We start from the raw sequence: 72,089 nt of genomic DNA, 5'->3' as shown, positions 1-72,089 counted from the left end.
AGTATCTTAAAGATCTCTAGGTCAGAAGTCTAAAATGGGTCTTCCAGGGTGAAAATGAAGGTGCTCACGGACTGAGTTCCTTTCTGGAGGATCTGGGGAAAATTGGCTTCCTTGCCTTTTCCAGCTTCTAGAGCTGCCTGCTTTTTTTTTTTTTTTTTTTTTTTTTTAATAGCTCATGGTCCCCTTCCTTTGTCTTCAAAGGCAGCAACAGTGGGTCAAGTTCTTCTCACATCCCGTCTGGGTCAGTTCAGGTGAAATACTAGACTGAGTGTCTTATCAATATATGTGTATTTGCTCACAGTTCTGGAGGTTGGAAATTCCAGATCAGAGTACCAGCTGGGATGGGTGAGAGCTCTTTTCTTGGCTTGCAGACAATCACCTTCTCACTGTGTCCAAACATGGTGGAGAGAGAGAGACCAGGCTCCCCAGTGTCTCTTCTCATAAGGACACTAATTCCATCATGAAGGCCCTACCCTCCTGACCTCATCTAAACCTACTTACCTCCCAAAGGCCCCATCTCCAAATGCCACCACATTGTGGGGTAGAGTTCCAACATATAAATTTGGGGGGAACCCACTTCAGTCCACAGTACACCCTATCACACTGACGTCCTCTTCTGCTTCTCTCTCCCACATTTAAGGAAGCTGTGATTACTGGACTCACTCGGACAATCCAGATGATTTCCTTATTCTATGGTCAGCTGATAAACAACCTTAATTTCATCTGCAACTTTAATTGTCTCTTGCCGTGGAAGGTAACATATTCACAGGTTTCAGGATTAGAACGTAGACATCTTTAGGGACCATTATTCTGTCCACCACAGTATCATATCAACCATAAAGTCATAGAATCTAGACAAGCCAAATAAACTCAAATTGGAAGAGAACCTAAGGAGTCAAGATTCAGTATCCTAAGAGTGCCATATATTCTTATGATTTTAAAATCATGCTGTCTTTAATTTAAAACAGAAATTGACATAATTAATCAAAGATACATGTATCATACATACATTTGTACTTACTTATATATATTTGCATAATATATCTATTTGTGTTTATTCATTATATAGTTGTAATGGTTAATTTTATATGTCAGTTTGGCTGTTATGGTACCTAGTTCTTTGGCCAAACACCAGTCTAGATGTTGAGGTGAAGATATTTTTTTAGATGCTATTAATATTTAAACCAATAGACTTTGAGTAAAGCAAATTTTCTCCCTAATGCGGGTAAGACTTATCCAAACAATTGAAGGGCTTAAAAGCAAAGACTGAGGTTCCCCAAGAAAGAGGTAATTCTGTCTCCAGACTGCCTTCAGATTCAAGACTATAACACCAAATTCTACTGGAATTTCTAGACTGCCAGCAAGACCTGCAAATTTCATACTTGCCAGCCCCCACAAACTCGTAAGTCAATACCTTAAAATAAAGAGATAGGTCATGGATAGATAATAGATACATACATACATACATACATACATAGTTCAGCTTACTAGTTGTTTCTCTAAAAAAAATGATCCATGTTAAAGTTGAGAGGAACTTGATATTATCATATTAAAAATGAGTGAGGGAAACTCAAGGATAGAGGATATGTGAATATAAGATCATTTCTCTTTATAATCAGAATTACAGCGATCTTGTTTAACAGAAACAATAATTGAACTGTTCACTTCCTAGTGAAATCCTTGGTTTCACTCAGGAACCTGGTACAAATGAGTGTCTTGGCTATAGAAGAAAAGAAAGTAATAAAAATATAATCTCAAACCTAGAATACGTAGAAGAATTCAATAGTTTCCTACAAAGAGTACAGATTAACCCCCTTCACTATTCCACAGAATTCCAGAGAGTGCAACTGTTAAAATCTTGCCTCAGGCTATTTGAAGGACCATTAGTGTCCCCAGCCTGTAAGACCAGGGGGCAGGCAAAGGCCAGAGAGTCATGAGTGAACCATTAGGCCCTACCTGAGGAGGTTCTGAGCAATCCTGCCAACACAAGAAACTCTCTTGTGTTGATGTGTTCTCAAATAGTATTTTGCATTGCGTAAGATTGGCCTTCTCAATTAGAGATGGTGAAAGAGAAAAGAAAACACACTACCACCATTATTTTCAAGTTGTTGACAAAATAGGAATACTGCCTCGTGACTTGTCTTTGCCTAGTTACCTGTCATTTTAGTACTTTCCCCTAACATTTGGTAAGGCTGGCAACCCAAAATCATTCTTGCTGCTAGGTGAACAATACTGACCTCCACATCCAAGAAATAGTGTTGGACCTTGCTCTAGACTAAATGCTCGTGTGTCCCAAGCTTCCTATGCTGAAATCCTAACCTCCAGTGTGAAGGTGTTAGAAGGTGGGGCTTTGGGGAGCTGATCAGGTCCTGAGAGCCGAGCGCTCGTGAATGGGATTAGTGACCTTATAAAGGAGCTTCCAGAACGTTCCCTCCACCCTTCTGCCGTGTGAGAACAGAGACAAGACAGCCATCTACAAACCAGAAAGCCTGTCCTCGCCAAACATTGAAACTGCCAGTGCTGTTCTCCTGAACATCCCAGCCTCCAGAACTGTGCAAAAATCAGTGGTTGCTGTTATAAGCCACCCGGTCTATGATATTCTCTTGCAGCAGCCCAAACAAAGACAGACCTAAACTAGGAGTTGGCAAACTTTTTTTTTTTTTTTTAAAGATTTTGTTTATTTATTTGAGAGAGAGAATGAGATAGAGAGAGCATGAGAGGGGGGAGGGTCAGAGGGAGAAGCAGACTCCCTGCCGAATGGGGAGCCTGATGTGGGGCTTGATCCTGGGACCTCAGGATCATGACCTGAGCCGAAGGCAGTTGCTTAACCAACTGAGCCACCCAGGCGCCCAGCATGCTTATAATTTTTTTTAAAGATTTTATTTATTTGAGAGAGAGAGACAGAGAGCAGAGGCAGGGGCAGAGGGAGAGGGAGAAGTAGGCTTCCTGCTAAGCAGGGAGCCCAATGTGGGGCTCGATCCCAGGACCCTGGGACCATGACCTGAGCCGAAGGCAGACGCTTAACCGACTGAGCCACCCAGGCGCCCGGCAAACTTTTTGGTAAAGGGCCAGCTGGTAAATATTTTGGGCTTCATGGACCACTCACCCTCACAGGTAGCACAAAAGTAACCGTGACACATGACAAAGTGTCCCAGTGAAATTTACTTTCGATGCAGTTTAAATCTTAGGTAATTTTCACCTGTCCTAAGGCATTATTCTTCCTTTGACTGTCTTAAACCATTTTAAAATGTTTTTTTGTTTTGTTTTGTTTTTCTTTTTTTTAAAGAGAGAGCCAGTGAGCACAAGCAAGGGGAGTGGCAGGCAGAGGGAGAGAGAGAAGCAGGCTCCCCGCCGAGCAGGGAGCCCGATGCGGGACTCGATCCCAAGACCCTGGGATCACGACCTGAGCTGAAGGCAGTCGCTTAACCGACTGAGTCACCCAGGTGCCCCCCATTTTAAAATGTTTTTAAAGTCATTCTCATCTCATGGGCTGTATTAACACAGGCAGTAGGCTAGGTTTGGCCCAGAGAACACCGCTCACTCATGCTTTCCATAAACCACAGATCTTGAGAATGATAAAACCAGTGAGTTATGTTTAGTGGAAAACATTCGCTCTATGTATAAGTATAAAAAACACAATTGTATGGTAAGGCATATGGAATATTCTAATTATAGAAATAACTGGTTTTACCTGTTCAGATATTTGCCAATATTTAAGTTACAAACCGAAAGTGGCTTTATTCATTCATTCATTCATTCATTTTTTCAGCCACTACCGAATGCAATTATGTCCCAGACACTGGATGAGGTACAGGGTTAAAGAGCAAACATTCTCAAAAAATTCTTTTAGGGGCGCCTGGGTGGCTCAGTCGTTAAGCGTCTGCCTTCAGCTCGGGTCATGATCCCAGGGTCCTGGGATCGAGTCCCTCATCGGGCTCCCGGCTCAGCGGGGAGCCTGCTTCTCCCTCTGACCCTCTCCCCTCTCATGCTGTTTCTCTGTCTCTCTCTCTTTCTCTCAAATAAATAAATAAAATCTTTAACAAAAAAAACAAACAAACACACACAAAGGGGCGCCTGGGTGGCTCAGTCGGTTAAGCATCTGCCTCCGGCTCAGGTCATAATCTCAGGGTCCTGGGATCAAGCCCCGCATCAGGCTCCCTGCTCTGCGGGAAGCCTGCTTCTCCCTCTCCCACTCCCCCTGCTTGTGTTCCCTCTCTCGCTGTGTCTCTCTCTGTCAAATAAATAAATAAAATCTTAAAAAAAAATTCTTTTAAAATTACTTCATACACACTGCTTTAATCTACTTGAGATGTTGGATTTTTTTTTTTTAAGTTAAAAATTTTCCACTTGTAGGGAATGATTGGCTTTTGTTTTTACTCATTCAACCCATGCCCTTCAATGATTAACAAGAAGAGATGGTGTCAGCCCAACTCAAAGGTATTGTTGACTTAAGTAAAACAAAGAAGAGCTTTTAACGTGAATGACAGTGAATCTTCATATGAAATGAGAGGAGAAGCTAGGACATGTTTTATCATGTGCATCAGGGATGGTTTAATTAGAAATAACTATAATCATTTCAGCTGGGGAAAGGATACTTTATATTACCTTCCCATCTCTGATAGCATGAAATTAATTTTTAGATCCAGTCATTGAGGGTAAGTTTCCATCCTTCAGGAAAATAATGGTCACAACGCATTAGTTTTTTGCAAATCAGGAATTGTGACATTGCAGTGACAAGCTGATTATCAAATTGTATTTACTGGCTGCCTCCTAATTACCTGTTTAAGAAAATGAGTCTATTCTTTGTATCTGAGTGTGTTTGAATATGTTTGTAAGATTAGGTATGGTTGACATTCATCACGGTCCTGTCTATAAATAGTAAGAAATTAAAGATAGCTTAAATGTCCATCAGGAAAGGAATAAATAATGTATTATGATACAGCAATACCATGGACTATGGCCATTACAAAAGATTATTCTAGATCGAAAGTCATTGGACAAAGATATTTACAATATGTTAAAGATATTTTTAAAGCAGTTTATGAAAGAGATTTATAGTTTGGTCTCATTTAGGGAAGGTCAAACACAGGAGGATACTAAACAAAATTCTAAAAAAGATTATTTTTGGAGGATCACGATTTGGGTCATGTGATATTTCCTGGATTCTTTTCATTTTCTCTATTTGAATTTTTTTTACAATGGGCATGTATTGGGGATTTGCTTAATCCTTAACAAGTAGATAAAGCTTTTTTTGGTAATTGATAAAATTAAAAGTCAGCAAGTTTTTTTGATTAATAGATCATATAATTCATGATAAATAAATGATCAGTTCAGTAGCAAAAATTAGAACAAGTACATGGATGTGTCGGGATGGCAAGCTTTTGCTCCCACAGTATGGATTTAAATTTAAATTAAATTTATCTATTGAAATTTACCCCTAATGTGAACTTTTTGAGAAAGCTAATCCATTGCCACTATCCTGCTTCAAGCAACACTGTCTCATTTGAAAACTTAGAAGAATGTTACGAGCCCTTGCTTTCCTCTCCATGCCTATTGCTTTCTAGAAGCTCAGTATCCTAGTGCTGGGAAGTTTAGAGATAAAGTCTAGATCGCTCATCCCACAGATGAAGGAACTGAGGCAGGAAGGTGACATGACCTGCACAATGCCCCGCAGCTAAAACTGTCAACATAACCTCTCTCGCTTTTTCATTAATTACAAAATGTTGTATACGATAAATATGTACAGCTTTGTAGGTCAATCATGCCCCAGTAAAGTAGTCTTTATTTATTTATTTTTAAGATTTTATTTATTTATTTGAGAGAGAGAGAGTGAGAGAGAGAGTGGGGGGGGGACAGAGGGAGAGGGAGAGAGAGAGTCTTAAGCAGATTCCACGCTGAGCGCGGAGCCCAACTCTGGGCTCCATCTCATGACCCTGAGATCACAACCTGAACGGAAACCAAGAGTCTGACTTAACCTACCACCGCACCCAGGTAGCCCAGTAAAGCGGGCTTTTAAAAAAAGGAAAGTTCTCTCCATCTGATCATCAGACTTTCGTGGTCTCCTAGAACTCCCACATGAACCCCAAGCCGGAGCTGGGATTTGTTAGCATTGTGGCCTCTGAGTGTTCCCAGAGCACTGGGGTGGGTAAGGCTGTAAGGGCAGGTGGTGGGAAGACCCAGGCACACATCTGTGAAGATGGCCTGGCAAAAATGGAGAGGGACATGACGTCTCAGAGGAGGATTTGGGACAAAGAAACATCTGCATAGTCCCCAGAATCCCAGGCCTGGAGCACATTGACAATGCTTACACCACACCTCCAAAGAGGTGCTCAGGTGTGGCATTCATGGCTTCCTATCACTAAAGGAGAAGATACAGTCCTTCCGTGTACGGAGAGGAGAGAGCTTTAATTTAGGCTTGGGTGAAGGAAAATATTCAGGAAAAAAAATATAATAGTTATCACTTATTTTTTTTTAAAGATTTTATGTATTTATTTGACAGAGAAAGACACAGCGAGACAGGGAACAAAAGCAGGGGGAGTGGGAGAGGGAAAAGCAGGTTCCCGTGGAACAGGGAGCCCGATGTGGGGCTCGATCCCAGGACCCCGAGATCATGACCTGAGCCGAAGGCAGACGCTTAATGACTGAGCCACCCGGGCACCCCATAGTTATCACTTATTGAGAACCTACTATGCACTTTAACCTTGGCTCTTCAACTGATGCTGAGCTGCCTCCTTGACAATACAGGTCAGAGCAGTGAGGGGTGGGCTCTGACATCACACCCAGGAGGGGATGGAGAGGAAAATGTCAAAGGGAAGGTTGTTCCTGTCAAGTGGGGCTCTGCAGTTTACAAAGACGCGACAAGCCGTTGGATATGGTGTTTAGGACATTTTCGGTGTCCTTTTAGAGTGTCATGTTACCATGAAATCTGACCCTACTCGGCTACCTGAATTAATTAGTAGGACCGAACTGAGGGGATGGACAGTAAGTGTACTATTTTCTCGAAGTAAATGATCCATCTGTATGAGGTAAAGAACATTTTCCAGGAAGACGAGTTGCGATTTAACAAACGCCTTCAGCCTCTCAGAGTAATCACTTACTGACACATATTAGCTCCTTTCTAATACGGTGGTGTGAGCCCAGCCTATGAAGTCTTTACACCTGCTTTGTAAACCAGTCCCCATTTCTTCCCCTCCCACACTGCATCCTCTTGCCTAATGCTATTTCCAAGGGTCTGCAAAAGGTGCAGATAGTCAATGAAAGAGGAGTGTGGCTCCAGCAATTTCCCTGCAGATTACCTCCCAATGCTTTCTGTCATGCAGAAGTTCATATTTATATGGAGTTGTAAACCTGTTATCATTATTCCCCATCAAGTGTTTTACTCATTCCCATGTTCCTGCTTTTCTCTTATCTATGAAATATCTGGGTTTCTTTTTTTTTTTTTTTAAGATTTTATTTATTTATTTGAGACAGAGAGAATGAGAGACAGAGAGCATGAGAGGGAGGAGGGTCAGAGGGAGAAGCAGGCTCCCCGCCGAGCAGGGAGCCCGATGCGGGACTCGATCCCGGGACGCCAGGACCATGACCTGAGCCGAAGGCAGTCGCTTAACCAACTGAGCCACCCAGGCGCCCAAAATATCTGGGTTTCTAATGACATGCTACTAAACCATTCTTACAGTTGTAACCTCTCCTATATCCACACACAGGTTAGCGGTTGCACATTTTCCCATAGGGCGTTCCACTAACTTAATATCTTTGGTGAGCGCTGGTCCAACAGAAATAGAATACAAGCCCCGTATGTAATTTAAAGTTTCCTAGTTGCCCCATTTAAAGTAAAAATTAAAAAGAAACAGGTAAAATAAATTGTCTTAATACATTTTATTTAACATGATATATCTAAAATACTATTTCAACATTGGATCAATATTTAAAAATTGTTAAGGGTATATTTTACATTTGGGGGACTGAATTTTCAAAACCCAGTGTGTATTTTGTACTTACAGTCCATGTCAAGTCACAGTTTGTGTGCTCAGTGGTCGCACGTGGCTAGGGGCCGCCGTATTAGACAGCACAGATCAAGATCCTGAATGAAGAAATTAAGTGAGGTCTGAATTTTAGCTGAGCCTTCTACTAAGATCCTCTCCGTCCTCATCTTCTCCCACCCACCCACCACCACCATATCAGTTTAGAAATACAGTTCTTTCTCAGGCCAATCTTTCCAATTAACTGGGAACTATGCCTTCGATATTTTTTAAAGGTTTATTTATCTGAGAGAGAGAGAGTGCTCGCGCATGAGCTGAGGGGAGGGAGAGAATCTTCAAGCAAACCTCCCCACCCCCCAAGCGCGGAGCCTGAGGCTGGACTTAATTTCAGGACCCCTGAGATCATGACCTGAGCCAAAGTCAAGAGTTAGCCGCTTCACCGACTGAGCCACCCAAGCGCCCCTGCCTTAGATATTTCTGTAGCCTCTCTCCCATATTCCACTCTCCCTTATCTGCAATCCCTTCATTTCATAAATGGGAAAACTGGCACCCAGAGAGGCTAGCAATTGAACCAGGGGCACACAGCGCTCAGTATCTAAATTCAGTCTTCCTGATAACCAGACCAGAGCTCTTCTGATTTCTTTGAGCACACAGCCATTTCCCTGCCTCTTCTTTCGGCTTTAGGGCTCAGTCACTCTTCCTTTTACTTTCTCCAAGAAGGAAGAGTTGATTTTACCTTCTGGGACATAAAATTGAGAGGCCCAAACTAAACTAATCCTCTAAGCACAATAGATGGATTTAGGGATTGCCCACGGGTAGCTCAGACCTGGCAACTTCTGTTTTCAGTTCTTAAAGGCAATAAACCCTCCCTCCAGGAGAGGAGGTTATTCACTAGCTGACTTTCTGACTAAGCATTCTGGTGCATACATTCATTTATACTCAGAAGACTGGAAGGCTAGATTCTACAATGTTATTATGGTAATCTCTCCCAGGGTCGCTAGCAGTTGGTTATGGGTTATTTTGTGGTTTGGGATTTTTCTGCAATAGATACATGCATTCTTTTTGCAAAGAAATGATATGTGCTAATAATAAAGGGACGTGCCTAGTACCTTTTATAAAGAAATAGTCTGATCATCCTGTCTTGGTTTATTTTTCCCAGATCTACAAATAAAAGACTTTAAAAAAAAAATTTTTTTCAGGCAATCATCTCAATATTTTCCAGAGGTAGAAATGCAGAGATAAAGCAGTCTGAGGCCCTATTGTATAAAAATCACTCATGGTATAAAATGACTTAAGAGTAATTCAAGCTGAGCACCTAGAGTCTTCCACTCAGATTTCTATCTGCAAAACATGACAACACTTGACCACTTCAGCAATGCTAAGGGTCATGATTTCTTAACTTCTCCTTCTCTCAGCCACCAAAAAAAAGAGGAAAAAACAAACAAAAGAACAAAAGAAGAAAGGAAAACACGATAGGCTACGGCCAGCTCCTAATATTATACCGCCAAAGAAATTATGCATTTAAAAAAAAAATCATTTTGTCCTAAGCAACTTTAAAGCTTTTTCATTGATCACTTTCAACAGATAAAAAAGTAAGATTTCCACACATATCGATCTGTCCTGAATGATTTATACTTCTGCTTTTAACATACAATGTGGAGGTGGAGAAAGAATAAAACCTTGTATTTTCCTGAGACTTTCATGTTCACTTTCCATGCCACAAGAAAACGAAGCCTGTCTTTCCATAGACAGATAGTATTCATAATTTGTGCGATTTGGTGCAAATTTGGTACAAAATGCACTGCTCTTTAGCTGTGTTATTGTTTCACTTAAATTGAATTCCATAACATTTTAGGTTCACTAGTAGAGCTTGCAATATAAAAGAAATAAAGGAGTAAATGTTTTTGTAGTTGAAGTTGAAAAGACCAAGTGCACACTATTTTTTTCCTTAAGTAGGAACACATCTGTAGTTTGGAAGATGCAAAAAAAGATACACCCCCCATAAAAAAAGCACCTTACTAGCAATGGGATCAATACTTGGGTTTCTCAGTAAACTGGTATTTGTAGATGTAGATTTCGCTCTTTCGGTCTCTGGGTTGTGGGATACTGAAAGCTTTGAAAATAAACTCAAGAACTAAATGTTCTTGAGAAGAACCCTTCAGGGGCGCCTGGGTGGCTCAGTCGTTAAACGTCTGCCTTCGGCTCAGGTCATGATCCCAGGGTCCTGGGTTCGAGCCCCGCATCGGGCTCCCTGCTCGGCGGGAAGCCTGCTTCTCCCTCTCCCACTCCCCCTGCTTGTGTTCCCTCTCTTGCTGTATCTATCTCTGTCAAATGAATAAATAAAATCTTTAAAAAAAAAAAAAAAAGAAAAAGAAAACCCTTCAGGACCACCCAGTCCAATCTCTTTCTTCACTTCAGAGGAAATAGCAAGCCTTTGATTGTGGCACAAAATCCTTGCAACCGCGGCAGTGTTCTCCAGTGGGTTAGCTGGTGGAACCCCTGGCAAGTCAATGTTTTTTGGTGGAAACCTATTAAAATGCTGACATATTTATGTCTGCCCCAGGAACCAGAACTTTTACTAGCAGAAAATATGATTCTATTCCATATACGTGTGTTATATTCAACCAGAACTATGTCCAGTGGGGGAAAGGGTGGTTAAATTAAACATACCTCATTATTTCGGAGATACTCTGTTAACATTTGTACGCTACCTACTCATTTGGTCTCCCGCGTTCATTGGCAAGGAAGCAGTGTAAGCTGGCAGAGGTTTAAGAAAAATTTGGAGATGGTGAACTTACATGTAGAAATTCAAAGTTCGGGCGCCTGGGTGGCTCAGATGGTTAAGCGTCTGCCTTCGGCTCAGGTCATGACCCCAGCGTCCTGGGATCGAGTCCCGCATCGGGCTCCCTGCTCCTTGGGAGCCTGCTTCTCCCTCTGCTTCTCTCTCTCTCTCTGTCTCTCATGAATAAATAAATAAAATCTTTAAAAAAAAAAAAAAAAAAGAAAGAAATTCAAAGTTCATTGTCTTCTTTTCCAAAATAAAGATGAGACCATACAAATGCCAAATCATTATGTTGCACACCAGCAATTAATATAATGTTATATGTCAGTTATATCTCAATAAAAGAAAAATGATGACACTGACATCATTTTATGTCTTCCATGGCACATCTTCCCCCCCACCCCCACCCCCACCCCCAGGGAGCCTGCTTTGGTTTTGGTTTTTGGTTTTGGGTGTTGTTGTTTTTCTTTTCCTTTTTTTTTTTTTTCCTTTCTTTTCTTTTTTTTTTTCTTTAGGATTCTAAGTTGGTTCTTATTTGGTGTACAGAGATAAGGCATTTGAATGACTATTTCTGTATTGTTTTCAACCCACTGTGCTAAGATCATGTGGTTGCTGCATGTACCTTATGTTCCTTTAAAAGACAGTTTTAAATGAAAATGTTTTGAGACTGTAAGCCTTCTTTTAATGTTTTCGGGCAATTACCATAATCAAAGCTAATTTTGAAAAGTACTCGATTAAAAAGGAATTGAATGTGGGAAGTGACTATTAAAAAGATTATTGAGCAGACATGATGACTCGTCTTGATTTCAGAAGTGAGGTGCTCTGTATGGAGAACTGTCATGATATAATTCTGAGTGGAAAAAAAAAGCTGCAGATATCATTTCATATGTAAAATAAAGAAAAAAAAGAGAGAGAGGTCTGGAATAAAATAGAAGTTGTTAACACAGTTTACTCCAGGTGGTAAGGGAAGAACTTTTGGTTTTTATTTTATAGACTTCCATATTATTTAACCATTTTTTTCAATAAATATATACAACTTTATTCCTTTATAACCAGCAAACTTTAAGAATAATTTTGTTCAATTCTGTTGATCAGGCAAATTAACCACAAGATTGGCAAACTGGCAACTTTTCAAAAAAATTAAGTGCCATATAAAACATTGTTTGCAAATAGACAATTGTACCAAATCTGTAGAGTGAATCTCTGAAAAGCTGTTGTTTGGTATTTTACTGGAGTCTATTGGGTTAGATTCCCTACACAATTGAACCTTAATTGTTTCTCACATGGTAGGTCTTCAATAAATATTTATGAGATTGAACATTGAGTTGTCCTTTGTTTTTAATCTACAAAAATAGTAATTTTTGTATGTTCATCCTAACTGTAGCTGCTCAGTGAATCAATGACTATGGTGAAATGAACAAGTGAGCATGACAACTTGGAATAGTGGTGACTATGAGCCTGAAAGGCAGCGCTTAAAATATCAAAGGTCTCAACTAAAAGAAGGTACAAGTTTGAGAACAAGCCCGGGGCCTCTTAAAACTCAACTTAGTGGGTCAATTCCCCACTCACCTCCCTAGTTTTCAAATCTATAAAAGAATATGTTTTCAAAGTCTCTATTAGCTAAAGGATTCTAAACCGAGACCAAATAACTGGTAACAACAAAAAGAGTGTTAGTTAGGTATATTTTCTTTCCTTTTCTCCTGAGGAACAGGTAAGAGGATCTAAGCTAAATGTGTCATATTAGAAATTTTTATTTAAAATGTGAACCAGAGGGGTGCGTAGGTGGCTCACTCGGTCAAGCGTCTGCCTTCGGCTCAGGTCATGATCTCAGGGTCCTGGGATGGAGCCCCTCATTGGTCTCCCTGCTTGGCAGGGAGTTGCTTCTCCCTCTCCCTCTGCCCCTCACACCCCCCCCCCATGCTCTCCCGCTCAAATAAATAAATAAAATCTTTTTAAAAAATGTGAATCAGAAAATAAGTTCTTAAAGAACAGATACATTTTCAAGGCAAGTTGTGAATTCTCTTCCTGCCCGCCCCCCCCCCCACCTTTGAAAGTAAGACAGCAGTGGTTTTGCGTGGCATGACTTGGGTCCAGTTCTGCTTGGAAGAGAGCGCTGTTACTCTGAGGTTATGGCTGCATTATGTGATAAGAAGGTTCAAGTGCATCCAGGCTGATTTTTCCCTCCAACATCCAGCATTTTGCAGTCAGACAGTGAGTGCAATTTTCACAAACTTGAAATAGCCTACATGTAACTATTTTCCTTATTATTACTCATAATTAAAACTGGAAAAAACAGTGGCAACGTGACCTCTCAGAGGCATGATGCAATTGGGCAGGGGTAGGAGGTAAGGAGGCTTCTTTGGGAAACTAGAAAATACTGGAGTTTCTACCATTTCTAGTATCTAAATACAGTTGCAGGAAGAAGAAGTATGAAGTGAACACATAAGATATTCTAGTCCTGGTTTATTGATATAACATTAGGTTGACCTCTACAATAATACTTATTAGAAATGTCATAATAATGATCATAGACATAATAACTGTTTGCAATTATAATGACTGGTTGGACCGATGCATCCTCCAGACAAACAAAGCTTTTGGAACAGCATGATCTTCCCCACAAGCTGATACCACATGAATTTGTACATGTTCAATTGTTCAAATGGTCTGGGAACTTGGTTTTTTAAAAAAGGCAATTTCAGGATCTAAAATTGTTTCCCTCCATTAAAAACCAAAAATGTGTTTGACAAAACCAGCTAGAGAGTTTCCCATTAATTCATGTAGCAAGTATTTCTTTAAGCATCTCCTGGGTGCCTGGTTCGGTGCTTGGCACAGGACACAGAAATGGAAAAACAAACATGCTTGGATGACTATTTATACCAACTTGCACCAAAACACATTCATTTACGTGACACATCACCCTTGGGGGGAGATATCATACTTTCAAATGTGATTTTCTGATTTAGCCTCTGCTTTAGCAGAAGGTACAGTTCTGTATACACCCAAATTCAGAATTGCTTCAGTATGAGTATAAAGAAAATATACATGTATTTTGGCCTTTGAGAGAGAAGTGTTGTTAAAATGGTAATGATAATATCTACTGTTTATCGAGGACTCTAATCGGGCCTGTGTTTAACATTAACTCTAATCTTCAAAACAACCCTAAAAGTAGGTGCTCTTTCCATTTTACAGATGGTTGATGTTGAGAAGCCCCTCCCAGGATCAGATCATGACATTCTGAATGATTTGCAGTTCCAAAGCTTCAATGGCAGCCTATTCAAGAAGGTAGAAAAACAGTGACCATTTATTGCATATTTACTCTGTCCTCACACTGTTCCAGGCCCTTTCTACTGGTTGTTCTAATTCTCACAACAACCCTGCCAGAGAGATCATCATGCCCCCACATTACAGATGCAGAAACTGAGGCTCACAGAGGCTAAGTAATGTGTCCCAAATCACACATCCAGTTAACGGCCACCGATCGAGCAGGGTTAGCAACCTGGGGCTGTCTGACCCTCAAATACTTACTCTCTCCTCTGTAAAATACTCTCATCCTCCACTGACAGCCACTCTTTCAGGCCTTGGTCCATGCGCTCTCCCCTCTGCCTAGAATGGCCTCCCCTGCCTCACTCCTACTCAGTCTTCAAGGTCAAGGGCAGATATTATTTCTCCAGTGCCAACCACTTCGGGCAAAATTTGTAACCATAGCACACAGGTTGTTTTTTGTTTTTTGGTCTAGCACTTATCACATAGTATTGTAATTATTTGTATGTATTTCTCTCCCAGGGAGGTTAAGAAGACCTTGAGAGCAAAAATTGTTTCTTATACACTTTTGAATTCCCAACACATGCTACACAGCTTGGCACGTAGGTTGACACTCCAAGTTAATTGGTGGCAGACCTAATACCTCGTGCCAGCGCTGTAAATTAAAAGAACCTCTAAAAAAGTGACAAAACCAAAATCCTCCAACCTCTATTTGGGAGCCACATTTTTTGCTTGTTTTATTTGCCTGTCTGCTTTAAAGACCCTCAGAAGAGTGAATGCTAAGTTCACTCTATTTGTGATTCTTCTAACAGGTCATTCTAGCCTCATTCCTATATCTTTCTGCCCTCGGAGAAAATTCAGCCTTCTTGTAGTGCAGAAAACACAAAACGAAGCTTTCACAAAACCTGCCTTCATTTTTGCCTGTTGCCTGGTTAACTAAGTTGGACGTGCCACACAATTTTCCCCTGGATGCTCACCACAGAGACAGATCTTTTTTGTGCCAGTGAGAAATGTGGGGACCGCAAGGGAGTAAGGACACTGGTGCCAAAGGAAAGAGCCCACTGCAAAATGGTGCACCAGAGCTTAGCCCCTCAAACAGCAAAAATGCATGCGCCCTGATCTGTATCTCCAAACCAATTATCAAGGCTTTATTTTTCTGTAAGGAGGTAAGTAAATGCCTCTTCGACAGGTTGGAAAAACTAAGATATAGAAAGAGTGAATTCTTTGGCCCAACCCTTATTACGCTGGGGTTTAATCCAAAAGTTCTCACCTTCCAACCTGCACTTGAACCCAAGGGCAAATTTTCAGAGAACGGATGGTAGCTGTATTTTTTTTTTTTTACCAACATAATCAGGTCATCCCTTTAAATAACTCCTTTCTGCTTCAGAAGTGATATTAATATACAATCACCCTGAATGTTTGTATGCAAAACAGGCAAAAAGATCTGGCTTTTTTGTGTCTTTGGTTTTTTAAGTCTCTCCTGAATAGGGATATTCACAGATAATTGGCAGCGCGGTCTGGACAAAGAGTTACAGCTTTGTGGTGTAAAAACGTAGCCTGCATGTCCAAATTAGCTCAAGAAATTTCCCATTTCTGAGAGGGCGGGCTGGCTGCCAGCTCTTTAAGAGAGAAAAACACACCCTCAGAACATGAATCATTACCTAGCACAGAAAGTGAGCTCACGCGCGCACACACACACACACACACACACACATACATTTTAATTGCTCAAGACCTTACAAACTAGGCCTTCACCACGGTACACATTTTATCAACCAAGATCAGGTTGTCCTCTTTTTCATCCACCCTGTCAGAAAGGGTAAGCTATTTACCAAAAGCATTGCTCCAGGAGAAGGCTCAAGGCATCCTGTAAACAGGGGTGCCAAGCAGACAGAGCGGATGAGTCAGAACTGATTTCAGAGCACACACGTGTAGGTTGAACTTAGTGCCTGCAGCTGGTTGTCAGCCCTGTTTTAAAAAAACAGATTTGTTGACCTTTATGCCTACAACTACTTCTCTTCTAACTCCCATCGCTGAAAGGCAACCTTCTTAGAGAAAGAAGATCTAATCGATGCTTTTACCATAGATGGACCAGGATGACCATTCTTTGGAAATGTGCGTTGAAAGTTTGAAAAAAGACAGTAGTGCTGGCCCAGCTGCAACACAACACAAAGGCAGAGGCGAGGTGACCTGCCCAAACTGGGAGTGAGCATTTGGGTGGCTCCCATCCATGTCAGAAATGAGTGCAGTGGGTGTCAATTATTTCTATTGTAAACACTCAAAAGTACTGAGACATTAGATGAATAGTTGACAATTGAAAAGAGACCAAAATAGTTCCAAAATCTAAAGGCAAAGGAATCCAGATGTCTCAATATGCTTCCTTAAAAAGCGAGTTTAAAGCACACAGTATTTTTTTTTAAACATACAAGAATAATTGATTGATGTGCTTCTTAACTGTTGCGTCTTGAGACAACAGATTCCTCAGAGCAATCTTCTTTTTAATTGAAGTATAGCTGACATATTAGTTTCAGGCATACAACATAAGTGATTCCACAACTATATACATTATGAAATGCTCACCACAATAACTGTACTTCTTTTCAATAAAAACTAATCCAAAAGATGTAAATGCAAACAAATAATTAAAAAGTAGATACCTTCAGTATTTGAAAAGTAACTTTTCTCTTGTATGGTTTATCAGTGAACTCAGAATGCGCTTAAATTGGCAATTAAAATGATCTATAAGTGTCTTGCCTCGATGGTGAAATATCCTTGGATAAAATACGATGAGAATTGTGATATTAAAAGCTGTGCTTCGCACTGAGATACCCCGCAGCATCCCTGAAATGGTGGGTAATGAGGACATTGTTTCCTTAGATTAACTCTTAGAGCTCCAGGGGCATCTGTGAAGCCCATTCGGTTAAGCGTCTGCCTTCAGCTCAGATCATGATCCCCGGGTCCTGGGATTGAGCCCCATGTTGGGCTCCCTGCTCAGCGGGGAGTCTGTTTCTCTCTCTCTCTCCCTCTGCCCCTCCCCCTACTCCTGCTCTCTCTCTCTCTCTCTGTCTCTCTCAACTAATAAAAATCTTAAAAAAAAAAAAAAAAGCAGCTTCATAATGCTGGGGTTTTGTAGAGGGGTAGATATTTTCTTTTGTTTGGTCGGTTTTTTGGCTGGTGAGGGTGGTGGTGGTTGTTTATGAGTATTGCTATCTATTAATACAAATACCTTTAAAATGCAATGAAGTCAGGAAAGATAAAAGGCCAACTTGCGACTATAAACTCTCCCTGTGGTCACAGTCTTCAAAAACTGTACGAAAAGATGTTCTTACCGAAACAAAAAAACCCTTCACTCATTATTTCTATCCTTTTCAAAGTTCTCAAAAGTTGCATGAAAAGTTACACAGAAAAAAGAAAGGATTTTGACAACATTTTATTGAATGCATAAAATAATTTATGAATATATAGGGCAATGCAAAATAATTCGTTCCAAAATTAGAACTCCTCAAACTAAGTTAACTCAGCCAACAAATTTATTTGTTTATAATCTGGCTGCCCGGTCATACAGATGTTTTCAAATACAAAGATGTAAATACGATATGATGGTTTTTCTTGGTTATGAAATTAATAAGTATCCATTATTTAACAATGAAAAATACAGAACAGAAAACAATACTTTTACAGTTTATTTTGGTTCTTATTTCCAAATAATATGTTTATCATTTGGAGATTTCCTTATTAACTTCCTGTGACTGCGGAAGAGAAGTTAGCTGGAGTTGGTGCATAAAATATGTCACATGTCAAAAAGGACATAAAGCATAGATACATCTGAAGCAAACACCCCTGGACGGGCTACTCAGAGCAAATAGGGCAGCGCCAGCCCCCAGCAGCTCCCTACAGGCCTTTCTGAGTCAAATTCCCTCCCTTTCCTTAAATGTAACTCCTGACTTTCGTGATATTCATTTCCTTGCTTTTCTTTATACTTTTTGCCATCCAAGAATGCATCACTCAACATTACAGTTTTGCCTGTTTTTGAATTTCATGTAAATGGAATCATGCAGTATATATTCTTCTGTATCAGTTTTTTCTAGCTCAATATTATCTTTATAAGATTCACTCATATTACAGCATTCAGTTGTAGCTCATACCCATAGCTCTGCAGTATTCCACTGTATAACTGAACCTCAATTTTATTAGTCCATTCTCCTGTAGATGGACATTTTGGTTGTTGCTGTGTTTAGAGTCATAAATAAAGCATAGGTTATAAGCTTTCTTATACATGTCTCCCATTACACATGGGCACATATTTCCTTTGGATATGCACCTCAGAGAGAAATTGCTAGGTCACAAGGTATGGTATCTTTAATTTTAGTAAATAAAGTCAACTGATTTCCAAATTGGTTGAACTAGCATCAGCTGTTGGATGAGAGTTCCAGGTGCTCCATATCCCTGGAAATCCTTGCTATTTTGTCTAAATTTTTTAACTTCAGCCGTTCTGATGGATGTGTAGCAGTGTTTTAATTTGCATTTCTCTGAGGACCAATGAGGTTGAACACCTTCTGTTATATTTATTGACCAATTACCATATATCCTGTTTTAAAGTGGCTGTTGAGTCTATTTGCCCATTTTTCTATTGAACTGCATTTTCTTATTGAGTCATGGGAGATCTTCACATATTGTGGATATAGACACTTGGTTAATTATTTGTGCTCCAAATAGCTCCATATCTGTGACCTGTCTTCTTACTATTGTAATTATTTTTAATATTCTTAATTTTACTGTGGTCAATTTCATCAATCCTTACCTTGAAGACTGGTGCATCTTCATGTTCAATCTGTTTAAAAATCATTCCTTCCTACTGAGATCATGAATTTATTCTCCTAGATCATCTTCTAAAGCCTCATTGTTTTGCCTTTCAAAGTTAAAGTTAAAGTTATACCTAGAATTGATATTTTTGTTGATGATGTGAGTGGCTTGAGTTGTTCGGTTTTTCCAGGGAGCACGTTCTCTAACCCAATGCTCTGCTGTGTCACTTTTGTCATCCTTGTGTCATTCTTCATCAATTTTCAACAGATTCTCTTGACACCTCACTTTGTAAAGTGAGGGTGTTTGTACCCTTACCCCTGCCTCCTCCTTTGCTGCCCACCTTTCATCTTCCAACGTCTGTCACCTAGAGCTCTACTAGAACGTCATCAAAGCGAGAGTGTTCGTGTCTGTTCTTAATCATGATTCAGTCTTCCATGCTTTGTGCACAGGTTTATATTAAAAGCTGATAACCAATAAACAAATTTTACATTATTATGACTATTCATCACATTATTCGTCACAGAGTCAGGAAATGCTAATAATTAATTTCTTGCCTACAATTCTGATGTCACAGTCCTTGCGCCACCCAGAGGAAAATGCACTAGCACCAAGGTGAAATACAGTCTCCTCTCTTGCATCGTACCAATCACTGAAAAATAATTAGGTGTTAAACTGTTTTGTATTTGGAACACGACATCCTGGTAGAGTGTTTCGATCTACTGAGAATTTCCGGTTATTCTTTTTTACCTTGTTAAGATTCACAGGCTTTCCCACCGTGCAACTCATTGCAACTTCTTATTAACAGCAGCTATTATCTGAAATAAATTTCATTCTTTTCCTTGAAAATATTTTTCTACAGGCCCGCCTCTCTCTGTTGTAAATTACACCGATTTCCTCCCTCGGCCTACTACATAATTGTCATCCTTAGATGCTGTTGCATTATTCCCCTAAACAAGTTCTGTTTGTGTATCCCTGAGAAGAGGCAGAACAGCTGCAAGGTTAGAGGGAACACAGCCCACCTAAGGCCACCCTCACTTGTGACATCAATTGCAAGTTTAAGGGGTTCTACAAACCAGGCCCAGGTTTGATAATTCACTAGAAGGACTCACAGAACTCAACTGAAAGCTATTATACTCATGGTTAAGAGTTATTGCAGAGAAAGAATAGAGATCACAGTCAGCCGAGGGAAGAAGTATATAGAGCAGAGTCTGCCTCTTCCCATAGAGTCAGGACACATTACTTTGCCAACATTGACTTGTGATAATAAGCAGAGAATTTTGCCAATCGGGAAAGCCCAGCAGAGCCTTGGTATTCAGAATTTTTATGGAGGCTCCATTACATAGGCGTGACTGATCGTCCTATGCCTAAGTTTAGTTTCGAGTCCAGTGACCCAAAGCCCCTCAGGCAAAGACACTCCTAAGAGGTATGATACTGCAGGAGCTTACAGCTCACCTCCCAGAACCTAAAGGCCAAGGCCAGATCTCTTGTGGGATGCGGTTAAATTCTTTACTACACAATCCCACACCTTCCTTTTTCTCGGTTTTCACCCTTTTTTAACTGGAGTACATCCTCAAGTAAAGGTGCATGGGTGTAAATTCCCACTTTAAATCTTAGTAATCTGACATGTCACGAAACCTATGAATGTGGGCCTTTTTTCATTTACCTGACTTGGTTCTAATGGACACTTTGAATTTGAAAATCTCCCTTTAGCTCTGGAGATGTTATTTCTTTAAGAATGTCTTTCCCTCTACCATGCCTGCTTTGTCTTTCTAGAACACCTACTCCTTGGCTGTTGGACATGTTGGACAAATGCTTCAGTTCTGAGTCCAAAGCTTCTCAAGGCAACTTGGTGACGTCTATCCTTGCAACTCCCTTCTCTGATATTCTAGAGTGCTGTTTCCTCCTCTTTGCTCCACTTATAAACCTCTTTAAGCATCTGTTTTCCCTCTTCTCATCTGCTCATGACTACCTACAATTCTCTCCATTTGTGGCCTCTGCATATTTTTTATTCTTCTAATATTATTTTAAATTAGTCCCGTGAAGGAGAAAGAAATAAGTGTGCTTGCCTTGATATCTCGAACTTGAAGCCACCCTTATGAATTTGAAAGGTATTTTAAAGACAGATGGCTTTTATTAGCATTGTATGTTCCCCAGCGGCACGAGACCCAGCAATAAATGCATTTCCTGAGCCTCGATTACATAATTTGGGGTAAGAGCATCTTAGGAGAATTACAGACATAGAGCCTTCTACACACTCCTTCCTTTGCCAAATGACATACACAAGGTATCAAGTCATGACATATCGAGAAGAAAATTACTTCAGTGACTTTATTTTTAAAATATATTTTCAAAGCTGTTCTTTTCTGAGGAGAAACAATAGAAATAAAGTATAAACTCTTGCCAGGTTCCAGATGGCAGCTGTGGTATAGAAGAGAGAACACTGTCTTTGGCATCAGGAGACCTAGGTTTAATGCCTGGCTCTGCTTTTGTTGTCCCCATAACTTGATTGAGTTACTAAACTTGTCTGAGTCATAAGTGTCTCATCTATAAGCAGAAAGAACACACGTGTCTCACCACTGTCATGAGACTGAAAATAAATAACAGTCATGAAAGAACATTCTAGATTGCAAAGTAAATAGAAAATAAAATACATTCTCCAAATGATGACATTCTCCAGGGGAGGTTTATGAATTCTTCGGCCAGGGAGGGGGCGGGAGGAGTTACATCTTGTGATCATCTTTCTCCAGACAAGGATAAGGAGGGAGAAAAAAAAAAAAAACAAACAGCATCACACAAAATCACCTGAATTTCCCAAGGCTTCCACCAGATAGATAAACATAATCATAGAACCTCAAAAAAAGGTGTATAAGACAAATTCCTAATTCTGAGTTTATTCACTTATCCTCGCCTTCAGCGAATACGCATTCAACGCCGATGATATTCAAAGCACTTTAAAGAATTAAAAAACATCAGTTAGACCTGGTCCTTTCACTCGGAAAGCTCCTGTTTGGAGATCATACAGGTATCTGTATACCCACAATACGTTCTTGGGTATAACCGGGGACACAAGCCTGATGCCAACTAATGAGAAACAGGACTCAGTTGAGTCTTTACGAATGAGTAGGGTTTCAGTTGCCTAAGATAAGTGGAAGGGCATTCCTAGAAAAGGCAACTGCCTTCACGGAGGTTACAGATAGGCAAAGTAAGGCTTTGTTCCAGGAACTGTGAAAAGGCTGGGTTGCCTGAAAAGAGGTTCTACATGGCAGACGTGGGGAAAGGCCACAAAAGAGAGGGCCTCTTACAACAGACTGATTGATGCATGTGGGCTTTATTCCATAGGCAAGAGGTAGTCTTGGAAGGTTTTCATTACTGAGAGGAGTACATAATAAAATCGGTAAAATAATAAAAGTTGATCCCCACCACAGTTCTGTGGCAGAAGTGCTAGTACTATTTGTCAATAGAATAAGCTCTAGACCAGACCTAGAGTGCAGTCCAGTCAGCTGGAAATCGATTTCTATTGTAGGAAGACTGGTATGTTGAAGGCGTGCACAAAATACACTAAAGAGAGGGGCTCCTGGGTGGCTCAGTCGGTTAAGCGCCTGACTTGATTTCGGCTCAGGTCATGATCTCAGGGTTGTGAGATCGAGCCCCATGTCAGGCTCTGCGCTCAGTGGGGGAGTCTGCTTGAGATTCTCTCTCTTTCCCTCTCTCTCTGCCCCTCCTCCCACTCTCAAATAAATGAATAAAAATAAAATCTTAAAAAAAATATACACTACAGGGACGCTTGGGTGGCTCATAAGAGTCTGCCTTCGGCTCAGGTCATGATCCCAGGGTCCTGGGATTGAGCCCCGCATCAGGCTCCCTGCTCCGTGGGGAACCTGCTTCTCTCTCTCCCTTTGCCCCTCCCCCTGTTTGTGCTCTCTCTCTCTCTCTCTCTCATAAATAAATAAAATCTTTAAAAAAAAAATACACCAAAGAGAGAGTCTGAAGGCAGTAGAGCATCTCCTAGAGAAAACAGATCTGCTGAGACAGAGCTGAAGTTCAAGAGCCAGTGTTTAGCAAAGTAATTAAAAACAAGTAAAGAGGCTTCTCTTCTAGCAAGGTTGACTCTGCCATGAAGGCAGCAGCAACAGGATTATGGGGACGATCTCATATTTCTTCAAAGTCCCCCCAGAGGACTGAGCCCACAGTGCTAGGCACACGGTGTTGCCAAACAGGTGGCCGATGCATTCATTCCCCTTTAGCCAGTTATTGACATTACTTGCCAAAGACAGTGAGAATCTTCATCCCTACAGCGTTCTGAACTGTACTAAATACTCCCCATTGCCTAGCACAAACCCAAGATCACATCACTCCAACAGAACGAAATTAGATGCCTCTCTCAACACAACAAAGATATGTTTGTTTAAATGACAACTGTAGGATCCCCCCAAGGACATGTAAGCCATGTGAAAACTCTGAGCACAGAGCTCACAGCTGTCCATTTCAACAGTCAACAGTGGACAACTGGTAAGAATCCAAACAATTTTTTATTGTTTAAGTCTTAGGTGCTGTTGTTTTTCTAACAGCTTCCCTGTGAACGATGCAAATTTGATCTCCCAAAATAAGGACTCTTCAGGAAAGGCCTTGCCTATGTTAACAAAGACTTGTGTTTGACTTAACTTCTCTAACACTGAAATATAAAGTGATGAAGAGAAAAAATTTCCAAACATCGTACTACCTTTCAAGATTATTTTCTAAAATAGTTAAAACATGAATCTCCACCTTTCTTTTAGGGCTCTCTCCAGGTTCTGTCTTGAGGTAAGTTGAGCCTCCATAAGACTCCAGCTGACTCACTCACCAAGATCATATACCCTTCTTCCAAGTTCCTAAGGAATACAGATAGAAGTGTAGAGGCAGAGAATGAACATCCCTCACCCTAATTCCCTCAAATGGTGGTTTTCTTTTTTGTTGTTGTTGTTTTCTGGTGTTTGTTTGTACCTAGGAGATCCTATCCTTACAAGAACTCTTTTGTGGAAGCCCACTATCTAAAACTGCTAACCACGGGGTCATAATTGAAGGAGACAGGAGAAGAGGCTGGGGAGACACAGAGGCCTCATCATTTGCCCTCCCTCATGCTCTCAGTCTTTTGCTGGACACAGAATAAAACTATTGACCTTGAAGATTTCTGAAGTAACTTAGAATGTGATTCATGATCTTCAGGATATCAAAGCATAAAAAACACTGAGTTAGACCAGGCTCCTGGGTGTGAATAATAGAGCAGCCTATTTGACTGCCTCACTCAATCATCAGTCCACAATTATTCACTGCGTATCTCGGAGATGCCAGATGCCATTGGAAGCGCCAGGGGTATAGCAGTAAACAAAAGAGATGAATTTTCTTCTTTCATGGAGCTTCCATGATAACAAGGGAAGACACTTAATAAAGACATAAAGAAACAAAACTATGTATAATTTTGATATGATAAGAAAATGGATATGAAGAAAAGTAAGATAGGATAAGGAAATAGTAAAAGGGTATAGATATGTGTGTGTGTGTGTGTGTGTGTGCATGCATGCTCTCTTAGCTGCTGAGTCACAGAAGGCCTCCCTTGTGAGGGTGACTTTTAATCAGGGAGTAAATAAAGTGAGATGTCTGGGACAAGAGCTGTCCAGACGGAAGAAACAGTAGGTGGAAAGGCACTGAGGCAAGGGAGTGCTCAGCGTGTTTGAGGAAGAGCAAGGAAGCCAGAGTAGCTGGAAAGGTAATGAGAGTGAGAACAGGAGAGGACGAAGTCAGGAGATGCCAGCTCCTCTGGGGTCGAGGCCAGCTCACCCTTCACGTTGCTCCGCGGGGGCCGGCTGCCAGTTGGGGATGAGATAGAGGTTCAGTAAATATATGTGGGAGAGGATCAGAATGTCCATTGTTTTAGTAAAGAGAACACATTAAAGGGTCTATCTGATTTCTTTGTTCTTCCATCAGAAAGTCTGAGGTGGCAAATTTTGTGATGTTTTTGTTTGCTAAGAGTTCAGAACATCCTGCCTTTTATGCAGAGCATCGTTTCCCTCCCTAGTGATCCCGGCCTCGGGGACAAAGTGTCCCCAGTGTTTTCAGGGCCACATCTCTCACTGTATCCCCCAAAGTCTGTTTCTGATGTTCTCGTTACTCAGATTACATAGTTTGGCATGTTCTAAGGAAAGTGGTGACTGGCGAAGGAGAAATGTTGTTAATAGATTAGATTCCTTGATGCATAAAAACCGCTTTTTGTATTAAATCAGAAAAGAAACAAATTGTTGCAAAATCGAAGGCCTCCTACTGTACCCCTGAGCTTGTGTCAAGCACAGTTTTGGTCAACGATGTCACTCACTCAGCTACTTGGTGCTGTGTTAAGCACAATTCCAGAGCTAAACTGGTGTTGAGAGGTGAAAATTGGCCGCCTCTTTTATTTGTATTTCTGGGAGCAGGCCATTTTTAGCATAATTTCTTAGGTGAAGCAATTTTCAAATGAGGTAATTTTTATGGCAGGCTTTATAAAATCTTACCAAACAGGCCCACGTCTTGTGTTTCTTTTTGTAAGGATGGCCAGAGTTCCATCGTTCCCTCTCCTGGCACCCACCATCTGCCAAGAAACATGACTGATTCCTGGTTTTCTGATCCCCTTTGCAATTTGTGACTGAGTTAACAACAAAAAAAAGTCATTCTGTTTGCAACTCTAAATATATCAAGATTGTCAGACTGTTCAAGGGGGGAAAAATGCAATCTTTGCTCTGAAAATTTTTTCTTAAAGGGACGTTTCAGCTTTGTTATAATGAGGTTAATTCCAGGTCACACACACAAACATACAAAAGCCCTAAATCTTTGCAACATAGATAATGCAGTGGCTAAGACTGTTGACTGCAGTTGAAACAAGGAAGAATAAGATATTTTGTAGGCCTATGGGGCGCCTGGGTGGCTCAGTCGTTAAGCGTCTGCCTTCAGCTCAGGTCATGATCCCGCGGTCCTGGGATGGAGCCCCACATCGGGCTCCCTGCTCGGCGGGAAGCCTGCTTCTCCCTCTCCCACTCCCCCTGCTTGTGTTCCCTCTCTCGCTGTGTCTCTCTCTGTCAAATAAATAAATAAGATCTTAAAAAAAATACAAAAGGTATTTTGTAGGCCTATTATGGGTAGAGACAGAATATTGCATTTATATCGCGGGATATTAAAAGTCAAAAAGAAGAGGGAGTTCTGCTGGGGTCTTTTTTGCTGTTGGGGAGTTTGTGTAGTTTGGTCCCTCTTCAGCATCCTTTGTGCTCTGATATCTTAGAATGCAACCCAGGTGGTAGGCCTCTTCCTTTTTTTTCATCCTTTCGTATGACACAGGAGGGACCCTATGGAGAGAGAAAGTCAGCAACTTTGACTTTACCATTTATACAGCTGGGTTTATAAAAAGATTTTCACTCCCAGTAGTTCACAGTGAAGGTCCTGTCAAACTCCTTGATGACCATGAGACTCGGCTATTGCCCACCTGCTCCAGATATATTCTCCCCAGCTTTTCCTCAAAACAAACACTACTCAGACTAGGGTGACTAAACCATCTAGGTTTGCCCAGGACTGAGGGGTTGACTGGGACATAGAACTTTTCGTACTAAAACTGGGAAAGGCTCAGGCAAAGCAGAAGATTGGATCACCCTAACTTGGATCCCCAGGGAGTATGGAGCAGCTCTTGATTGGGAGCTGTGGTCACTGGGCCTACAGGGAAGCTGCACCATTGCCTTTTACCCCCAGGGGTAAGGCATCCCTGTCCGGGCCTCGGAGGTGACCATGTGGACATCCTCTCATTTGTCTGGTACCAGGATAACCTCTGATAACGTCCAACATTGGCAAAACGGGCATAATAATTGTGCCTACTTCTTAATTATTCTATGAGAACCAATTAGGTTAATATTAATGTGTGTAAAGTGCCTACAACAAAACCTGGTACTTAATCAGTGCCTAACAAATGCTACCTATTATCATTATGATCGTTAGCTAATGGATGACAGAAAATGGTGCAAAACTTCAAATCATAGTTGCTCTCTTAGTGAATCTTGAACATCTTACATATATCTTTCCCAAAGTTAGAAAGAAAGAAAGAGGAAGGAAGGGAGGGAGGGAAGGAAGGACAAAAAGAGAAAGAAAGGACACATGGTCATCAGTTAATCAATAAGATTTATCTACTTTCTTAAAAATTAATTCTACCCACAAGGACTGACATTTGAGCATAGTCATATATATATATATAGTTCATATAAAAAACGTTTTCAAGGGGGCACCTGGGTGGCTCAGTCGTTAAGCGTCTGCCTTCGGCTCAGGTCATGATCTCAGATCCCAGGACCCTGGGATCCTGGGTTCGAGCCCCGCAATGGGCTCCCTGCTCTGCGGGAGGCCTGCTTCTCCCTCTCCCACTCCCGCTGCTTGTGTTCCCTCTCTCACTGTGTCTCTCTCTGTCAAATAAATAAATAAAATCTTTTTAAAAAGTTTTCAAAATGCAAATAATTAGTATTAATACACTGCATTTTCAGAATAAGTTACTGCTCCTGTCGACATTGTTTATCATAGTTAAGAAATGCAAACAACCTGAATATCCACCAGTAGGATAATGATTAACATACTTGCGTTACACACAGCAATTTGTTAAATGAATTTGTTAAAATGAATAAGGTAGATTCTTATGCACTGACATGAAAAGATCCCCAAGGCATACTGTTGCCGAGCTATATATATATATATATATATATATATATATATATATATACATGTCGCATAATTCCGCATATGTAAACAAATCACAGATACGTCTCTATATATGTATAAGTACATGAATGCATAAAAACAAGGTTTTTAGGGGTAGACGCATAAGTACCTAAGGATTATCTCTGGAAAGCGGAGAATGGTTTGGGAGGCTTAAATAGGAGACTCACTTTTAGATTAAAATCATATGTTGCTTAAACTTTATACAAAAAGAATATATCCATATATGATTAATACTTACAAATTTTTTAAATAGCATAATAAAACAGCTGTAGGAAAGAACTCCACCCCAAAATTCTTTTGTTATTGTTTTGTCCCTCCTCCTTCTCCCTCATCCCCAACATCCTTCCAAAACAAATTTGCTGTACGCAGCACAATATCCAGGTTACTGTAGATGAGGTGTATGGCATATAATTCACTAACTGATAATGAGAGTTGACTGTAATAAAGAGTCAACAGGGCTGCACCCGAGTACAAATGAAAGAAATAGTCACACTGTTGAACATGATTTGTCAATAAGTTCTTTAAAAATAAAAGTTGTTAGCTGTTTTTAACCACTTGGTCTTTAACCATGTCATCTTAATAATCAGGGAATATGTTTAAATAGAACACTGAAGTTACATTTTTTTGAGGTCTTTGCAAACTAGATAATGGTAATAATCTGGATTAAATCCTGTATCACGATTCTAGGGAGGTTGGAATGGGCCACCTTGTGAGCACAGATATAGACTTTTCTATTATTGGTATGAGCACAGAACCTGAATGCTGAAAATGCTGTCTAGAATATGCTGGGTGGAGAGCTCAAAAAGACCCTCTAGGTTTCATTCCAAGTAACTATGACTAGTTTAGGAAAGGCACTTGCTGCACTGGAAAGAACTCAAGTTTTAGAATCAGACTGAGCAGACTTGATTTCACTCTTCAATATAACATGTGATTTTAGATATATTACTTACTTCCTTGTTCCCCACTCTGTCTCTGTCCAAGAACATAATCATCACTACCTCAAAGGATTATCACAAGGATTAAATATAAGTTATAGAAAAACACAAATTAAGTACAAAATAAATATTAAATATGATTTGCCTGCAACTTACATAGTTCCTTTAATCCTTATGCAGTTACACTGGTATTGGTTTTCATTTTTTTTAATTAATTTATTTTGAATTTCTGGCTTTTTACTCACTTTAAAAATTCTACTTTAATTGTAAGGTCAAGTGATTACAAAAGAATAGAACTTTTTAAAACATTTAATGAACAGAAATCTATTCATTCAAATATGCACTCAAGAGAAATCATGGGGTCTTATCATTGCCAGGGGCTGTAGAAGTCATCTGGTTGAATCTAACCCCTACTGTAGGAATTCATTTCATCTTCTCCTTCTGAAGGCTGCTAAAAATGAAGCATGCTTTTTAACCTCTTAGCTAGAAAAGAATGAATCAGGGAAAAAATAAAAAGAGAAGTCTTTTTATTTTTTTAAGATTGATTTATTTATCTGGTGGGGAGGGGCAGAGGGAGAGGGAGAGAGAATCTCAAGCAGACTCCATGCTGAGCAAAGAGCCTGATCCAGGACCCTGAGATCATGACCTGAGCCACAACAAGAGTTGGACACCTACCCGACTGTGCCACCCAGGGGCCCCCAGAGACGTCTTTTTGAAAGGAAGGAACTGGATGAGAGGAGAAGCCACAAGTGCCCCTCGAGTATCAGCACCTCTTCCCACCAGAACCATTGCAGCAGATGATCTTTAGTTCTCTGCAGGCAGCTGCTGACAAAGCAATCTATTCTTCGATCTTCAGAAAGCTGAAGGAGACTGATCTAGAGCATCCTTCTACATCCAATGAAATGTACAAGAGAGCATTGGATTTTAGGGGAATTGTTTCCCCAAGAGCTCAACCTCCTTCAAAGACAACAATAATGATGGGTGCTGAATTTCTTCTGAAGTTCCTCTGTGTCATTGCTAACCAACTCGTGGTCCACAGTTGCAGTCTAGAACTTACTCTAAGACTAAACTCTTCTCAAATCTCTGAAACCTTCTGGGATGTCCATTGAACTCTATTCCTATTCTTTTGTCCCCTGGGCTCCCTCTTCAATTGCCTTCTTGAGGTCTTCAAAGACATCACCTTCTGCTATATAATTAGGAAGCTCAAAGCAGCATTTTATCCGGCATCAAAAGGTTCAGGAAATCCTCAATTTGGGTGTAGCCTTAGACACATTTCAGTGATAGTGTGCTATTAAGAATTAACAATTTCAGATTCTTTTCCAATTTTATATTATTCAATCAGTTAATGGACAAAAGTAATGTTTTTTTATTTCTCTATCCTGCTTCAATTTGTTTCATCACTTTTAATTTTACCATAAAACAAAAAATTTTTCTCTACATATTTGTACGTTTCACATTTAAAGCTGGTCACTATGTTGTAAATTACAATACAGAAAGGACCTAAATCAGACATATACCAATAACCAAAGCACCTGCTCTGGGATTCCAAGGTTTTAACTTTATCTTGGACACTTTGGAGACAAGATCCACAAGGAATAAATATACACCCATCCCTATGCCTAGGTCCTCCCATTTATTCACATTTTAACAATAGTAGTGGCTAATTATGAATTTCTCTTCCAATGACATAGTTTCCTTTAGTTTGGAAAAAGAAATGTCCTGGGTCAAATTGAGAAGTGTTTATATATAAAATTTTAAAACAGATATAAATATCTTTGTAAATAAAAAATTCATAAATCAAGCATTTGTAAGCCAAGGAATGAGTACAGATATCATTTAAATCTGTGGAAGTGAGTGAAACCACTCTGAGACTATGTTCAATAGAGAAACAAAGAGTGCTCCAGAAGTAGACTTAAGAAATGCCACATTTAGAAGTTGGTTAGAGAAGACGGAACCAAACGGATTTGGAAGGAGTTGCCTGTTAGGTAGGAAGACACTATCTAATCAGAGTTTCTATTAAGGTCATAATTCTGAGATGAGTGATGTACAAGATGTAAAAGGGTGGTTCACATTATAAGGGGAGATACAATTATGACATAAATTAAAAGGGGAAATGCTCCTAGAGAGGCGACAGAACATTGAACCAGAAGACAGAGGCTAGGATTAAATTTCCCAGCTCTGACTGTTACTAGGTACATGACATTGGACAGGACACATGACTTTGCCCTGAGCCTCAGTGAACTCCTTTGCAAAAGGAAAGATGGGAATACCTAGATCGATGGACTGTTGTGAGAATTTATCGAATTAATGCACTCGAACATACATTGTAAATGGAAAAACATAACACAAACATAAGATACTTGCCTTGGCTCTCTGCCTAGAACTTGCATTCCTCCAGGACAAGGGCCCACCCTACCCACTTCTCTGGTCCGTCTTCTGCCTGAATCCTGACCTCCCCAACGGTATCCACCTGCTTTCTGTGATCTTCTTCTGTTGCGTGATATCTAGGACCTTAGTGCCAACTGCCCATTGCCAGAGCTTTATACATCCCAGTTGCTGGGCTCTCGCCAAATTACCCACCTGGTTCCTGACTTTCTGGCCCATCTACCACCCATGAGCTCAAGTTATGATCTGCTTCACAGTGTTGTTTCAAAGTTAATCCCAGAGCTGATTACTGAGATTCATAGTTAACATCCATCCCTAGTTTGTTCACTCACAAAGATTTCTCGAAATCTTGAGACCAAAGTCCCTTGTGTGTATCTTAACAGGTGATATCTACAGCAAAATACATATATGTATTAATTCATCAATTTCCTTCACCTTCAGTTCTTGATTTATACAAATAAAGGCTTTTGTTAATTTAAATAGTCTTAAAAAAACAGCTATGCTGACAGTATCTGGATTGTGTTTGAAAGTCTTTTCTCATCAGGTAAGATATCCATGACTATTTATTTGAAGATTCTTTGATCAAGTTGTTTTCATTAAAAATGAGTATGGTTTTAAAATTACCAAAAGTTCTTTACAATAATTAAATTGCTACTTGCTTTATCTATTCCTTAAGGGAAAAATTTAGCCAACCATTTGTTGAGCTGGGTTGAAACCCATCTATTATTGGATTCACTGATATTTTAATTATGATTTAATTATCAATGATTAAAGAGGAAAAAATCATAATTAAATAATCTGTGCCATACTCCAAATTTTTTAATTAGTTGATTTGCTCTAAATACAATATTGTAATCCTTTCAGCCAATCATTTTGAAAATAATAAAAATAAAATTGAGTCTCTTTACTTTAATCTTTGAGATTTTGGAAGGGCCTGAGGAAAGAAAGGGAGGAAGGTCACTATGTGAACATCAAATGATACGCACCAATTTTTAAAACCCTAGCAAAGACTTTGTGCTTCACCAAGCTCTACTCAAGCACAGAGAGAAAATGAAGTAACCCATGACAGGGTATTACAATAATGCCATAGAAGCAATTCCTGTCTCCATAATGGGAAGTTATATGTCAAGCTAAAATATCCAAGTCTTTTATATTTTAGGACTAATAACTTTTATTGCTGTTTTTAAGGGATGTCATTTTCTACTTTTTAAGAAATTTAATTACATTTGCTCTTCTCCAATCATCATCAATCCCCTCTTTTGGTCCATGCCTAGATTACAAAGAAAAATCTAAGCGAAACTGCAATGACTTTACCTGAATTCTTAAGCAGAATACAAAGTGTTCCAACTTTCTCATAGGACATACCAGTTTGCTATGGTTAACTACTTTAAGGAAATAAGCCTGGCTCCACTGGCGATGGGGGTGAGCTGTGACGAAATTCAGACCGGGCGAGTTTTCAGTATCCATTGTCATTGGTTATATGCTCCCATCGTATTCTCTATCTTTCTTTCCAAATATTTACCAGTTCATAATTATGTATTTATATGATAATATTGTTAATATCTTTCTCCCCAACATGACAGTAAGGCCCATGAAAACACGGGTAAGATCAATTTTTCCTACCAGTGTATATTTCAGCACCCAGTCAGTGGGTGCCTAAAATGTAGTAAGTGCGCAAAACACTTTTACGGAAATAAATAAGTAAATAAATAATTTTCAAAGAGTCCTTAGGAATGGATCAGTATCAGTCACTTGGTATGTCCTATGTAATGAAATTCTACAAAAGGTATTTTTGAACAATTAGTTGATTACACCACATTTTGAAAGCTTGTTTTCCCCAATAGCTTGGGTTAAATTGATATTTTCCCCGATAGCTTGTTTCCAGAGGCTGGTTTCAGCCTTCTCTGATGACCACAGAGTGACAGCCCTTTTGTGTACTTATATTAAGAGCATTCTATTAAATATTTTGAGTTTTATAGTTTGTCTTTAGAAGTCCACCTGAAAATTTAGAAGAACAACAATTTCCTTAGAAGTGTATCCCCTAATCTGTTACACCAATATTATGAGAAAAAACAGGTTTTTTCAACCCTTTCCCTTCACACGGTATAAGCATCTGAAAGACAGGTCACCTGATAGTACAGTAAGGGTAAGTGGTTCTCAAACTTGAGTGTGCATCAGAATCACACGGAGGACTTAAAACACAGATCGCTAGACAAACCCACAGAGTTTGTGATTCCATAGGTCTGGTGTAGGGGCCTGAGAATTTGTATTTCTCACAGCTGCCAGTGTTGCTGATGCTGCTGGTCTGTAGAGCATTCTTCGAGAGCAACTAGGGTGGTTGCTGGAAGGGAATCTTGTTAAAATTAGGTTCAATACCACCCACATTCTTGGTTGAAATAGTCTCATAGAGAAAATTGTAAATGATTGGTGGAGAGGATGAATTAGCAGAAGGGGCTACATAACATATATTATGCAATACATTATTAATTAACCAGCTTGCCTTATTACTCTTTGGTTCGTGGTTTATTGTTTTTCCCAAATATGCTTCTTCAGGAATTATCTTGTTTCATTTTTTAATAACTAAAATTCGGGAGGTAGGGGGGGAGGAATCCCAAAGCTATTTTTGTTCTCAGTAAAAATCACCTCTCTTTGGCTTCCCTGTCCCTCAGCTCCTCAAGAAGTTCACTTACTCCTTTTAATCATTATCTGTAAAAATGGATGTAATAGAACCTATCTCAGTGACTTGCTGTGAAGATTAAATGAGACCCTAAATGGAGAAAACTCAGCACTGAAAACAGTCTGTAAATGGTAGCTGCTGTGTTTTTACTAATTCATTTACTCATTCAAGGAACTAAAGTCCAGTGGTCGGGGGAACAGTGACTGAAACTACTCCATGTCTATCGACCACAGCAATAGCCCTAAATCGTAAAGGGAATGTTCAGTTATGTTTTAGGTATTCTGCTTACTGCGGCACAAAAGTGTTTGATTTGGAAATTTGGCACAGGGCACCAGGATAGCATTCTCCCGAACTCTACAAAACCACAAAGAAGAATCACCTGGAGAACTGCTTAAAAATACAGATTCCCGAGCTCCACCCCAGACCAACCAACAGCATCTCCAGGGGAGAGGCCTAGGAATCTTTCCAATTATCACCCCAGGTGATTTCTCTGATCAGGAAGTTTGGGAAACACTGAAGGGACCTCTCACTCCATTCCAACCGTGGCTCATGTAAGCCCTAAACATCATTTCTGTTTATTCAGTAGGCCACTGTTGACCACAAAATTTCAGAAGTACTTTCTTAGTATTTTGTTCTTTTGAACTGAAGTCACCTGGAGAGGTCAGCTGTAAGTAGGGTATTTTTTGGCTGGTGGTGCTTTGGAAAGGCTCTCAGTGTTTTGAGTTCACTCGCCGCCGGTTGCTAACTGGTCAGGCCCTGTGCCTCACTTCTCAATTGCCTAATACCTCCCTTCTGTAGAACTTCCTCCTGCAACCCCTCCTCTTTCTGGTCTTTGCCTCAGGTCTAGCTTGTTTGTCCCTCAACTCCATGTTTTGAGCAGAACATTTGGTGCTCTCCTAGTTCAGGACGCTTTGCTGGAATAGTCGATTTCCAGGGATTTTACAGGCTGGCCAAAACAGTTTGTTCCGAACAGCGACGCCGGGGCCGGGACTGGCAGCCAGTCGGCCCGGGCGTTTCCTGACTCTGCACAACCACCCGTGACCTTGGGCGAGCGAGCGAGCGAGCGAGCGAGCGCCGCCTGCCCCGCTGCTTCTCGGCGGCGTCCGGGCGATGCTCCGGCTGGACCTTAGAACCAAAAGGGGGTTCAGGGGCACGGGGCACGGGAGGCTTCTTAAGCAGGCGAGAAGAGTTATTTTCCTTTTCTCGAGGCGAATCCCTCTTACTAACTTCGAGGGTGGGGGTGGTAGAGGGCGGCGGTTAGGGGAGTAAGGAGGAAAGGGAAATGTCTGCCAAGGGCTCGAGACAAAGCGTGAGAACTCAGATGGCGAGAAGCGGGCTTGAGCGAGAAAATCGGAAGGAGGAAGGCTGAGGGCGGACAATCGGGTTAAAAATAGAAACGCATTCTCCACAGGACTCGCTCCTTCCAGCTCCACCCTGGGACCGACAACCCGGCCAGTGACTCGGCTCCGTGCGACGGCAGCGGGGCCGCGCTCGACCCCGCCTCCCGGACCCGGGAACTGGGCCCGGGAGGCGGGGCGCCTGGCTCGCGACGTCACCGCGCTCCCCGTCGCCGCCGTCGGGGTTTTCGCTGACGCACAGACCCCGCCCCCCCTCCCTCTTTCCCTCACTGCCCGAGTGCCGGGCGGAGAGAGAGCGTCAGTCGGACGGAGCGCGGACCAGTGTGCACCTGGGCTCGGGGCTCGCTTGCTCCCAGGAGCCACGCAACTTCCGCGGCCATAGCTGAGGCGACGGAGAGCACCACCGGCGGGCCGTCGCGGCGCCCAGGCCTCCCTGCGCGCGTCCTGGTCGCCCTCGGAGTCGGCCCAGCCCGCCGCCGGTGGAGGCGTGAGGTGACGACGGGCGAGTGCCGCGGGCAGCGTTAGCCGCCGCGGCCTCCGGTCCTCCCTCCGTCTCCTCCTCTGCCCGCCCCCCCGCTTCCCTCCTCCCACTTCCCGAGCTCCGGCGTGTCCCGGCCACGCTCGGTGCTACTGCAGGAACAAAGGAGGAGCCCGCGGCGGCGGCAGCGCCACCTCCGCCTCCGACCCGCTCCCGGCCCGCGGCGGCCGCTCTAGGGCGCCCGGCTCGTCCCTCCCGGAGGCCTGGGCCCGGCCCCACTGCGCCGGCGTCGCGCGCGAGCCCGGCTCCTGCACTCCTGCCCCCGCAGGGTGAGTGGTGCGGAGCTGGGGGAGGGCGCCCGGCGGCTGGTGCCCGGCCGGGGGATGGGAGGGGGGGGGGCACCGGGCCGCCTCGGGCCTCTGGCGGAGCCCGAGCGGGCCGCGGCTGGCGGCCTCCGGGGGAGGGGAGCCCCCTCGCCAGCTCAGGAAGCACAAAGACGGAGGCGTCATCCTGTCGTCGTGGCCCGAGGTCCGGCACCCCGCGCCCCCGGCTCGCCTGCACCCGCACCGTCCGGAGAACAATGCCCGGCGTGTGGGCTCCGGGCCTTCCTCGCGTCCGTCCCGGCCGCCTTCTGCGCGGCGCCCGGCGTGGGCAGCCGGACCCGGAGAGACAAAGGGGCCGTGGCGGCGGCCGCACCCCCGGCCCCCTCCTCGCCGCACCCCCCTCCCTCCCCAGTTCGCCGCCGCCTCCTCGGAGGAGCCGGTCAGGGTCGGGGGTCGGCGCGGGGCCGGCCTGGCCTGCGGAGCTGCTGTTCTGCATGACTCAGTGGTTTTTGGAGAAGGCCCTGCTGGGCTCTCCTGAGCAAGGCCTCGGCTTAGAGAGGGGCATGGTGGGGAGGAATGGGGGGGACCAGTGGGACCCGGACTTGTTCGGAAATCCGCTGGAACGGGCGGGGGGGCTCTTCTGTCGTCGCGTTTTAGTTTTGCCAGCGTCGCTGCGTTTTTTGCTCAAGATCCCTTTCATGAAGGAAATGGAGCACCTTCCCCTTTGTTTCATGCATGTAGGCTGGTGAACATGAAATTCTTGCTTGCTTTCCACGCACTCCGTGGAGCTGTTTTGAGGAAAGGCCCGTGTTACTTCTATTGAACGCCTCCTAAGAATCTGGTCTAACGACATTAGGGTAAAGTAGTGTATATAGGTCACAGAGCCCCTGGTTTTAAACCTGGCATTCAGGTAATTTACAGACTTAAAAAAAAAAGAAATTAAAACTAATTTTATTTTATTCCTTAGCTTCTTAAAAGTAGGCTTTCAGAACTTAATGGGTGAAAATATTGCAGTTTTTATCTTAACAAGTTTTTGGTTTTTTTTTTTAATGTTTCCCCAAGAAAGAATTTATTGTAGTTCTCCCCTATTTTCTATCTCAGGCCCGGTATTAAGCCTGGAAAGGAGCCTTCAAAAATCAGAGTAGTCTCCTTTTGGCAAACAGAGAAGGGAGATCTGGAGAGTAAGGACTTGCCCAAGGTCAGTGGCTTAGTTAGAAGTAAATTAGTGACTAGAACTCAGATCTCAAGTCCAGGTGAGTAGGCATTCTTAACATCTTCTAACGTGCGCACCTGAAAACTAAATAACATAAGTGTAAAAGCCTTTTTTTTGTTTTGTCTTTTTAATTCGTATTTGAGGCTGGAGAGTTTTTCTGTTACATGTCCAGGTTTTAGTTTTCTTTAAACTATGAGTTAGGGGCACCTGGGTGGCTCAATCGGTTAAGTGTCTGCCTTCCGTTGGGGTCATGATCCTAGGGTCCTGGGATCGAGCCCCGCATCCCGCTCCCTGCTCAGCGGGGAGCCTGCTTCTCCCTCTCCCTCTGCCTGCCGCTCTGCCTACTTGTGCTCTCTATCTCTCTGTCAAATAAATAAAATCTTAAAAATTATGAGAAGAAGCCACAAACTGTAAAAATACACATTTCAGCTATACAAAATATAAAAATAAACATTTCCTCTGTATCTGATAGAGCTGACCCAGGAACGCACAAGTTTCTAACAACAAAACTTTAAAGGTACTAAATAGTAATGATGATGTATTTTTCTAAAATGGTGCCAAGCAGGAGGGAAACAGCATCTACTGGCAAACTACCCCCTCCCTCAAATTGCTGCTGAGCAGAAGGATTTAAACATGAGGATTCTTTCTGCCTCGGTGCTTTCTCTGCTGTGCTTGGTTTTTATAAACAACCTGACCATTTTGGCTTCATGAGTGATTAATGATGCATCTTAGTTGAATTTGAGATTGTTCGCTAGCCCTCTACATTAAAAAAAAAAAATTGCAGTAGCCTTAATGGCATCTTTTTGTTTTGTTTCCTTATTATATTAGATCTATGAACGCAGCATCCTTAGTTCTTGGGGTTGTGTAGGAGTTGGCAGGCTCTAAGATATAAATAGAAGCTGATTTCAGAGGCCCCTGTTGACTAGGCTTTATGTGAGAGCCTCCATCCAGCTCAGCCTGTCACATTGCAGCCTTGTGACAGGCTGAAGCGCCCGCCCATGTGATCTAAGCTTCTGAGAAATATTAAGGCAAGCTTTGCACATGTGATGGCGTTTAAAAGCTGGCTTTCTAGGGGGGAAAAATCTACAAGATGGGAAGCTTTGTGGAAGACTAATGTCCTGGTGTCTCTTGTGTTTCAGTTGCAGGCTATTTATAGTGAGTTGAAAGTAGTTGCGTTTTCTGAAGAAGGAAAGGTGGGATACTTGGCAAGTCGAAGTGGGTAAAATCATTGATGAGATCCCCCCCTTTTTTTATATAAAGGAAAAGATTTTAAGAATTGGATGCACTAATGTTAACATGGGTTGACTCTTAAATTTAGGCCAGTTTGCTATTACAAAGCCACTGTCAGATGACACTGGAAGTTAGTATAGAAACTGTGAGCTAGCATAATTCTTAAGCTGGCTTCAAGGAATGACCTTTTTGCATAGGGTAGATTCCCACACATTGCATGGGGGGCATGCAAATAAATACATAATTTATTATTTGAAGCATTTTTGCACATATTAAAAATTTTTAAAAACCCAGCTGAAAATGTTTATTAATAAACTTCATAAGTGATGTTGAAATATTTACACTACCCTGCTCCAAAATGAGTCAGCTAAATTCCACTTACTATTTAAAGAGACCGTGTCTGCTAAATTAGTACTATTGTTTGAAGTAAGTTGTGGTTCTCCATCACCCTCCATATGAGCTTGACTGGCTTGAAATATTTCTTTTTGCTAACAAAAGGAAAGATTACTATCATTTAACTGTTGGGGAAATATTGGCAGGATTCTGGCCAGGTCAGTATTGATTAGTCTTCTAACCCCTTTTTATTAATCTTGGTAAAAAGTGTTAAATACTTGTTAAAACATTGTTTTTAGTAACTTATTAAGAATGTATTCTGTGTGGTAGTTGGGAAAAGCCATATGAAATTCTAGGAGATGACAAGCTCTAGCTTGAAGTACTTTCCTGCACTTACTTGAAATGTTTATAGCTTAACAAATCATAAGTAATCTCCATTGTAAGCATTAAGCATATTTAAATGACAGTGACCACAAGTTCTAGTACACAGTCTCCCTTTGATAAAATGCTCTCAAATACGCCTTTTGTACCTACATATTTTAAAGTGATATGGAAACTTTCCACAGTTTAAATTTTGCATTATGTGTATTTTCACTTAGGAAAATTTACTAAATTTAGCATAGCGTTACTATATTGGTGCTAATTTTAAAAGGCTTCTGGAAAAGCAAGGTATGCTTGCTGTATGAAGTTTTTTCTGGTAACCTAGCATTGAATATTCATTACCAAAGGTGGGTGTGTTCACATTGCTTTACTTTGCCGTATTGAAGTAGAGCTTTCAAAGGTTTCATTTCCTGATGTGAGGAAGACAAGCACTTGCGAAAAGTTTTAATAGATGGAGCCTTTGGTTGGAGAAATCTATAGCTGATAATTTGTCCATTTGCAGGTTTCTGGGCACTGACTTTTTCAAGTATTCAGACCCAGATTTCACACCTCAAATGCAGAACTTAAAAGGAATTCCATAAGCAGCTGACCCCTAAATTCTTTTTTTTTTTAAGATTTTATTTATTCATAAGAGACAGAGGCAGAGGGAGAAGCAGGCTCCCCACTGAGCAGGGAGCCTGATGTGGGACTTGATCCCAGGACCCTGGGATCATGACCTGAGCCGAAGGCAGACGCTTAACCATCTGAGCCACCCAGGCACCCCTGACCCCTAAATTCTTAAAGAGCTTTGCTTGTTGGTGCTAAGGTAACAGGAAAGGCTAGATGATCTACCAGCTTTCTCTTCAGTGTTCCGTAAAGGTGGTGCAATGTTTTTTTAAAGTACAGTTGTTCTGCCCCATAGCAGAATTGTTGAATTACTGGTGAGGCCCAAGTATGTTACAAGGTATTTTAAGAATGCTTTAAGAGCAACATCCAATATATGACCAGTTTAAAGAACCACCAGTAGCTAGCAAGAGTTGATACTTAATTGTGATCATTGTAGATTTTTTTCATTTGCAAGTTCCATTTTATATATTTTTAGCTAAAAACACCATTTGATATGGTCTGCCTGTAGTACAGGAAAGCAGAAAGTGACTTTAAGAATGCCGATTGCCCAGATTGATTTAAATGTAATTCTGATATCTGGCAGAGTGACCTCTTCAGAAATTGAAACAAAGATCATGGTGATAGGTGAAGTAATACATTTTAATGTTTAATGATAGAATTTCCTTTGTCCTAAAGACTGTGAAGTCCTTACAGTTCATTATTTATCATGTTAAAAGACAGTTTCTTTAATGCCCATTGTTTTATAAAAGCAACAAAACAGTCGTATTTCTTGGCCTGCTCTTGTTAATGATTAACATAATTTGGGCCTTCGTTAGAAACACTTGGTGTTTAGAAGTAACAAAGGTATGCTGGTGGCTATCATACTAATTTAGTGATTTTACTTTGGTAACATGCTAATTAATAAAATTTTGTTTTTGTTTTGTTTATAGCAGAAAAATATGGCTCAGGAGACTAACCAGACCCCAGGGCCCATGCTGTGTAGTACAGGATGTGGCTTTTATGGGAATCCTAGGACAAATGGAATGTGTTCCGTTTGCTACAAAGAACATCTTCAGAGGCAGCAGAATAGTGGCAGAATGAGCCCAATGGGTAAGTTTCCAAGGAAAAACCCATTTGAAGAACTGGTGGACAGAAAATATAGAACCAGGAATTGGGGCCTAAGACTGTGAGAATCAATGCTGAGAGCCCAAGGAGAGAAGACCTGAGAAAAGCTTGAAATTAAAGCATCAGCCCAAGTACTTAAAACGACTACCTCAGGAATGAATGACTGTGTATCTACAAGCATCTTCTAGCTTTTTCATTTTCATTTTTGAGGTTTTGTTTCATACTTAGGTTCACTGGATGTGACTTTTTCATATATGCTTTTGTTTGGATACTCACTTAATTGTAGGATTCTGCAGCACAGTGAAAATGCTTAAATCACTAACCTAATTAAATGCAAGTATTTGTTACTTCTTAATAGTCTTGATACTGAGTGTTTGTAGTCTTGCTCTTTCTTACAAATCCTTTTTTTTAAATAGGAACAGCTAGTGGTTCCAACAGTCCTACCTCAGATTCTGCATCTGTACAGAGAGCAGACACTAGTTTAAACAACTGTGAAGGTGCTGCTGGCAGCACATCTGAAAAATCAAGGTAAGATTGACCATTTCAGGCTTTTTATAATAATACAAGGAGGAAATATATCTGTGCTATCCGTACTGTTCTGAGTGTTCGTATATCCTAAGGATGTTAATATATCAGATGCCCTTGGCTTTCTGTTGCACAATCTGGGATTCCAGGATTCTTTTAATACATGATCTTACAGGTCATTGAATAAAGATGTATATTATAACACACTCCATGATGCTGTGTTGAGAATGCTGTGCTTTTATTTTCCTGTAATTGAGGTTTAGGGATTGTGGAGAGTACGGCTCTGCAGACTCTGTTCGAGTGCTACACATGGCATTTTGGCAAAGCTGCCCCTTTGCCCTTAAATTACAGGCACAGCTAGAAGTTCCCAGTTGGCTATAATAGAACACCGGAACCTCTCCAAGTATGTGGCCTGGAATTGATGAGCCATTTATCACATGGCTTTCTTTATCCTCAACGATGTGTGCTGGGCATCCAGTACTCTTTTAAATTTTTAGAGTATTTAGCTCCATTGATCGTGTTGGAAATGATACATAATTTAAAGTTGAACTGACAACTTACCTTGCAAAGAAGTACCCTTAACATCTTTAAAAATGTTTGCTTGAACTCAAATAGAAATGTGCCTGTGGCCGCCTTGCCTGTAACTCAGCAAATGACAGAAATGAGCATTTCGAGAGAGGACAAAATAACTACCCCGAAAACAGAGGTGTCAGAGCCAGGTATGCTTTTTGTTTAATACTAGTTCTGTTCTGGATTTGGTAGTATGAGAAAGTGTTGGCGGGGGGATTATGTCCTTCTCATTGAAAGATTAAATTGGAGAGAAAGCCGTAAAATACAGGCCAAGCAAGAACTACTGTCTTTAAAGTCCCTTAAGCGTAAAATAGTCACTCTTTACTCTTCTTTCTTTTCTGCCCATGCCCCCTCCTTAGCCCCACCCCACAAATCCGCAAAATTGATAATCTGGGGACTGGAAATGTTAAGAATTTAATGAACTTAAAAAGTAGTTTACCAATATATTTTAAAGATCTTTAAATCACTAGGGAAAGTATTATTCATGAATGGGAAATTATATAGATTAAATTTCAAAGCCATGAAGAAAATTTTATATCAAAGGCAGTATCAGTCTTGATATTGTAGAAAATACTGAGGACAAAGAACATGTTGAACACTAAAAAAACTTTCAAATTGAAGAAGTGTAGGATCCCTATCCTGTTTTGTGGGATTTTAAAACTCACTCTGGAAAGGCATTTTTTTCATTGAGTGGCTTTGAGTCTCTGCTTCTGTAGCCCAACCTGTTGCCAGAGATTGGCTTGTTCTGAATTACCTGTGCTGGACCCTGGAACAAGTAGCCCCGTACTCTTCAGGGCACATAGTTTATTATTTCCTGGTACACAGTGTTGACTAAACCCATTATAAAACTTTATTATGAGGAAATTGTATTTGTGGATATGTAATCTGCTTTGGAGGCTGGCTTTTGCTAACATCACATAGCAAAGCTTATGTGAATTATAGCAGTGTTAATCTGTAAAGTTAAGGTAAAAATTCTTAAGTTCAGGTCAATACATATTTAATATTTTGAAATGAGTTCAATCCTTCTGAAAAAGCTGACCAAATTAGTGTGTTTGTGAGGCTTTTCTTCTGTTTGGGGGGGTTTTTTTTTTTTTTTTTTTTAACACAAAATTACTCTGACCTTGGAACAGTACTCTTGGTTTATATTTGTAGCTAGTCTCTGCTATTATGCTCTCTTAGTAGGCACTCTGTAGTTTGTTCTCTTTGCCTTTACTGAGTCATTTTCCCCTTCTTCCCTGTATGTCCCAGGAATCATTCTTCAGTTTTCTGATGTAGCCAAAGAAGTGGCTGTCACCTCCCCCCCCTCCAACTATTTCCATAGATTCTTTACCAACATACCATCAGGAAAAACTGTAATAAGGTTGTCATAATAGATTATTAGGATAAGTAGTAGGTAGAATATTATTCCGTTAGTCTAATCTTAAGCTATTTGTCTCACCAAATATGTTACTAATGTAAATGAGTTATACATTTGGGGAGCATTTTTAGAGTGAGCTGTCCTGAAACCTGTCCGCTTGCTGTAGAGTTTGGATTTATGCTTATAGCATTAGTGCTGGCCCATTGCATACATTAATTTGCTATTCTTTGGGTTTGGATTAATATTAAAAGTCAGGGCTTCTGGTATAGTTGAATTTTATAAACGTAGAATTAAATTTGGTATTTTGTTTTAAATTAGTGGTAATGTAGGCTTTAATGTGGTGAACTGTAATTTTATCTTCATATTGACAAGTTTTATTGATGTCTTCTATGAATTAAAATTTAAAGCCCTTTTAGGTGGAGAAATAGGGACTTTTTTTTAAAGTAGATCATATTTCTCATTGTCTAAGTTCCACACCTGGTTTAGATAAGTATTGCAAAGTAAATAAAAGCTGTGCGTTAAAAATTTTCGTTTTGCCTGTGGACTCCTTAATAGTCAAAATTTCACAAGTACTTAAGCAGTCCTAAAGACCGTGTTTGCTGATATTTCGAAAAGTTTTTTAAGAACTCTTCAGATCTTCTACGTATGACCATATAAAGCATTCATTAAAATGGCAAAATGATAATTGTAAAATGTTGGGATCTGAAGTTAATTAGGGCTTAATGATTTAGGTTTCACTTGTCGCAGTTTGCTGGATTTATCTATACAGTCTTTCTTTTGTATCAGTATAAAACCAAAATGACTTTTTTATAGCCAAGTACCTTAGAAGTTGGCAACTTCTATTTACTCAATAATGAAGGTGAACTGCCCTAATTAGGAAATTTGCATTTAGGCAAGTGCAGTATGGAAAAACTGGGCATGTGACCAACATCTCCCAGGTCTTTAAAACTTGAGATTTTGTTCCCTAGTACTAGCTGTTAAGAGTGAGTTTAAAGGAATTTGAGTGGAGTAATCATTTTACAGCATTTAAAGGAGCGAGTATATGTTGATTGGCAAGAAATCCTCAAGATTTGAAAGAAGTTCTGGTATTAAAGTAGAAAATTCTACATAGAGCACGTGTTTTTAAAAAAGGCTTCATAAATGTTTTCACTAAAAATCTTACTGTCTCTCTTAAATGTTTTCTTTTTTTATTTAAATAATTATCAGCCCGTGAACTCTTGACAAATATCTCATTTTCACCCTTGTTTTTCAGTTGTCACTCAGCCCAGTCCATCAGTTTCTCAGCCCAGTACTTCTCAAGGTGAAGAAAAAGCTCCTGAGTTGCCCAAACCAAAGAAGAACAGATGTTTTATGTGCAGAAAGAAAGTTGGCCTTACAGGTATTACAGAACATACAAGACAATGCATATTTTATTGCTAGGATTTAATAGGGAGCTCCCTAAGAGACTGGTCAGTCTTAACACCTATAGAAAATGCCTGACTTTCAGGAACAGAAAGTTTCCAGAGTGGACTAGAAAGAGGGCAAGATAATGGGGAGAAGTTGGGTTTGATTTCCATTTGTGTCTCTAATCCTCTAAAACCCTTTATTAGCTTCAGGCCTTCTGAATTACTTAGCTTTATTGGATTGATAAAAATTCATCCCTGTTGAGTCTTTGCTTTTGTTCTCCTGGGGGAAGGTAGCTGAACTAAACGGTAAGCACCATCTTTGAGCCAGGCAGAAAATGCTAAAATACTTTTTAACTGTTCCCTTTAAATCTCAGAACCCTGTGGTTCTTTCCCCTAGTTTTCACTTAAGGAAATATTACCCAGTTTATATGTGGTCGGAGGAAGGTTTGCATCCAGGTCAGTCTGGCTCCAGAGCCTGTGTAATTTCTACTCTGATATCTACAGGAGTTTATGGAAGGATAGTTACTTGAATTTCTCACTATGTCAAAAGAGACTGAAAGCTCTTTCACAATTTAAAGTGGCAGACTCTTTCATGTTGTAGAGAACCCTGAAAATCTGGTACCTTTTCTATAGTGACAGGCTTTTTTTTCCTTTCCTTTTAATTACTACAAATTCCCAAGTGACTCTACTTCCTTATGTGTACAGGGTTTGACTGCCGATGTGGAAATTTGTTTTGTGGACTTCACCGTTACTCTGACAAGCACAACTGTCCATATGATTACAAAGCAGAAGCTGCAGCAAAAATCAGAAAAGAGAATCCAGTTGTTGTGGCTGAAAAAATCCAGAGAATATAAATTACTACTTGTGAAGAGACTGAAACTTTGTTTTTATTTTAATATATCGTAGGAAAACATTAAAGAGCAGATGCATGGCCATTTTCCTTTGATGTTCTCCAGAGTTTTACTTTACACTTGTCTGTCTTATAATTGAAATTTTAGGATGTTTGGGTGTTTGTTACAGGCAGAAATGGATAGATACAGCCCTACAAAATGTATATGCCCTCCCCTGAATAAAATTGGATGAAAATCTACACAGCAAATTGAAGATACACAGACGATAGGGACAGAATTTAGTTCCCACGTGCCAAACATAATACATGAAATCTCTGCATGTTTGCAGCATATCTGCCTTTTGGGAATGTAATCAAGGTATAATCTTTGGCTAGTGTTATGTGCCTGTATTTTTAAAAAAAATGGTACACCAGAAAAGGACTGGCAGTCTACTTCTACCATAGTTAATCTTCACCCTGTTAATTTCCACAACATGTTCTTTGGAAGTAGGAGGAAAGCTATAAAGAGGATCAGACCTGTCCGTGAAACCAGTATTTGGTGCCATATGTAAGCCTGGTTAATTTGTCTTCTAAAAGCTGTCAAATAAGACATTCTGTGAAAGGTAAACATCGCAACTGGTTATCATGAGTAAAGCCATCAGGCCCACAGGGTCTTTGAGCGATCTCTGAAGCGTATTGTGCTGGCCAGCACCAGAAGATGTCTGCATTACTCTCACTGCTAAAAATGTTGTGTAGCACAGAACTGCACTAGGCTTAATTTGTTTACAAGAAGAAATTAAAACTACATTCGGTTTTTACATACAGCAGCTCTGTTGAATAACATGCATCTGAATTTTAAGTTGCAAAGGTTTCTGAAAAGTTCATTTTTCATGTGCATCTTTTGTTGAATGTTTTGGTTCAAGAAAGAATGTTTAAAGCTTTTTTAAAGACTTCAGTTCTTAATGTAACTGTACCCTTCTGCATGGAGAACCCTAACCAACACGGCTGCAGTAGACTTCTTAGTGGTATCCAGCACCACGTGCAGAGGGCTGCTTTATCATATTAATTGTACTTGGGTGTAGGACTCTAGTGTTCTTGGGTGTATTGCATGGGCTGCATTATCTACAGCATTGTACAATAACAACTAGAAGAGGCAGTATACTTCACTGATGCTTGTCTGGTAATATCACTTCTGTGTTATAATGGAAGGTTTTTGTGATGTATGAAACTTGTGTTTTTTATATATAAATGAGTATAGTTAGATTAGTATTGTGGTAATGCCTGTTTTCATCTGTAAATAGTTAAGTATGTACACGAGGCACTACTTCTGATTTATTGCAGTGTTCGGTCCTAGTTTTTACTTTAATTACAGCATTCGGTTTTGCTTTCAATTTTATGTACCTTAGTTCTGAGTTAGATCTGCAGATGTGTACAGATAGTTCATATTTATGTATTGCACATAATCATGCTATTCAGCATTGATGCTATATTGTATTATGTAAATAATAAAAGCCATGTACAGAGGGAAGCTTCCACTTGTCCATTGGGTTTTTAAGCCATAGTTAGAAGTCATAAAGGGGAATAGTTAGAAAATGTTTCAACTTTGTAGTTGTGTTTGTAGCCTTTGCATGGCTATATTGTGATTTTTTTGAATTGCCTTCCCTGAACATGATGTGTTCAAGTGAGAACCGTATGTTGAATTTTGTGAAACATCAAGTATGGTACACAGTGGGCAGTTTATTTTTGAAGAAATGAATAGGCACTTTTTAGGATCACAACCATCTTAGAACTTAGGAGGAGAAAGGAATGGAATTTTAATAACCATGGCCTATCTCCCTTTTCCATTCTTTTGCTTTATAGGTGACACTTTAGACATGACAATTTGTGTACAAAAACAGGCATAGTTTTATTTCTGTTTTGGGTTTGGTTTTAATGTAGAGATGGGCCCATGGGGTAGCTGAAGCCAAAAGCAGAACCATGACTTTTCAGTGATGGAGTTTGAAATGGAAATACCCTGGTTCACTATCATCTGTCACAGTTCTTTGGGTGCTGGTACTTTTGCTTCAAGTGGGGGAAATCCATGAGATAATCTCCAGAAATACGAAGATACTGAAGAACCATAATTGAGGTGAAAATTACAGTATTAAGGCCAATAATTTTTTTTAAAGTTGAAACTAACATTTATTTCCCCGCAGTGCTTCGCCCTGTCAACATTTGCTTGATGAATTTTAAATCTTACAGTTGAATCAAGGTGGTATCTGGGGGATAAAGAAGACTTAGCAAGATGATGGGCCCTTCATTGGTTTGTGCAGCATGAGATGGTAATGTTTCCATAATTTTTTAAGCAGTATTTAGAACAGATTTGGACTTGAGGATTTAATTTGTCAGGAGCATCAGCTGATTAGGGAGAAAGTATAAGGCAGCTAGGAAGACTCAGTGTTAGCTAGACTTGATTCAGACCTGAATGTTCTCTGGGGACTAAGTGGACTTTGGGATGTACACTGAGATCTTAAACATTTGAAGAATATACATGTTTTTCTTTACATGGACTCAACGTCTGCACACTCCCACTCCAAAAATGTTTTGCTGGGACAGACCATGATAAGAACTATGACCTTGGGCTAGTCCTTTTATCCAATCTATTCAGTGGGCCTTATCTGCAAAACTAGAGCTTCCACTTTGATCTGTGGTGGACTTCCACAGCATGAATTTGTGAAGGAAAGAACTTTTTTGAGTAGTATAATGGTTAAGAAGATAATGGACCCTGGAATCAGGATCTGTGAATAAGGATGATAACAGTGGCTGACACATAGTAAGAATGCCCTATTAAACTTTAAAGGCTATCTTTTTAGAGCAGCTTTTAGATTCACAGCAAAATTGAAAGTACAGAGATTCCCCATATACCGTCTCCCCTGCCCCCAGCCTGTGCACAGCCTCCTCTGTTAGCATCTGCCACCAGAGCGGTGTATTTGTTAAAACTGTTGAACCTACATTGACACGTGATTACCACTTGGTCCATAGTTTACAGTTCACCCTTGGTGTACACTTTATGGGCTTGGACAAATGTATGGTGGTCTGTATCCATCACTATAGTATATGGAGTATTTTCACTGCCCTAAAAATCTGCCTATTCCTCAGCCTCACCCTAACCCCCGGCAACTACTGATCTTTACTCTGTAATTTTGCCGTTTCCAGAATGTCCTATGTAGTTGGAATCATGTAGGATGTAACCTTTCAGATTGGCTTCTTTCACTTCTTAGGAATACATGCATAAGTTCCCTCCATGCCTTTCATGGTTTGATAGCTCATTTCTTTTTAGTGCTGAATAAATAATCTGTTGCCTGGAAGTGCCACAGTTTATCCATTCACCTACTGAAGGATATCTTGGTTGCTTCTAAGTTTTGGCAATTATGAATAAATCTTTAAATCATTGTGCAAGTTTTGTGTGAGCATAAATTTTCAACTCTTACGGGTAAATACCAGGTGCGATTGCTGGGTCGTGTGGTAAGAATATGTTTAATTTTGTAAGAACCCACCAAACCTCCAAAGTGGCTGTACCATTTTGCATTCCTACCAGCAAAGTATGAACGATCCTGTTGCTCCACGTCTTCACCAACATGTGGTGTTGGTCAGCGTTCTGAATTTTGGCCATTCTAACAGGTGTGCAGTAGTATCTCAATTTGTATTTCTCTGATGACATATGATGTGGAGCATCTTTCTGTGTGCTTACTTGCCATCTGTATATCTTCGAGGTCTTTGGCCAGTTTTTAATCGGGTTTTACTGTTTTAAAGAGTTCTCTATTTCGGACAATAGTACTTTATCAGACGTGTCTTTTGCAAACATTTTCTCCCAGTCTGTGACTTGTCTTCTCATTTTCTTGAGCTATTATTAATTTTAATGTTCTAGAGTAATGATTTCCAGAACTTGGAAAGACAGTTGAATTCAAATTCTTAGCAAGTAACTAAAAATGGGTAAAGGTCTACTAAGTAATGTAATGGCAACATGTTAAGCATTGTAAAAAATACTGTGTTATAATTGTATTTTTTTGGAGTCAGTAATACATTCACAGAGTTCAAAACTAATTTATCAATATCGCAAAACTTTGCCCATCCTGGCCTATGCCCTCCACTCCAAAGACACATGTACGTTTTAGGTAACTGTCAAAACTTGGAAAGGCTGTTTTATCTTTTCCACATCATATAAACGTTGTGTACAGAGGCTTAATTTAACTCCTGTTTGCTTAATTGTTTGAATGCAAAGTTCTTATAGTGATTTTTGTCCATTATAATATTAGCTTATAATTTTGGAGAGAATGATGGATGGGTGTGGTTGCTGGTTGTTAACAGTAAGATCGTGTAGCCTCAAACTGCATACATAGAAGGGTTTGCGAGGCGGAAGCAGCAGATATGAAAAGTGACTTGAAATTTGACAAAAGTTTCTTATGTTTGTACAATCTTCTTTAAAACAGACAAACATGAACAACAGAATACAAAAATGCCATTTGATACCTATGGCTATTTCCATACACAAACCCTGTTTTTTAAATCATATAAAACCAAAGAGTACTGTTTGTGTGTTTCCCCCCAGGGCACATTTCTGTTCTTACTCTAGAAGTGAAAGTTAGACCATTTTGTGACATAAATGTAGGACTCCCATTTTGTCTGCAACAAAGTACTACTATTTTTTTTTTTTTTATTTTTAGATTTTATTTATTTTACAGAGACAGAGATAGCGAGAGCAGGAACACAAACGGGGAGTGGGAGAAGGAAAAGCGGGCTTCCCGCCGAGCAGGGAGCCCGATGTGGGGCTCGATCCCAGGACCCTGGGATCATGACCTGAGCCGAAAGCAGACGCTTAACGACTGAGCCACGCAGGCACCCAGTACTACTTTCTTTATTAGCATAGGTACTGTTATAAAGTCAGACCTCACGTTATACTTAAATTAACAGCAAGATGATATAAGTTATGGTTTGCTTTCTGGTTGGTTAATCTGTCTTAAATATATTTTTTCCTGATGGCTTTGATTGAAATGATCACCACAGAACCTCAGACTGTATATATCTAAAATGATTGATAATGTAACCACAGCTGTTCAGGAATTAGGGTAATTGATCAGTTTACTCAGAAATTAACAGGAAATCTATTTCTTTGTGTGGTGCAAGGAAATGGTCCAGTTTCATTCTTCGGCATGTGGCTGTCCAATTTTCCCAACACCATTTGTTGAAGAGACTGTCTTTTTTCCATTGGACATTCTTTCCTGCTTTGTCGAAGATTAGTTGACCATAGAGATGAGGGTCCATTTCCGGGCTCTCTATTCTGTTCCATTGATCTATGTGTCTGTTTTTGTGCCAGTACCAGACTGTCTTGATGATGACAGCTTTGTAATAGAGCCTGAAGTCCGGAATTCTGATGCCACCAGCTTTGCTTTTCTTTTCCAACATTCCTCTGGCTATTCGGGGTCGTCTTCTGATTCCATACAAATTTTAGAATTATTTGTTCCATTTCTTTGAAAAAAATTGATGATATTTTGATAGGGATTGTATTAAATGTGTAGATTGCTCTAGGTAGCATAGACATTTTCACAATATTTGTTCTTCCAATCTGTGAGCATGGAACGTTTTTCCATTTCTTTGTGTCTTCCTCAATTTCTTTCATGAGTATGCTATAGTTTTCTGAGTACAGATTCTTTGCCTCTTTGGTTAGATTTATTCCTAGGTAACAGGAAGTCTAACACATTCTTAAATTTTAGTTGAGTAGAAGATCTGTTCACTAAATAGCATTTACTTAAGTACCTACCCTTTAGAGCTGAAGAGTCAGCTAGAAAAAAATATATAAACTAACCTAGATGAGCTCAACTGAAACACTAGTGTTTGAGTAAATTTCTCAGATTGATCCTATGTATAAATCCATGGCAAATTAAAAATGGTAGTTGATCCTTGCTACGTAATATGTGTCTGCCCTCTCCCCTCCCTGTCACTAAAAATGTGTTAAAACATGCAATTTAGAATACCATGCAAATAAATATGATTTAGATTTTCTATTGTGTGGCACTACATCTGCTCTTTTATAGAAACGCAAGGACTGATAATACTTAAAAAAAAAAAAAAAAAGCATTTCTTTGAAGAAAACTTAACTAACCCTGGTGTTCTGGTTCTACATCCACTCTTAGGAGAAAAGTACTTCCGTACTTGGGTGCTGTTTCTTAAGGTACCCCTCCTCTAGATATACCCCATGTGCTTAGCAGTATCACCCACATACTAAAAATATTTGGCCTCAAATGTCTTGCACTAATAATTGCTGTTGTAAAAGCGATTCTACTATAAATATTATAATACTTAAATACAAATAATCTGCCACCCCACCCATTAGCCTTTACCATCTGTGTTATATTTAAACATCTGCTAAAATTACATATGCTTAAACAAGTTTCGTTTTCAGCTATTCTGCATGAAAATTAGATTGGTTTGAATATCTGGAGCAGCATAACCCAGTTTTTTCAGGGGCTAGATTATAGCAGGTGACAAAAATGAGACTTCAGAGATACCATAAATAATGACTTGTTAGAAAAAGTGCAATCGATAGGCATCAAAATATGTGTTTATAGTCAGGCATTGCCCTTCAGTATTCAAGTGCTAGGCATGTTTATTTGGGTCTTTGATTAAAAGAAAGTGAGGCTTTTAAAATAGATTAAAGGTAGCAGTTTTTACTTGATTAATTGGGACCAAGAGCTGTCTGAACTAAGAAAGGCAACTTTGAGGACCCTAGTCAGTTGTCCCAGCTAACCAATGTTCAAATCTTCCCAGTGCTATACAGCCCTCACACAGAAAGCCAAACTGAATTGAACATAGCACTGAATTATAGTATTTCAGACTTTATACTGAAGTTACTTGTTCGGTGGCATGCATTTGTAGAGCTAAGGATCAATGGCTGCTTTTTAAAATGAGCTAGATGTATAATATGTAACAGAAACCAGATTAAACAGGCCTATTAAAGCTGATACAAGAGGGTTCTCATGGTTTGCATCTGTGAGGTTATGTTATCCTCCACTGAGAACTGAGAGGAGCGAACAGATTCTTCTATTTGACACTGAGCTTCCCCCATGGCCTGGGCATGCTGAGTGTGAGCCCGAAAAGTGAGGCAGACATGGTTCTGGTTTTCAAGGAGATCATGAACTAGTACAGTGATCTTCTGAATTGCTTAAGTGGCCATGTGGATTCTAGAATTAAGAAAGTAAATTTCTTTTGATTTTTGGGAGGATGTATGGTCAGAATTAGTGTTGGACATCACCAGGTATAGATCGTTACTTGAAGCCTCTTCTCCCAAGAATAATACACCTTACAAAATTTGCCACTGTTGCAGGAAGAGAGTAAAATTTCCATTTCAAGGTGGGAAAGCAATGGAGTAAATGTTTTAACATTACCAGTGCAGCTAATAACCCCTGCCAGAGACCATGCTCACAGATGTTTAAGCGGACAGATTCTGATCTGTGCAGTGTAACCATCCGTCATTTTGCAACCAATTAAAATTAATTTGGTGGCGTGAAAACAAAATCCCACTGCTGGTTCCTTCTGCAAGGCCGACAACTCTTAAGCTAGGATCCATAAGTCCCTGAAATTGCATGCAAAATTTGGTGTCTGTGTTTCTTGGTAGAATTTTCAAATAGATCTGTGACTCAAAGAAGACTCCAGATCTAAATGGCCTTCCTGGGAAGATACTTGAGTATTTTAAGAGGGAGCTAGCTGTTACACAAGCCGGGGATACTAAATCCGCCTGGTTCAGCTGCTGTCTCTCTGAGACAATATTTCAAAGAGAAGTAGTATCTTTTCTCCTACTGTTAGAGTCATTAACAGTGTTTCCATCGACTGAGAGAGGAAATGAATTGGTGGGTCCTTGTAAAAATGATCTTGCCTTGCCATTTTAGTTTGCTTTTCCCTGATAATCCCTCTCCTACTCCTCTCAAAGCCAGGCCAGTGTCTTGAGACATCATGCTTTGCATGATAAACATCCTTGCAAGCCAAGAAATGTGAGTTTCAAGTGTGTTGTCTTACACAGTGATTGTCTTAACCCCCTAAGTCCAAATGTCTTCTCATAGCGCTGGCTGAATTGTCAGGATACTGTTCTGTGTGGTGGAGAGAAACACAACCATCTCTATGGTGTTATTTCCAAGGCTAAAATAGTACAGAACTTGAAATTTTACTTGGAGTCAATTCAGTACAACAGCACGTTATTACTGATGCAAACTTTCTCCCTGAACTTGTAGCCCAGGCTGCTGTTCCTGGAGGGTATCTTGGAATCCATCTTTGAATCTCTTCCAATGCTTACGGTCCTTACCAGTGCTTTTGATCCAGACACTGAAAATGGATGAGATTTGCCTAATTCATGCCTAAGAGTGGCAACATGGCCTAAATCTTTTAGCAGAATCATTCCCAAACCTGCAGATCACCAAAATCAACTGGAAAGTTAAAAAAAAAAAAATACACACATACTTGAGTCTCATTTCATTTCCACTGAATCGGACTGAGAGAATCTGTATTTTTTGACAGATTTCGTTAACCAGCTGGAAAACACTGTTCAGAATATACATCTCCTCTCCCGCAAACTTGCCCCATACAGTATATGGGTGAACTTGGGCAGTCCAGGGCCTCACGTGTTTGAATTATTGTAAATATAGCTTTCTATATCTATGCATTATCCCCATTTCAGAGTGCTGGTATACATGGTCTCTTGTTAGAACTCTTGTATTTATTGTTTTCTATCCATGGCTTCTAATACCATGTGAGAGTATTTGCAGAATGCTAACATAAGAGCAAACCCATTTTGGTTGTAATGTAATGGTTTCTCAATATATAGCTCAGGCATTTCACCTGGAAAATCCTTCCCAAAAGTAACCACTTACATTGTTCTTTGGAATTCAGTGGAACTTGACAATAAAACTCAAACAATAAATACTGTTCCTTTAAGCTTCAGAGCCTATTACCAACCTCACTTTCAAATTCATTCATGGCACTTGCTCACTTTTCTGCAACTTCTCTGCCTGGGTGCTGTACCCATTTTACTTACTTGTGCATTGATACCCTTTTATTCACCGGCCTTGAAGAAAAACTATTCAAAGTTCCGGCCTTGAAGAAAAGCTATTCAAAGCTGTAGTCACATTTACCCAGCTCTGGAGGAGGGTTAAGGAAAAGTGAGAATAAAGGATCTTTCTCCCTCTTCATCATCTAGAAAAGGTGAGCAAGAATCCAGGACTGGGATATCAGACAGCTCCCAGCATATCCACTGTCAGCGTTCTCTGGCACAACATCAGAATTTTGTTCGAAAGCATTTCAGAGCAGGAGACAGCCATGTATTTAAAAGTAGGTATGTAATGAAAAGATAGATGTGAATATGCAGTTGTCACCGAGTCTTAGTTTCATCTCTGCAAATGCAACCCAGGGCTGCATGAACTATGCCACAGAATGCAGAATTATCAGAACGACTTTTGGATCTCAAGACAGATGGGACAGAGTCATTCAGAGAAGTGGGCCTCAGGGTCTTCCCAGGAACAGAGAAAGGGCACCAGGGCCCAAGTGAAACAGAGGTAACCTTAAATGAAAAGGTTCGGCATCCTTAAGTAACTGTCTCTCAAAAAGGAATGTAGTAGAAAAAATGGAGGACCTTGAAAATGGATAGACCTGGGCTCACGTTTTTGCTTCAGTTCTTAGTAGCAATGTGGTTTGAGGCAAATTATTTAACCCTTCTGTTTTCTCAAGTGGGCCTAACAAGATGACTTTACAGGATTCTTGTCCCAATTAAATGAAATAATATCCGAAGAACTGATTACAGCATTTAACATAGAGTTGGTGTTGATGTTTAAAAATACACTCTTTGCCATCTCACCTCGCTGTGCACCACCACCCCCGCAACACACACACACAGGCCAAGTTAAGGAAGACCTGAGCTAGAAAAAAGTGGAAGAGACATCGATGTTGAGTTCTCACTAATTATTGCATAAACAGGTTCATCTCCCTCCTGTGGAAGGGAAAGGGCTATAACCATGGGGATGAACTCCAGCCGTGAAGACCCTTGGATTAATATTTATCTAAATCAGATTACCTGGTTGCAAGAAGGTCATCAGCTATAGCTCCAGGTGAGTGGAATTAGGGGGTCTAGGGGAGATGCAGACCTCTGGTTGGTGTTTGGAAGGATCCATGAGGCCCCTGCTGTGGAGAAATGATTGGAAGTGGTTCACATAGTGGCAAATGCAGAGTAGACTGAATGACCACATACAAGGCAATAGAGTTCTCCTTGAGATGAGAAATGTAATGATTTGGGGGACCTTCTGAGTGAGGTGGGGATGAACTATATACAGCTGACATGGACGCCTTCAGATAGTAGCCTATTAGCTGAGTTACAGTTTTCTCTTTTTTGGTGCCTTTTGACCTCAGTGTTTGCTATGTGCTGGTCCACCTTGTAATTTGGTCACAGCAGCTCCACAGTGACCAATGATTCAACTTCGGTGTAACTTGTTGTTGTAAATTATCCATAGATGACCCCCCACACTCCCATGAATGGGATTGAACTAGATTTGACTTTATGTGCCAAACCAGGGCCAACTTGTTAAAAAATTCCTCTTCATCTTTTCTCTCTTAGGGAAATGCATCACAGTGCATAAATATTTGAACACGACAAATTTAATGTGGCGTTTTCCACCAGTACTACAAAAATTGAGTGAATGAGATTCACTGAGTTCATCCATTATGAGAATCCTATGATTTGAAATCAACAGTTAATCATTTGCTTAACAAAGTTGGGTCAATAGTGAAACCTTAAAAAGCTATGAGTTGACACAGTCATGGAGTATCACCATGGTTCTTCTGGAATGAGATAACAATGATCTGGTCTCACATTTAGCAGATGTAACCGAAAGGACAATTCCAAAAACAGTCAGACAATTCTCAATATCCTTTATCTGACTGTATTTTCCAGCATATACCCAGTTGCTGACAGTTGCTGTTCCTTGTGAAATGGTTTCTAGTTAGTGGCATTCCAAGTTGGACATCCCAGCTCCAGCACAAAATAACCCTTTTATTTTGCATCAAAATCCAATTTGCATTGTGAAGAACTGGTTTTTACTTGCCCTTGTTTTCCCAATTTGTAGTGATTTCCAAGAATTAGGGGCTGTTGTACCCTTTAGAGCCTGTAGCAGCATTATAAAACAAATAGATCTTAACAAATACTAATACATCAGTGATCTTTTCCTCGAGACTTTGGGGAAAACAAACAGGATGTTTCCTGCACCGTAATGTTGTATAATATCAGTAATAGCTTAATGTCTTGAAAGATCACTGTTGAGCCTAAGTATTTGTTGAAATGAACTGACTATTGGAGGAAGAATAAGAAGTGATAATACAAAACATAATTTTTGATGTTATATTTGTTCTTTTTTTGAGTTGGGGAGTCCAAAGGACAAGAATGTCCCCCCAGTTGAATTCAAATATACCTATTTACATGTCTTTCACCTCCACTCATTTGCAAGCATCTTGCGCCCACCTTTGTATCACTCATGTCTAGCAGTGCCTTGCACACGGCAGGAGCCTAAAGATGGTATCATCTCTTAAAGTCCAGATTCTTTGTAAGTCAAGTGTACCCAGTCTCCTAGTGCTACTGTAACAAATCACCACAAGCTCAGTGCCTTAAAACAATAGGAGTGTATTCTCTCACTGTTCTTGAGGAATCTGAAATCAAGGTGTCAGCAGGATTGATTCCTTCTGGAGGGTCTGAAGGAGAATCCATTCCATGCTTCTCTTCTAGCTTCTGATAGTTGCCAAAAATCCTTGATATTCCTTGGCTTGTAGCTGCATCGTTACAGTCTCTGCCTCAAACTTCACATGGCTTTTCCCCCTCTATGTGTCTATGTGTCTCTGTCTCCTCATTACCCTCTCCTTTCTCTTCTAAAGATGACAGTCATTGGATTTAGAGCCCATCCTAATCCAGTATGAACTCATTTTTATTGATTACATCTGCAAAAACCCTGTTTCTAAATAAGGTCACATTCACAGGCACAAGGGATTAGGGCTTGAATGCATCTTTTTGGAAGACATAATTCAACTCACTACATAAAGGATATAATGAAGACTGGATTACGTGCCCAAGGAGTTTTGCTTTAACTGTTATAATATGATGTAGAAAAACCAATTATGTTGATTATGATCCAGATATGTTTTTACATGAATAGTTACCAAGACTTTACTAATAGTCTTTCCACAGATAAAAATTATGTCGATGCGTGCTATTTCCTTGATATAACAGATTCAGTAAAGAAACAAATAGGGCTCTCTGAGAAGTACCATGATGATTGTAAAAACATTTATTTTCTTATGATTGTGAGAAATATTGGCATTTATTTTCAATGTTGGTATGTGTTTTGAAAAATTCAGAGGAAAATTATCTCTGGCTTTGTGGCAGAAACAATGGTGAGGACTCACCCACCACCCCACCACCCTGCCCAGATCCTCCTGCCCGGGACACAGGAAGACAAGTATTCCCAAGGTTCCTTGCAGTCAGCCTGGTCCCAGAGTCTGACCAATGAACTGTGGGAGGTACTGATGTAAACCACTTCTAAGTTTGGCCCTTGGAAACATTCTGCTTAAGTCTCCTTCCACCCCTTTCCCTGCTAGCATGACTTTGGGACCACGTTTTCCGGTGGCATAATTACCAGATGGAGAAGGGCTACCCGGCCATCCTGCAAGGTGACATGATTGAGGGATGAAGATGCTCTGTGTTACTGCCTCACGGGCCAGTGCGCTCATGCAAGCTATGGATCGTGCAAGTTGTGTGCATTTAAAGCCCCTAGAATACAAAGACTGGCTGTCATGCATTGATCTTTGCCCCTGCACCATGTTTCCCAGTGCCTAGTATGTCGTGATGTTTTTCTTTACATCAGGAACTGAGCTCCTTCAAAAATCAGTATCCACATTTTTTTTCAGCTTTCATACTATTCATAATGAAAACTCATTATTTTGCATATTTTTTAATGAAATAAAAGAGAAAAATAAGCAACAACAACAAAAACAGTGAGCGCCTCCCATGTGTCAAGCTCTCTGCTGTTAAGCAGGTAGAACATATTGGCTTTAGAGGAAAAGAGAACAATCGTACCCTCCAGATTTGCAGAAATAGCTAACAAAGGTAGCAAACCATACTGCGATATCCACCGATTGGTTATTACTTATTTTATTCATAAAAAGTTTATCAACATATAGAAAAAAAATCATCTACGAGAAACCTCAGCAATTCATATAATATTCTTAAAAGGGAAAGGCTTCAGTTGCTCTACACTGACCTGACTGAGAGTAGCAGCTGTTCCAGGACCAGACAGACCCAGAATGAAGCAGGAGAGTTTACAACTGGATGTCTTAGCAAATACCGAATCCAGCTGGGACAACTGGGGGAGGAGGTTTGGTGGGCTGTGCCCACCGGGGAATTTTAACCAAAATGATTAGAGAAGGAGGAAGAACAATTATAACTGACAGATCTGAACAGCCTGCTCCGATAAGCTAAAAATGAGTCAGACCTTCAGTTTGATGACAACTTTGACAAGAATTTTGGAAGTGACAAGGAAAGGAAAGCTTTAGGCATCCAGATCAACACAACTCTTGATGGAGCCCCCCAGGGGTTGATGAATTTAGCAAATGATTGTTTTATGTACACTTTACCTTTCAAATCATTCAATAAATTGAGGATAAAAATAAAACTTCATGTTCATATTCTTGAAGTGAAGATGCTTCCTTAGAGCTTGGTAAATCCTTCCAAGTGTCAGTCCAGAGTTGGTGGAGGTGAGAATGGTTTGTTTGCTAAGTGTGTGGCAAAGGTTTTAAAGACTGCTCCATCTGCAAACAAATTCTGCAAATTCCTTTGGAAAAATACAAAGAAACTCCTATGCAGATTACAGCTCATTCTTTTTTTTTTAATTTCAATTTACAATTTAATTAACATATAGTGTATTATTAGTTTCAGAGGTAGAATTCAGTGATTCATCAATTGTTGCATAGGGCACCCAGTGCCCATTACTTCAAAGTGTCTTCCTTAATGCCCCCACCCACCTCCCCTCGAGCAACCCTCAATTTGTTCCCTAGAGTTAAGAGTCTCTTATGGTTTGCCTCCCTCTCTGTTTTCCTCTTATTTCATTTTTCCTTCCCTTCCCCTACGTTCATCTATTTTGTTCCTTAAATTCCACATATGAGTGGAATCATATGGTATTTGTCTTTCTCTGACTGACTTATTTCGCTTAGCATAATACCCTCTAGCTCCATCCATGTCGTTGCAAATGGCAAGATTTCATTCTTTTTGTTGGCTGAGTAGTATTCCATGGTACATATAGACCACATCTTCTTTATCCATTCATCTGTCAATGGACATCTGGGCTCTTTCTGTAGTTTGGTTATTGTGGACATTGCTGCTATAAACATTGGGGTGCATGTGCCTCTTTGAATCACTATGTTTGTATCCTTTGGATAAATACCCAGTAGTGCAACTGCTGGGTCCTAGGGTAGCTCTATTTTTAGCTTTTTGAGGAACTACCACAGTTTTCCAGAGTAGCTGCGTCAGTTTGCATTCCCACCAACAGATTACAGCTCATTCTTATTGAGCCCCCCAACATCTTATTTTTTTTTATCCTAGTAAATTGAGTATATTTTTTACTCTAGTAAACTGCTATTAAGTCAACTTCTTTCAAAATATTCTGTAATTTAGATTTGCCTTTTTTCTATTTAAATAAATTGATGAGGTTTTAATAATTTTGGTTTTAATAATATTTCACTAAATGTGTAAATTTTAAAAAATTAATGTGCATGGGGCGCCTGGGTGGCTCAGTTGGTTAAGCGACTGCCTTCGGCTCAGGTCATGATCCTGGAGTCCCGGGATCGAGTCCCGCATCGGGCTCCCTGCTCGGCAGGGAGTCTGCTTCTCCCTCTGACCCTCCCCCCTCTCATGTGCTCTCTCTCATTCTCGCTCTCTCAAATGAATAAATAAATCTTTAAAAAAAAATTAATGTGCATGTCCCTGGCACTTAAAAATAATATTACCAGAATTGGGAAATTTCAAGGGTAACTGGGGGTGGATCATTGGAGTGGTGGCAACATCTAAAGGTTTATATACCATGTTGGTCCATCCTCTAGAAATAAGAGAGGATTTTCTTAAAAAGAAGGAAACCTGTCAGTCAGTAATCAAGATATATGTATTTTTTTTTTAGAAATCTAAAATCTTACTTCATTTTTAGTTAAGGATTTCAGTCCTCTTTCTCCACCGCTTGTAATTATATGAACAAAGAGTAGAGAATCCTTATTTTGCCCCCCTTCATGATGATTAGAAAATAAATGTCCCCCCAGACCAGTGTTAAGGAAGAAAGTATTCATAACACCTCTTAAAGAATGGAAAGGCAGACTTTATTCAGAACCATCGTAAGTGTAAGGACCACCGTAATGGACTCCAATCAAATGCAAGGAAAAGTGGGAATTTACAGCCCAGAAGCAGGGAAGGGGTCAGTGGGTAGAGAATTACTAAGAGGATGGGTGCCAGGGTGGCTCAGTCACTCAAGTGTCCAACTTTTGATCTCAACTCAGGTCTTGATCTCAGGGTTGTGAGTTCAAGTCCTGTGTTCGGTTCCACGAACATGGAGCCTACTTAAAAAAAAAAAAAAAAATTACTAAGAGAAAACCTCCCTAAGAGGGGTCAGGAAGGATTCTGGCAAAACCAACCTGACAGGAGTGTTGCCGAAGTCAGGCAGGCCAGGGTGACCAGATGCACCTGCAGAGGAACTGACCAGGTATCAAGGGTGATCAGACATCGAGAGTGGACAGATTCTGTCTAAACCAACTTAGTGGGATTTCTTGCTAAAATTGGACATGCAGAGACAAACACGGAAGCCCAAAAGTCAAGGCCTACTTGAGAAGAGAGTTTGGAGGAGCCTGAGCAAAGTTTGGTCAAGGAGAGAATCTTTGTCACCGGACAGAAGTGACCTGGGTGTCAAGGAGAATCTCAGGCTGCTTCCGCGTCTGCCCTAAAGCAGCTCTGTGACTGCAGACAAGTCACTGTAACTCTGGGATCTTCCATGTTCCTCACCCATAAAATGAAAGGTCTGCTTTAGACAGCATTCAGGTTCTTATCTGCTTTAATATTTTGAGATTCCAGAAGAGGAGGATTCTTATTCAGAGCATCATTCATCTTAAATAGGAAGACAGAATTAGAACTCAAAGTTAGGGGCTCAGCCAGTGGCTCTCTCCAGTGAAGCTCTCCTCATTTTGTCTGAACATCTGCTGGTCTTCCAAAGTGTCCCCATGAGGCATTCTTCCTGACCACAGACATCTCTGTTCAGACTTCTCCGGCACTATCCACCAACAAGAGTCTTTCATTTTTCTCCAAGCTTAACTGTGGGCCAGTTCAAATTCAAGTATAAAATCTGACAATGTCTATGCTTTTGTTTCTGGAATGAATCAGTAGACTCTGAGGGAGGAAGTTGAGGAGACGAGGGAGTGATAAATGCCTGCGAGTGGCATTAATAGCTTCATCGGCCTTGTGCATAGTCTATGAATTGAAAAGCCAAAAATCTCCACAATCCTCACTTATCGATTGAAATTCAGTGGAAAAGCCTGAATTCATTGAGGCTAGAAAAATATGCCCATGAAACACACTTCTGGTAAACGATGATGACAGAACCAGAGGAATCACGTTTTGAACACTCAGTCTCTTCACAAAGGCAATGACTTCCTCACACAGTTTGTTTCACTGACAAATGTTCTCTCTCCTCAGACAGAGCTGAGCTAAAATGTGAGAAGCCTCCCGCAGTTGGCTTTCTCAAGAGCACCACTTGGCTAGTCCACATTTCTGAAGAGGGCCGCCTGCACTTCCCTGGATGGACGCATGATGCAGCCTCCACGAGGAGACAGAATCCATTGCTTTCCTTCCCCCACAGCAGCTTCTTGGGCTTTTAGCTTAAATCATATCTATATGAGGGCTTGGAGTTCCCTCTTCATTTCCCCATCAATCCCCATGGCAGAGCACATTCCCTTTCCAAATAGCTCCAACCTTTGATCACTAAGCTTCCCATCAGTTGTCAGTGAGCAGTCCATTCAACATTCCAATCTTGAAATCCTTCTGACGAAGACAAATGAGAAATAAGCTTGTCATGAAACAGCTCCTGGTGCACTGAAGTCTCTCGATTCCCATTGCTTCCACTCTGCTCTGAGGCCTGGATATAGCATGGAGACTGGGTTTCAGTGACAGATGGCAGAGGATAATCTTTCATTTTGTCATAAAGTTAACCCTCAGAGGGGCTGGAAAAAGCTTTCTCTTGGAAAGTCGGTGGTTTCATATTTCCTTGCTTTTAACTAGAAAAAGCATCTCCTTTCTGATTTTCAAGATAGAGAACATGCCTTTCCTTTTAAGCGAGCCCACCCTGCAAAATGCTAAGATCCTCTCCATTTCGTTTTATTTATGCTTCTGGGTGTGCCTTGTGTGTTTTAATCAATGTTGATTTGATGGCGTTTGAGGCTTAGTGATAAATAAGAAAAGAGGGCTATTAAAGATATTTCAATAAGCAAACTCCAGAAAGGCTGTCTTCCAGTATTATTTGTTGATATTTTTACAAAGGACAGAAGACTAAAGGAAATGTATTACTGAAATTAATTTTTAAAGTTGATAAACAGAGACTATACATGTGACTAAAAGCATGTCTTTTAGATCTTACATCGGCTTAAAAAAGCACAGGTTGATATCCAGATGAAGCATTTGTTTTATCCTGTGAACAAGTTCAGCCGGGGGGGGGGGGGGGGGAGGGTGTTATGATTCTGTGAGTGAAAAGTGTTTGTACTAAGTGTTAAAGCAAAGCAGACAGAATATCATTGAGACCAATAGCTTCCAACCTTAATCAATAGATGACAAAGAAGTCAAAAGACAAACTATCAATAAGGCAAAAAACCCTGGGTGTTTTATGATCATTTAAGAAAAATGAGAGTGAAGATGGTTCCAGGTATGGCAGGAGAGAGATGTCTAGCTCAGAAGGAAGAAAACACCTTGCCTGGGCAGGTGTCTGAGCTAAGTCACAACACACTCAGCTATAAGGACTCACACTTGGATTTGGGGAAAAGTCGTAAAAGGGCACAAGACCACATGAAGGAGAATAATTCCTCGTGGCTTTGAATAATAGTGATGCCCATTCTCCTTCATGTGGCTCTGCATAAGGGTAATGATGGAGAACATATATATACATGGCAGGGTCGGAAAACCTGGATTCCATTAGAATCCTGAATAGGGGCAAGCCATGCCTGCATATGTTAACAATCTCTCTTTCTCTCTCTCTCTCGAATTGCTCTCCTACACTGAACATCTGACCCTGGAGACCCTGAGGAGCAAGAATAATCCTTTTGTAAGGAATGACGGTGTGGAGAAGCTGGAAGGAGAGGAGCCCAATGTTGAAACCTGGTTCTCTCGCATCACACACCATTGCGCTGACAAAGTAATTGCTTCTTCTTCTCCAAAGGAAGAGACTCTTTTCCTGGGCCTGAGGGATATTGCAATCATTGTTAAAGAGGAAAGGCAATTGAGTTAGCAAAGAATAACAAAAAAGGATTAGCCGGGAAATAGAGGAGCTCTAAGACGTATAGCATGGGATTTTTCTCCAACACACTGAGAATCACATCCCAGAAGGTTTTCTTGAGTGCTTTCTTTTTTCTGGGTAGTGACCCAAGACTGGGGACACTCCGACCTCCCACCTAAGTTTTCATTATATCGTTCCCCATTAAAAAAGGAGTTTGTCCTTGAAGCTCAGAAGATTGTGTTTACCTCTAGGCAGAAATGTGATGAAGGACAACATCTTAACATGAAAAATAAACTCCATCTACTCGTCCACACAACTCTCAAGTTTTTGTAAATGAATTCTCACAGAGAAACTTCTAAGTGGTGTTTGGGATTTATAATATCATGGATACATTTTGTTATGTAAAGTTATCTTTTGAGTGCTATCACAAGGACCTGACCACCATTTCCTACCATTTCTGCCCCCAAAGTAAAAACAAAACAAAACAAAGCAAAAAACAAAAACAAAAACAAAACCCTCCAAATAACTAATTCATAAATTTTGGAGCCCACCAAAGTGGAAACTATCTGTACTCAGATTTAACAACCTTTGGGTGCTGGTAACAAAGGGGACAGTGCAGACTAACTCAGAAGTGGCACATGATATGTTCCCATTTGCCCAAAACTAAATTAACTAAATCGGTGACCTTGAAGGTACAATGGTCAGTAGAGTGGTTGAGGTTGGAATCAGGTTCCAGCTGGCTAACAATGGAGAAGGCAGGAGGGGAAGCTTCTAGGAAGGGGAAAGTGACAAGGCAGATCCAGGAAAGTTCTTTAGGATGGGGTAGAATTCAGCAGACTCAGGAAACACAGTTACTGTGGTATCGAACATTGATTGGAAGGGCGAAGGCATATGGCTCTACCATTATCTCAAAAAATGCACAAACTTGGGACTTCTGAGGAATACAAACCTAGCCTCCGGATTTACAGTTCTGCAGTGAATTCACTGTGCCCGGCTAGCAGTTAAGGACCTGACCCTGGGTCTCACTCCATCAGTAAATAATACCACATATAAAGAGGGTATAATATTATATTCCATAACAATCACCACAAGAAGTACATGTGGATAGTAATTCACACATGCATAACCTATATCATGTAGACAGAAAATGCTTTGAAAGTAAGTGATATGAAGACAGCAGTCAGGAAATGCTGAGTGTTAGCAAAATGAGTGTTGCATCTACTGTTACTACGCGTCACTGCCTACTAATGACATTATCCATTCTGGTCTTCAAATTTCAAATGTTGGGGCTATGGGACCTGGTGAATGCAGGCATAGGGAGAAAACAGTACTCTCACCAGCCTATCATCTTAGAAGCAAAGGAGTGATTTCAGCAATGAAGAGGTTACAGGAGAAGCAGGAGAATAATAATGTCTCAATAATCAGTGAAATTATCTTGAGATAATGTTTCTACGAGGCAGCAGGCATGGGGGAGGATAGGAGTGAAGTGATGAAAATGGCCCTAATTAGGTTTTCCCATGATGGAGTTATGAAATAATCTGAATTGGTCAGGTTAGAACACTGGATAAAGATCTCAGTTTTGGTCATGTGAGATCTCTGAAAGCATCTTTTATTTTGTAATTACTTGTAAAAGGACGGTGTGTGTGAGCTTTGGGAATTCTCATTTTTATTTCTTGCCAACTTATTTTTGGCCTTCAGATAGCTACTCAAAAGTTAATGAGGTGGCAAGGTTATTCCTAGTAACAAAGAAATCGCTGAGAGAGGGGTAGAAGGTGGAAGGAACGGCAGTGAGTTAAGATAGCCTTCAGTCCTTCAAGCCTTGAATATAAACAATTTAAAAGCTAACACTTTAATCATACGGAGTGCTAACACGTACCAGCATTTTACATAAATATTACCTATGGAGTAGGTTCTATCATCAAGGTTAACTGGCCCAGGTTCACACAGCTAGGATGAAGCAAAACCAGCACATTCAAACCTAGACCCAAGTGTAGTCACTCCTACCACTGTGTTGTCTGGCCTCCGTGTGGGCCCTAACTGTGGGTGGCTTTGTATGACCAGCGTTTGGTCCACAGAGCCTTTTCCTATGGAAAAGGTCCCAATGGCAGCTGCCCACTTTGTTCTCCAGGAACTCACCCACCAACGGGCCATGCTTCCATTGCTGACATCTTCCCACCGCTGCCTGGAGCTGCATTTCTTCTCATTTATTTTCCTTAATGAAAACTAGAAGCTAAGGTTGTCATATGTATTCAAATTAGGGCTGCTCAGGGGCACCTGGGTAGCTCAGTCGGTTAAGCAATTAAGCGTCTGACTTCAGCTCAGGTCATGATCTTAGAGTCCTGGGATGGAGCCCTGTGTTGGGCTCTCTGCTCAGCGGGGAGTCAGCTTCTCCCTCTCCCTCTGTGCTCACGCTCTCTCTCGCTCAAATAAATAAATAAATAAAATCTTTTAAAAATATTAGGGCTAACAATGGATCGTGGATCACTACATCAAAAACTAATGATGTATTGTATGGTGACTAACATAACATAATAAAATTAAAAAAAAAATATTAGGGCTGCTTAGGGAAATGGACTTTCATGAAGGATTAAAAAGCAATCAGAAAACTTCTCTTTTTTTTTCTGATAATCAAAGAAAGAAGGGGGGGTAGAGAGAGAGAGAGAGAGATTGATTCTATTGTCTTGACCTGAGCAGCAAACTATTCTATCCTTGCTCATCAAGAATAGGTTGCTGGAAAAGGAAATAGTCAACAAAACTAAAAGACAACTGACAGAATGGGAGAAGATATTTGCAAATGACCTATCAGATAAAGGGCTAGAATCCAAAATCTATAAAGAACTTATCAAACTCAACACCCAAAGAACAAAGAATCCAATCAAGAAATGGGCAGAAGACATGAACAGACATTTTTCCAAAGAAGACATCCAAATGGCCAACAGACACATGAAAAAGTGCTCCACATCGCTCGGCATCAGGGAAACCCAAATCAAAACTTCAATGAGATACCACCTCACACCAGTCAGAATGGCTACAATTAACAAGTCAGGAAACGACAGATGTTGGCAAGGATGTGGAGAAAGGGGAACCCTCCTACACTGTTGGTGGGAATGCAAGCTGGTGCAGCCACTCTGGAAAACAGAATGGAGGTTCCTCAGAAAGTTGAAAATAGAGCTACCCTATGACCCAGCAATTGCGCTACTAGGTATTTACCCCAAAGATACAAAGGTAGTGATCCAAAGGGGCACGTGCACCCCAATGTTTATAGCAGCAATGTCCACAATAGCCAAACTGTGGAAAGAGCCAAGATGTCCATCAACAGATGAATGGATAAAGAAGATGTGGTGTATACACACACGCACACACATACACACAATGGAATATTATGCAGCCATCAAAAAATGAAATCTTGCCATTTGCAACGATGTGGATGGAACTAGAGGGTATTATGCTAAGCAAAATAAGTCAATCAGAGAAAGACAAGTATCATATGATCTCACTGATATGAGGAATTTGAGAAACAAGGCAGAGGATCATAGGGGAAGGGAGGGAAAAACGAAACAAGATGAAACCAGAGAGGGAGACAAACCATAAGAGACTCTTAATCTCAGGAAACAAACTGAGGGTTGCTGGAGTGGGGGGTGGGGTGGGAGGGATGGGGTGGCTGGGTGATAGACATTGGGGAGGGTATGTGCTATGGTGAGTGCTGTGAATTGTGTAAGACTGATGAATCACAGATCTGTACCCCTGAAACAAATAATATATTATATGTTAATTAAAAAAAAGAATAGGTTGCTGGACATATTGCAATTTTTTCTTGAAATTTGGTGGATAAATATGCCTTAATTTTTAATAATCTAGCAAGAAAAATTATGTAAAAGTTAGAATATATATTTTTTATTTTCGTGGAAATGTCTGGTGTTTCTTATCACAAGTGAGATAATAAAAAATTATTTAATGCAGCGAAAAAGGAAGAAAAGAAAGAAGGGCTGCTGAAATAGTAGAAATCCAATTCGAGGAATTTCAGCCCCCAGAGATGGAAGTCATTGCCCAGCATTTGCCCCGTCTTTTTTAGGGCATGTGAAATGCCAGATGAATACTTTAGAAGACTCGAGCAGATAGCATTGATTAAAAGGAGGGGACTCTTCATTCAGATCACCTAGCTTCAATTCTGCTTCCATCACTTGCTAGCTAGGTGGATCTTTGTGCAGTTTACTCAGCTTCTCTGAGTGTCAGTTTCCCCATCTGAGGGAAGGATAAAAACAGCTTCAAAATCATTAGATTGTTGTGAAAATTTAATATAATAATCTGTGTGAAGCTGCACAAGATAAATGCTAAATAAATATCAGGTATTACTATATTAATATTTAACTTGCAGGGAGGGTTTATTAGCTTTGACACAGCAATTAGCACACACCGAGTGTTCCAAAACAATAGAAAGATATTTTCTTACGGTTCTGGAGTCAGAAATCCCAAACCAAGGTGTTGGCAGGGCTGCACTTCTTCTGAGGCCTCTAAGGTAGACTCCGCGCTTGCCTCTTTCAGCTTCTGGCGGCTAAACGCCCCCCCCTCCAGCAGATTGGTGGGACAGAGGGATTTATTTGCAGAGATGAGCCTTTCTTCACCCTTCATGATGCATCTTATAGGCAGCCAATTCTTCTACCCAACCAAAAAAAATTTAGTTGACTGTTAGTTTTGTTACTTTCTTTTCGATTGGTTAAGGTAATAGTGAGCCATTTGCTGCTTAACTGCGTTTGGGGGAAGCAAAAATGGCAGGAATTACCATGCAATAGTTGCCAAACATTGAGAGTTGAGTCTCTGTGCCCCCTTTAGTTAATAAGGCGGCCCTGGTAGCGATCATTAAGATGGTGATTTTTCCATGAAGGAGAAAACAGCTCCCTGATGAATTGGAGCTGAGATTAGAAATGGTAGAAGCAATGTTCTCAAACTTTAGCATGGGGAAGAATTACCAGGGGAGCCTGTTAAAATGCAGTTTCTCTGGTGCCTCCCCCAGGGAATCTGTGGGGCTTCAGCGGAACTCAGGACTCTGCAGTAATGAGTTAAAAAGAGAAGGAGAAAATGGAAGATCCAAACTGCATTCCACAAACGAATCTTGAATATTTTGTTCTTTACCTGCTCCAAGAATCCCTCAGTTGTTACAGTTACATATATATTCTTGTATACAACAAGAATAAAGTAGACAGGGACATCATTTTGAAAACTTTTCCTATTCTCATGTTCTGTTTAACTACTTTTATTCCCAGGGAGTAAATATGAATTGGTCCCTAATCTAAGTAAGAAATAATTTGATTTGGGAAAAAGGCTGGTCTTTGAAGGCAGTTATACACACAATCAAGTATTATTCAGCCTTAAAAAGGAGGGAAATTCTGCCATATGTGACAGCAGAGATGAACCTTAAAAACGTTACGCTAAGTGGGGGTGCCTGGGTAGTGCAGTCAGTTGAGTGACCGACTCTTGGTTTTGGCTCAGGTGGTGATCTCAGGGTCATGAGATCGAACTCCACATCAGGGTCTGCATTCAGCGGGGGGTCTGCTTGAGTTTCTCTCCCCCTCTGCCCCTCCCCACCCCACCCACAAACTCTCTCTTGCTCTCTAAAATAAATAAATAAATCTTTAAAAACAAACAAAACATTACACTAAGTGAAAAAGTCAGTCTCAGAAGGACAAATTCTGCGTGATTCCACTTCTATGACATCTAACGTAGTCAAATGCACAGAAATCCAAAAGTACAATGGTGGTTGAGGGGAATGAGAGGGAGAGATGGGGACTTGCTGTTCGGTGTGTAAAGTTTCAGTCATGGAAGATGAAAAAGCTCTAGGGACGTGCTTATAGTTAACCATAATGCACCATTCACGTAAACATCTGTTAAGAGGGTGAATGTCGTGTGTGTGTGTGTGTGTGTGTGCGCATGTGTGTGTCTGTGTGTGTTTACCACAATTAAACGCAATTCAACCTAGGGCGATTTTGCTCCTCTGGTAGGCTGAATAATGGACCCCCAAATACATTTATGTCCTAAGCCCTAGAACTTACAAACATTACCTTATGTGGTAAAAGAGATTTTGCAGATGAGATTAAGTTAAGGATCTTGAGATAGGGAGATTAATTTGCGTAATCCAGGTTGCCCAATGGATCCTTAAAAGATCCTTACAAGAGGGAGACAGGAGAGCCAGGGTGGAGGAGAACATCATGCAAAAACAGAAGCCAAGATTGGAGTGGTGTGCTTTGAAGCTGGAGGAAGGGGCTGTTAGTCAGGGGATATAGGTGGCCACTAGAAGCCAAAAAAAAGACAAGGAAACAGATTCTCCTCTGAGAGGCCTCAGAAGGAACTAGCCCTGCCAACAACTTGGTTTTAGCCCTAGAAGGCTCACTTTGGACTTCTAACCTCCAGAAATGTAAGAGAATAAATTTGAACTGTTTTAAGCCACTAATTTTCTTGTAATTTGTTTACAGCAGCAATAGGGAACTAATACAGTCCTCCAGGAGACATGTGGCAATGTCTGGATAAATGACATTTTTATCTGTCATAACTCAACTGGATAGTATCTGGTGGGCAGAAGCCAAAGATGCTGCTAAAAATGTCATACAATGCACAGGACAACCCCCACACCAAAGAACTCTCCAGCCCAAATGTCACTAGTGCTGAAGCTGAGAATTTCTGCTCTCGCACTGGAACTGGCAGATCTGCATGCAGTGCCAAACATTTTTTTTTTTTAAGATTTATTTATTTATTTATTTGACAGAGAGAGACACGGTGAGAAGGAACACAAGTTGGGGGTGGGGGGAGAGGAAGAAGCAGGCTTCCCGCCAAGCAGGTAGCCCGATGTGGGGTTCGATCCCAGGACCCTGGGACCATGACCCGAGCCGAAGGCAGATGCTTAACGACTGAGCCACCCAGGCGCCCCCCAAACATTTTTGATCTTCAGTTTTCCATTCATCCATCATAACTCAGGCTGATATTGAGCACTTCGTGGATGTGGAAGTTGTGTTTGCCTGGTTGATCATTCTCTCGCTCAAATCAGTCATGGTATCATTGGACATTTTTTATCTAGAGTCTAATCCAGGCTCCTCCCTCTGGTTTTGAAGGCTAACCACAGCTGAGCCCAAATTACTTTTTCAGTATTATTTTTTTTAAGATTTTATTTATTCGACAGAGAGAGAGGGGGGCACATATGCGTGAACACAAGCAGGGGGAGCAGCAGAAGGAGAGGGAGAACCAGGCTCCCGGTTGAACAGAAAGCCCAATGCAGTGCTCAATCCCAAGACCCCGGATCATGACCCGATCTGAAGGCAGACGCTTAACCGACTGAGCCACCCAGGTGCCCCTCAATATTATTTCTTATTAGTCTCTTTCACAAACCAAACAGACTTGAAAAAGGGGCAACTCCATGTAGCTCAGTGGCAGGAACAAATGAACTATTTTGTTTTTTGGGGTTTTTTTAAAGATTTTTTTATTTATTTGACAGAGAGAGAGACAGCGAGAGCAGGAACACAAGCAGGGGGAGTGGGAGAAGGAGAAGCAGGCCTCCCAGCAAGCGAGAGCCCGATGTGGGGGTCGATCCCAGGACCCTGGGATCATGACCTGAGGCGAAGGCAGACGCTTAATGACTGAGCCACCCAGGCGCCCACAAATGAACTATCTTCTTGGTGAAATAGTTCTAGGCTCTTCCAGCTATGGTATTCCATTTTAGATTCAAATTCCACAGGGATAATCTGCTTGTTCTAACTTGGTCATGTGCTCTCCCCCAGACTTCTCTCACTTTATTTGGAGAGAAATATTGGCGACTTTGAAGACTTCTCCAAAGCACTCACTCTAGTGACTTGCACACAGCACATATGCAAATATTGGTTAAATGAATGACAGAATGAAACACCAAGTCATCGGGACTTATTCTGACCTTTATCTCTGCCCCGTTATTTTGTGATTGTGTCAGGTTTAACCTAAGCATTATGTGGCAAAAAATTTTTTAAAAACTAAAGTTCAGGGCACCTGGGTGGCTCAGTCAGTTAAGGGTCTGCCTTCGGCTCAAGTCATAATCCCAGGGTCCTGGGATCAAGCTCGGTGGGGAATCTGTTTCTCCCCTTGCACCCCTCCCCCCCAACTTGTGCACTCTCTCTCTCTTTCAAATAAATAAATAAAATCTTTTAAAAAATTAAAGTTGAGGTTCAGAAATATGCTATTATTAAACTAATTTTCAAAGCTTTCCTCTTTATAATAAAAAATGAACAAAGTGTATT

General features: G+C 40.6%; 1 protein-coding gene across 5 annotated transcripts; it reads left to right on the top strand.

Moving 5' to 3' along the window:
• Nucleotides 1-35,223: 35,223 nt before the first annotated feature.
• ZFAND5 (zinc finger AN1-type containing 5) lies at nt 35,224-46,790 on the top strand. Of its 5 annotated transcripts, XM_021694315.2 has the most exons (7): nt 35,224-35,741; nt 36,837-36,933; nt 40,428-40,587; nt 41,019-41,130; nt 41,743-41,846; nt 44,307-44,432; nt 45,145-46,790. In XM_021694315.2, exons 3-7 carry the CDS (start codon nt 40,437-40,439, stop codon nt 45,291-45,293), a joined length of 642 nt encoding a protein of 213 aa, XP_021549990.1. In that variant the 5' UTR covers nt 35,224-35,741; nt 36,837-36,933; nt 40,428-40,436; the 3' UTR covers nt 45,294-46,790. The 5 variants fall into 5 exon arrangements, with proteins under 5 accessions (XP_021549990.1, XP_021549991.1, XP_021549989.1 ...); XM_021694316.2 differs by lacking the exon at nt 36,837-36,933 and having other exon boundaries at nt 40,431-40,587; XM_021694314.2 differs by lacking the exon at nt 36,837-36,933 and having other exon boundaries at nt 35,654-35,741.
• The last annotated feature ends 25,299 nt before the right edge of the window (nt 46,791-72,089 follow it).

Source organism: Neomonachus schauinslandi, chromosome 13 (genome assembly GCF_002201575.2).
Source record: "Neomonachus schauinslandi chromosome 13, ASM220157v2, whole genome shotgun sequence".
NCBI lineage: Eukaryota > Metazoa > Chordata > Mammalia > Carnivora > Phocidae > Neomonachus > Neomonachus schauinslandi.
Note: the sequence above shows the minus strand (reverse complement) of the source record. Positions and strands in the feature narration are given on the sequence as shown.

What these genes read in the sequence shown, in the direction of transcription:
- ZFAND5 (XM_044920324.1), top strand. Translation starts at nt 37,995, where the DNA reads ATGGCGTTTAAAAGCTGGCTTTCTAGGGGGGAAAAATCTACAAGATGG. An exon ending in CGTTTTCTGAAGAAGGAAAG is followed by an intron (nt 38,142 to 40,427) that starts GTGGGATACTTG and finishes TTTTGTTTATAG; the next exon opens with CAGAAAAATATGGCTCAGGA. An exon ending in AACAGAGGTGTCAGAGCCAG is followed by an intron (nt 41,847 to 44,306) that starts GTATGCTTTTTG and finishes CTTGTTTTTCAG; the next exon opens with TTGTCACTCAGCCCAGTCCA.